Here is a 72,089-nt window from a genome sequence, read left to right on the forward strand (position 1 = left end):
AAACTTTATTATATACATAATACTTGTGCATTGTGGCAAAACTGGAAAATTCAGAAATTAAAAGACAAAAAAATTCTAATTACTTTTGAATTCAAAAACCCATCACTTTTTTTTTTTTGAGACGATCTTTTTATGTCGTCCTCTGTAGAGTGCCATGGTGTCACAGCTCCAGTAACCTCCAACTCGTGTCCTTAAGTGATTCTGTTGCCTTAGCCTTCCAAGTAGCTGGGACTACAAGTGCCCACCACAATGCCGGCTATTTTGTTGTTGTAGTTGTCACTGTTGTTTGGCAGGCCCAGGCCAGGTCTGAACCCGCCAGCTCCGGTGTATGTGGCTGGCGCCCTAGCCACCATCACGTTTTCAGACTGGATAATTCAAGATATCTCACTTTCTATACAAATTCATAATCATAATGATTTATGTATTGTTCCCTAAAAGTTTTAAATTTGCTCATGATTTAATACTTTCTTCTCTTAATCACCTTTGAAGATTCAGTTTGGAAAAGACCCAAGTAAACACCACTCACTAGGTATGTGTAAATTTAAATGATTTAACTGGAATCTCATCTGCATAACAGGAATAAGGTAAACTTTACAAAGATAACTGCAAGGAGCCAAGGAAAATTTATGTAGGAAAACTATTAGCTACTACAGAGCATATGTAATTATGCCTCTACCATCTATTAGGACTTCATAATGACTAACTCAAAGTGTGAGACTACATGTTTCCTTCTATGCTCAAAGGATTTTCAGTGTTTTCTGCTGCCTCCTCGCTAATATCTAAGTATACAACAAAAGCAATAGGCAGGGGAAACTCTTGGACTGTAAGTGTGAATGGAATTATGAAAGAATTTAAAAGAACAATCACCCCCATTAGGGTAGTACATGGAGAGAGTCAAATCCTTCGAGGGTTTGTGAAGGGGCAACGGTGCTATAAAAGTTGTCATTCAAAAGAAAAAGGCAAGAAAAAATATTTGCAACATGCAAAGATTAATAATTGCTAAGGATTATGCAAAAAGAAGCTGGAGCATTAAATTTGTTTTTTTAACTTAAGTTTTTTATTGTAACAATGGCATAATTAATTTTGCAATGTAAAAACAATAAATTGTTATTTGTTCAAATTCTTGATTGCTACTTTTAGATATTTTGAGTAAGAAGAAACAAAGAGAAAAAAATGACCAAAGGATATGAAGTGTCAATTCATAGAAGAGAAAATGCAAATAATTATTTCCCCATATATTAGCAAATGACTCAAATTCCTATACCTACAGTCAAATATCTTCATATGAAGATTAAAGGTAAAAGCCCTAAAATGTGAAATAAAAATGGCAAAATTTAAATTTAATTAACACAAATATGTAAGTTTATAAGTATCTATGTAAGCACAGATCTCTTTTGACTGGGGGTTTGTGAAGCACTAAAACATTAAGACCTGAAAGAGGAGGAGTAGAAGGAGTCATGTGGGAGAAAAAAATGACAAAAGAAAGGAAGAATGATGAGTAAGACAATTTGCTGTCAATAATTCTTGTTTACTTTCAATAACATGAAGACAAATATAATAGAAACATGATAAAGAGGTATTTTTTTGCTCCTGTTCAACTGCAGTTTAAAGAACACTCTTCTTCATTCTTGAGGTTTTCTGGGGGTTTTTTGTTTTGTTTTTGTTTTTGTTTTTTTGAGACAGAGTCTCACTATGTCACCTATGGTAGAGTACCATTGCGTCACAGCTCACAGCAACCTCAAACTCTTGGGCTTAAGCAATTCTCTTGCCTCAGCCCCCCAAGTAGCTGGTACTACAGGCACGTGCCACAATGCCGAGCTACCTTTTGAGATGTTTTCATAAATACTGGAAGACAAGGATAATTTCTGAAGGCTGAACTACTGGGTTGATCTTGAGAAAAAATTTCTGAACATAATCAACTTAATGTTTATATAATATATAAATTTAAAATAAGGTCTAGCATTGGAAATATTCTGATGACAATTTTTAAAGTATTTTCTTAACTAGATATGTAACACGCTCTTATCATATATTAAAATGATATGCATTAAAGTATCTAACAGTACCTAGTGTACAGAAGCTCAACTAAAGTTCTCTTCCTTGATCACCAAGTCACTTCCAAGTAATGAAAATTAAATTCTGGTAGAAAGGATTTATTCTAAATGAAAGGTTGCAAGATGTAAGTATAGAGCACTGGAATTCAGGTCAAAGTTCTATTATTAATTCCGATATTCTTGTGCAAATTATGATAGAAAATATTCTGTGAAATTTTAACTTCTTCATGTCACTGTCTTTACCATCATTCCCCATTACTACTAATTAGTAAGGCTGTATGAAGAATGTTTTTAATGTTTATTTCTACCTTACTTTGTTACAGAAGAGGCAAACAGAACAGAAATATAGTTGTGTACTAATATTAGTCATATTTTCCTTAATTATGGACTAAATGCAAAGCAATATTCAGAAAGGTAAACTACGACATATTGTGAAACAATTTTAATGCAATAAATAGATGTTAAAGAATTGACCAAAGAAAACACAATTTTTAGAATTTTTACAAGCCAAAGACAAAAAAGTGACTTCTACCCTATAAGTTTGCGGCTTCATAATTTACCTCCTTTATGTGCCTCAATTTGGAAGCATTTCCACGTTTAAACTAAATTTTCTAAGAATTTCAGTTTGAATTCAAATTTCTTAGAATTTTAGGGGGTCTCACTAATCAGAAAAGCTGGTCTTGGATGCTATTTTCTAACCTGTACAAACTCAAACTTTCTATTGCTGGGATCTATTCCTTTATAAATTCCTAAATCACTTTGGTTAGTTATCTTTTTTTCTTTAGCCCCTATAATTAAAGTATGTCTCTTTAGGGTGGCGCCTGTGGCTCAAGGAGTAGGGCGCTGGTCCCACATGCCAGAGGTGGCGGGTTCAAACCCAGCCCTGGCCAAAAACCACAAAAAAAAAAAAAAGTATGCCTCTTTATTTATTTACTTATTTATTTGCAGTTTTTGGCAGGGCTGAGTTTGAACCCGCCACGTCCAGCATACGGGGCCAGTGCCCTACTCCTTTGAGCCACAGGCACCACCCTAAGTATGTCTCCTTAGAACAATGACGTGAATATCAAATTGAAGTTATGTTAGCATATCCTCTTATAATATTAACAACTACAATTCTTTAGCTGTTGAGAATAATTTACTTTTGATGATATAAAAACAACAATAACACAACAAATATATAAGCATCTCATAAAAAGGCTTGCTGGTCTATTTTCTATGACTCTCATAAGGTCTTTTCCTTTTATTTTTTGACCACCCATATGAAGTAGAATAGCTGGCCTGCAAATATTTTCATGAAGTCTGAAATTTAAGAAACACTGCCTTAAAACTTTTTAAAAACCGGATGTTTAGCTTAACACAGCAGTGGTTAAGAAGAGAAATGACATCTGTTACTTATTTAGCTGTATGAATATGTTGATATCTACACATCACATAAGCCTATGTCTCCTATGTTCAAAGCCTATGTCTCCTTTGCCATGTCATAATAATTTGATCTGTTTTACAGGATTGTTAAAAAATAATTTCTAAAATAATTCACTTAAAACAGAGTACTGCATATTCTAAGTACTCAGCAAGTATCTATGATTATCATGACCTTTGTTTTTAAAGATAAACTCTGATAATCTATACAATACTGCAATATTGATATATTGATTTCTAGTATTATCAATTTAAAGCCGTAAAAGATTTTAAAACAGCAAAAGCAAACACAACCCCTATTTTACATTTCTATATATTTTAGATCTACCAGATGACCTTAATATGAACTATTCAAAATTGACTTTATAAAGGAAATTACCTCATGCTATTGCCATATCTGGAAACTAGCAAGAGACAAATTAACATTGCTACCAAGGTACTTTCACTATTACTTTCAAAAAAGCCACTGTCGGTTAAAGCAGCAGAGTATGCATAAGTATATACTAGAATGTTTTCAAATGCTAGATGAAGAAACTTCATATTCTCCAGGGGAAATCAGGCTCTAACTGCAGTATTTAAAATGTTCATAAGCAGCTTTACTCAAATTAGAACTCAGTAGGGATCAGAAAATGTATCTATAGGGAGTTATGTGCTAAAATAGCAGATGCTGAAAACAATAAAGCTAGGGCTAAGCAAAAACTTAGGAATCTACACACCTTGTTATAAGAATTGTATTTTTAAAATATCACTACTTTTTAATCTACATAAAAGTTTAGAGTTTACAGTGTGATTTCTTATTTGTTCCAACCAACAACACTATAAATTATGTAGGAAAATTACTTTTGTCGATAAGGGCAGCAAGGGGGAAAGTTAACGTGTTATGTCAAAAACTACTGTTAGGAAGTGACAAATCAAGAATTTAAAACCTGGACTTCTCGCTTATACTGATATTTCAGGGTTCCTTCCACAACTCCAAAAAGCTACTTCTAAGGAAAGGGACAAATAAGCATCTTCCCAAAAAGAAATCGCTAGGCTAAACTACAGACTGCTTTAGCTACATACTAGCTGTAAGTGATTTCACCTTATCAGGCCTTTATTTTCTCATCTGTAAAATGAGGGAAATGGATTAGCAAACAAGAGGCCCCTGCCAGCCTAAGGAGAAATCTACAAGATTGCACCCATTACAGCAGGCGGGCTACTTTGCCCGTTATTGTTAGCAACAAATTCCAAGTCAGACAATAGTGTTAATAGCTCTCCTAAGCAACCTACTGTAATTATCAAACAAATTCTTCACGACTGACAGATTTTACCTCAATATCATTAAGTTTATACACAGAAAACAGTCTAAACCTCATAGGGACTATAATGGAAATGACTAATCTCACTAACCATTCTTTTTAGTTTGAAAAAGTGCTCTTAAAACATAACAGTTTAAAGAAAATTTATGGGTCAACTAATACCAAAAAAACAAATATTTTTACAATTATTCTTCACAATGTGTTCCAACAAAGGGTTTTCCAAATATCTCAATTACCAGTTCTCCAGTCTATCTCAGAAGAATGTTACGGTTCCGACCGACTTCTACAGAAAAATGGGTAACATCGACAACTCAATAAAAACATCTTCCTTTCAACTTCGTTCCACAAGTTGGACACCGCTCCAAATAAACTGAGGCTTTTTTCCTCAGATAATAAAGAACCAATACCAGAGACTGCATAATATATTTTTAGCTACCAAGTTCTTTCCTCATTTAAAGATTTTTGCTCTCTTTACTTCTGCTCAAATATTCTTCATGGAATAACGTGTGTATGGAATACACCAGATATTTCTCCTTTCCCAGCTCTGCTTAGTTCATGAAACCAGTCCAACAAAAACTAATTCTTAACAACTACTATAAAAACTATATGGGATAGAGAATATTAAAGGTATCCTATAGTTTAATTTTCATTCCATAAATACACTAAACATTCTGGTTTTCTGTTATCTTAACAACTTGCCTGTCTCTAAAATAGAACACATAACTTGAAATGGTTAAGCCTGCCCTAAGTCAAGCTGCCGGTAGAGCTTTAGAAATTTCGTCAGTGCTTGCGTCAACAATACAAGATCCTTACCAGGTAAAACTTTTCCTCCCCTGTCTGTAATCTCCCAGGAAACATTTATAATCTTTAAATGTTTTGCTTTTAACCCAAATTAAAGATTTTTCTCAAAAAAGTTAATATAAGGATTTCATTTTAGACAGTTGACCCTATCTCATTTTGCTTTTATGTCATTTGGCACCAATAGAATACATGCTTTCCTAGTTCTCAGCTAATCTCCAGAAAAACCTTTGTATGATTTCAGAAACTGAAACAGATCGGTGCCCAAGATTTTAAAAGACCTATTTCACTCATTAGCCTTCCTTCATAATTTAAAATAAAAAAGGAATACATGCCGGAGAAAATATGTTCATTCCAACTTTAATATTAGAGATAATCCCAAAGAGTTACATATCACTGGATCTACAAAACGTTTCACTCGAGTTTGCAGTTCAGCCATGGTTGCCCAGTGGAAATTCCAAACCTGGTGAATACACTGCTTTAAATGTTTCCTACGATTTCAACTAGTGCAATATTGTTAACTTCCTGTCCTAAACAGTTTCCTACTGTTATTATTAAAACATCTGTCAGCTTCTGGGCTTTGGTAACCTCTTTGTACAACCATTTATTCAACATTCAACGCTTTGGGATCCTCAAGTACCGGTCATTCCACACCACTCCTGAAAATGAAATCTCAGTACCTGACACGCTCCCATCATCACTTGCAGTGGAAAAACCACAGGGAGAGCTGATTGCCCAACGCAGCAATGTTAACTCACAACTGCATTTAAGACAGCACGGCTGCTCTCCTTTTGACGTGAAGACTACTAAAGCAACAATTTCTTCTTGCTTCCATAGGCCTATCCCTGGACCCTGGCTACCTCCAACACTCCTGACCCGAGCGCCGCAGCTGAGCCTCAGGGTCCTCACCGGCACCTAGACTGGCGGCGGGAGCGTGCCCCCGCCTGGCCGGTCGGGCGCAGCACGCAGACGGCGCCCTCTCGCACGCACACGGCGCCGTCTCGCACGCACACGCCCTCCAGCCATGTTCCGGGAGCGGCAGCAGCCCAGCGAGAGGCGAGAGGCGCTGCCCCCACCCAGCTGGCGGCTCCCAGGGACGCCGGGAAGATCCGCGTAGGGGGCCACTAACAGCCTGTCACTGTCAGGCTGGCGGGGCCTCCGCACAAGGCTGGCAGGATGGCGCGTCCAGTGCCGGACGGGTGGCTAAGGTGAGTCTCCTACCTCGCTCCGGGGGTCTCCTCCCAGGCACAGGGGACAGGCTGGAAACTGCACGCCTCTTTCCTCCTCTCCTGTCGCCACAGACCCCTCGCCCGCACAGACCGAGGCACGGCCAGCTGAGCAGGGTTTACCCCCTGAACGAGTGCCTCAGCGTGGCCGTCGCTGTCGTCCTCTTCCTGGGCTGCAACCGCCACTTAGCCGACGGACTGGGCTTAAAAACATCTCCAGGCTCAGTCCGTCACTCACCACAGCCTCCTAGCTCCCAGGACAGCGCCGCTGGGCTATGGGCTGTTGCGTGGGCACGTGACTCCTGCGGACACGTGACTCCCCCGGCACAGGACGGTGGCGTGACCATCCCGCCTCCTGGCACCCGCCCCTCCCCCTGCTCTAAGGAGAAGCATTTTGAGCAGCAGGGCGGGGGAGGAGGAACGTACCAAGTGGGCGGTGGGGTGGGGGCAAGCGGGAACTGCTCCCTTCGCACTGCTCAGTCTACCTGCTCCACCAGGCTGTCGCTGCTTGTCCTCTGTTGTCACCCACCATGAAAAGGATGAGGCAGCACAGGTGCCGCTGACACTGCGGAGCAAACGAATTCTGCAGTTGTTTTGGGGCAACCATAGCAGTGGCTGTGACTGGGAGACTCCTCGAAATGGCGGTGATGAAGAGGCTCCAGGTAGGATACTAACACATACTTTTTACAGGGGGTGAGTAAAAGAGTTTGAGTTTGGGGCGTCGCCTGTGGCTCAGTCGGTAGGGCGCTGGCCCCATATACCGAGGGTTGCGGGTTCAAACCCGGCCCCGGCCAAAAACTGCAGCCAAAAACTGCAACCAAAAATAGCCGGGCGTTGTGGCGGGCGCCTGTAGTCCCAGCTACTCGGGAGGCTGAGGCAAGAGACTCACTTAAGCCCAGGAGTTGGAGGTTGCTGTGAGCTGTGTGAGGCCACGGCACTCTACCAAGGGCCATAAAGTGAGACTCTGTCTCTACAAAAAAAAAAAAAAAAAGTTTGAGTTTGGCCACAGGAAAGCCGATGCGAGGACCACAGCTTGGGGCTGAGGCGAGGGTTTCTACCCCACCAAGCAGCTCCTGCCAGCAGGCTGCCCGTCGGCTGAGGCGGGGTGGCAGCGTGCTCCTCCCCTCCGCCTGCACCTGCGCCTAGAACAAATTGTCCCAGGCTCCAGGTGGGGCCCGGTACCCGCGCAGTGACATGGACCTGTCCAGGGGGATCGCAGGACACCTCTCAGTAACATCTTCTGATGGCCTTTTTGAAAGAGAAATTTCAGTGTGATTTTCCAGATGTGGTATACTGAGCGTTTAAGAGGGAACAGCCCAGGTACACTGAAAGCTTGCATAAGGAAAGCCTTGCATGAAAGCTTCATGTGAGACAGACATGGAGAAGGCAGGATTCTGGGCCTAGTTGTTTGCATCAACCATTTTGGGTAGCATCTGATTAAGTGGCAAATGCGAGGTGGCACGTGTGTTGACTTGGCTGTCTGATTCAGAGGGGGCCCTTTCAGGTGAGGTGAATGTGATACTCAGGTAAGGTGTGACTTCCACTAGACTTCTAACAATCTGATTCGATTCTGTGAGTGGGGAGACCAAGAAGAGGGCATTCTAGCAGAATGGAGCTTGATTTAGGAAACGTAAAGAAATGACACTGGGGAAGGAATTGAAATTATCTTTTATTTATAAATATTAGTGGTCTATTTTTTGATACTTCAAAAAAATAATAAGAAAAAGTTAACTGATGATTCCATACTGAATCTCAGAGTCAAAGCATTCTGTAATAGACATACTCTTACTTGACATACTCTTGTTTCCTTGCATTATTATTATTATTATTATTATTATTGCTTAATATTTCAATGTAGCAATTGTCTGATTCCTTTCCTGAATGTATTTATATTTGTTCGTTCTTTACGAAGTTTTTGTTTCTAGTCCTTATTTTAAACATTGTTATTGTTATTAAATTTGAAGCCTTTTTAGTTTTGCGAAGACAAAAAAATGGAAACCTAATAAACACATATATATGTAAAAATTTAAAAAATAAATGAAATTGGGGAAGGTGGGTGGCAGGTATGTAGGAAAATTTAAGCAGTAGTTATGTTAAAGAGTTGAGATTTGATGATGTAGACATTGAGGAGCCATGAAAGAAATTGCTTTTGCTTATTTTCTGCAGGTGCAGCCACATGATGAATGAGAGAATTTGAGAAGATTATCATGGCCCGGTAATGTCTGACAATTCTGAGGTGCGATTCAAAGACTGGAGGAGGGACCAAACATTTTTCATTTATATGAGGTGATACAGAGTGATTTTAGGACACTTTGTGTTTTGATGAATGATGAAACTCCAATGGAGACAGTTTACTGTTAGGTCTCTGTATGTTTTATGGTCTGCTGGTTCCCAGGATTATGAATGAGTACTGGGACTAAGTTGAGCTGATGATGGAGTGATCACAGGTACAAAGCAATGCTAGTTTATTATAGCAAAAAGAAAGAAGCTATATGAAGTAAAAGCAAAGAAGAAAACTACACAGGATGAAACAATGTGAAAATATGTCCCAGAAAAGGGGGAACGAGTCAGTCTCCATGAGTTGAGAAAGACCCCAAAGTCTAGTCTGAGACCACTGCCTTTGATGTGCTCACTAGTTTATCCCACCTCCCTCCTGGGAGGACTGGTTATCATTCCTGGCCTATGGGGCGATTGACAGTTTGGGGTTATAGAACAGATTACATAACAGTTTGGTTATACATGTTACCGTAGAATGTTTCCCTTTCTACCCATACCTCTTTCCCAGAATCCTTCACAAAAGCCCCACCCATGCTATGCTAATTAGATAGTAATGATCCCTAGGTCAGTTAAATGTCACCAGGAACTCCTCACTGGATATGTTCTCACCAGGGAACAGTTTCTAGCTGTAATCTGGTTCCTAGCAACAATTTGGTCCCCACTCTCTTTCCTTAGCCACTTCCTTCCCACATGTCTACACTCTGCTAGACCTAACTTTATTTCTTTGGCTGTTGGTGCTGCCTGTGTTATATGGAGCAAACTATGAGTGGGTTTGTTATCAGGATGATGGCTCTGTAAGCAATAGTCTCTTTCTCACTGATCATGGCCAGTCACTCTGGGCCCAGAGGAGCTGACGGTGGGCCAGGCATTGTTATTTACTAAGCATGCTGCATCTATCACACACGTGAGGAACTGACGTGCAGGGTTGCTCAGGAGACTTCTTTCAGCTCACACAGTGGTGGTGCTGAGGGGCAGTCCCAGGTCGGTCTGGTTCCGAGGCTGAGCCTCTGTGTGCCTGTTACTAAAGCATCCTTGATGGCCATGTCCGTTTGATTCTGCTTTACTGAAAAATGTTAGGAAGCCAATGAATGCAAAGATTTAAAATAGGTTTTTGGAGAGATTTTCTGAGGCTGTGTGGAATATAGCTAACTATAGCTATATTAACTAACTAGAGGGTGAGTTATGGTGGAGAGAGTTACATTTCATTGCTTTTCTTGAGCCACAGCTGTATCCTTGTCACCTGTTAAAAGCTGACCTAAATCAATCATGTGCAACTCCTGAGCAGGTGAAGTTTAGCTATTCCCTAACAGCCTTGCAATTTACCAGTTTTTAAAATACGTGTATTTAAATTTTTTAAACTGTGGTAAAATGCTTATAACATAAATTTACCATCTCAACCAGTTAAGTATACACTTTAACATTGTTAAGTATGTTCCCATTGTTGTGTAGCTGATCCTCAGAAACATTTTAATTTTTGTATAACTGAAATTCCATACCAGTTAAATTGCAACAACTCCCCATTCCTTCTACACTAAAGCCCTGGCAACTGCCGTTCTACTGTCTAACTCTGTGCCATTGACCACACTAGATAGGTCACATAAGTGGGCTTGTACGGTATTTGTCTTTTTGTAAGCGGCTTGTTTCATTTCATACACTTTTATCCTTGTAGCATGTGTCAGAATATCCTTCTGTTTTTTAAAGGTTAAGTAATTTCCCATTATATGTGTATCTTGTAAAATATCCTTTCATTCATGGACGGGTTGCTTTCTCCTGTCGATGAGTATACAAATATCTCATCAAGATCTTGTTTTCTTAGTCATTGTGTTAAGACATTTATAGTCTACATTTAGTAAGTTTCACACGTACCCTTGTAAGATGCACCATAGGTATAATCCCACCAATCACCCTCCCTCCACCCATCCTACCCTCTCCCCTCCCCTCCCTCTCCCCTTTCCCATGTTCTTAGGTTATAACTGGGTTATAGCTTTCATATGAAAGCCATAAATTGGTTTCATAGTAGGGCTTAGTACATTGCATACTTTTTCTTCCATTCTTGAGATACTTTACTAAGAAGAATATGTTCCAGCTCCATCCATGTAACATGAAAGTGGTAAAGTTTCCATCTTTCTTTAATATTTCACAATAACTAAGAAAATGCCAGGAAGGCTATGTTAACCAGTGTGATGAAAATATGTCAAATGGTATATAAAACCAGTGTATGGTGCCTCATGATTGCATTAATGTACACAGCTATGATTTAATAATAATAAAAAAGACATTTATCTTGTTAATTAAATAAGCCACTAATGTCACCAATGAAAAGCCATTTCTGATACTCAGTATGCTAAACAGAGAAGCCTCTGGTGTTGATCAAGATATGAATGAACGGCTGAAAGATATGTGAGTAACTAGAATGCTTGGCTGGGTCTGAAATGTGGCCCTAGTAACATGATCCTAGCTGACTCTGGGAATCTGAACACCCAATTAGGACCAATGACTGTTGCTAAAAGTAAAGCTTAGACTAACTGATCTAAATGTTGCATCCTATAGTAAATACATTACAGGAATAGCAACATCTGTCTATTGCTTTGACTCATTTTCTTTCTAGTCTTAATGATCATAGCATGTTTTTTCGTTTTCTGTCTTGTCCATACTGTTCTTCTCTCTGTGTTACTTTCTGTTGATCAGAGATATTAGGGAAAGATACCCAAGCAGGGAAAATGCTGCAAACACGGGGCGTGAATATGTTGACATATCTATCTTAAAATGATCAAACTTGTTTTTCCTAAATCCTAATGAGATTTCTGAGGTGTTTATAGGTCTTTAAGTGGGCTCCTTTGTGAAATGTACAGTTTAATTCCTGGCTCTAGAGATCTTTATAAACTACCTTCTCAGTCTGTTCAGATTGTACTTTTGCATCTGGCAAAGACTCTGTTGGCCAGAAGAGTTTTATCTAGTACTTTTATTCTTGGCAGGTTGACTTACTTTTTCATGATGTCACTCCCGGTTTCCAACCTGGACCCCAGATAAGTCCGTTTCCTGGGCTTTTTGTTGTTGAAAGCACAGCCGCTACTATTGCCGATTGGTGCCCAAGTATGTGACATTCCCACAGGTGTATAAACAATTCTTGAAAGAACATCTATTCAAATGAGTTTATGATGGTAGCTCAGAGTGTTCTCTGATTGTCTGGATCACCTGACCTTATAATTCCCTGTAGTCCTACATAGCGCCTCTCTCTCCAAAGAAAGAGACACAGATTTGGGTGGTGCCTGTGGCTCAAAGGAGTAGGACGCTGGCCCCATATACCAGAGGTGGCAGGTTCAAACCCACCCTGGCCAAAAACTGCAAAAAAAAAAAAAGAAAGAAAAAGAAAAAAGACAGAGAGACTTAGATTTTACTATAGAAAAAAATGGTGACAGTAGGGTTAAAAAAAAAAAAAAGACTGAAAGTAATGTGTATCTTAGTAATCTACATTGAATAGTATAGAATGCTAATTTAATTAACCAATTTGTAGAAAACATTTTAAATTGTACATAAAACCAGCACATTGTACCCCATGATTGCATTAATGTACACAGCTGTACTTTAATAAAAAAATGTCTTATATAAAAGCTTATGTGCAATTTAAAATAGTTTACTGGTAAACTAATTTACACACTAACTTTATGGCCACCCTGTATGTGATTTACACAGGAATGATTTTGCAATATGTTAGTCAAGGTTTATTTTTCCATCATTGAATTTATAGCATTTAAACCGTTTTTTTTTTTTTTTTAATCTAGCAAGATCAACTTTACACCCGGGCTGCCGTCAGTCAACCGACACACTCTTTGGATTACTCCGAGGGGCAGTTTCCCAGGCGAGTCCCATCTGTGTCACCATCGTCTAAGCCTCCTGAAGAAGAACAGAGGCCAATGGATACCGGAGCAGGTAGGAGACCAGGACAGGGAATGTTCTGCAAGTGCGTAACATGATGGGTCTTTAAAACACTGCTTGCTGGGTAGTGAGTCTGTTTCTCTTCTAAGTATTTTTTAGAGTATAATCTTCAGATAAACCAATTAAAATTGCATTGCTAAGAGGCTTGTTAAGTCGAAGATTCTTTTGCCCCACTTTTAGGCTTGCTGAGTGAGAATTTTAGGGACGGAAAATTGGAATTCTCCAACAATTATGATATCTACTAAAGTTGGAGAACTACTACCACCAGATGTCCAGTGGGAGCCATTGCTGGAGGCAGGAGCTCTACATCCTGCCTCGATTAAGAGAGCCACAAAGTGGGGACATTTCTGTCTGTCACCTTCGAAGGAGTTATGGCCACCATACCATGTCCCTTTGAATCTCTTCACTTTAATGTAGAGGATTTTTTTCTTGCTTTTTTTTGGGGGGGGTGGAGGGAGGTTGATGCTTTTTTTTGTTTGTTTGTTTTTAACTATTTTTGCAGTTTTTGTCCAGGGCAGGGTTTGAACTGCCACCTCCAGTATATGGGGCCAGCGCCCTACTCCTTTGAGCCACAGGCACCGCCCCTTTTCTTAATCCTTTATCTTCAGAAATAACCTGGTGAGGTAAGTTAGAGAGTTTTATTAAATCTCATTTTTTTTTTTTTTTTGTGGTTTTTGGCCGGGGCTAGGTTTGAACCCGCCACCTCCAGTATATGGGACCGGCGCCCTACTCCTTGAGCCACAGGCGCCGCCCTTTTTTTTTTCCTTTTTTTTTTTTTAAATCTCAGTTTTATTTATTTTTTTCTTTTCTTTTTTTTTATATTGATTTATTTTTATTAAACCATAGCTGTGTACATTAGTTTGATCATGGGGCACCATACACTTGGTTCATAGATCGTTTGACACATTTTCATCACATTAGTTAACATATCTTTTGTAGCATTTTCTTAGTTATTTTGCTAAGACCTTTACATTCCACATTTACTAGGATTCACATATACCCTTGTAAGATGCACCGCTTTTAAATAAAATTTTTTACTAGTATAGCATTCACATATAATCTGTTTTCAATTTTAATTTGGGGTTCTTCTTTTCTATTCTTTTCTCTTTTTTTTTGTGCAGTTTTTGGCTGGGGCTGGGTTTGAACCTGCCACCTCTGGCATGTGGGGCCGGCACCCTACTCCTTTGAGCCACAGGCGCCACCCTTCTTTTCTTGTTTTCTTTTTTTTTTTTTTTTATTTTGTTGCAGTTTTTGGCCAGGGCCATGTTTGAACCCGCCACCTCTGGCATATGGGGCTGGCATCCTACTCCTTAAGCCACAGGCGCTGCCCATCTTCTATTCATTTCTTTCATTGTCTTAAAGTATTTTGAATTGCTGACTGGGAAGATAGCATGCGATAAGCATCAGCTTTATTTGCAGCAGTTCAGGTGATCTCCAAGCCCAATGCTAGGAAAACACTTTTTTGTACAGAATAAAGAGTCATGTTTATGTTACAACACTTTAGGGACTTTGGTTGTTTTATCCCTTGTTTTTCCCTCATTTTGATGTTGTAAATCCCCAACTTCTTCTCTATTGATTGACCAGGAATAAATATTGAGATTTCTGATGATGGGAAAAAAAGTAAATAAAAGGACATCATTACTATTCATAGGATCTCCCCACCCATCTCCATATTTTCATAAATGGTAGCATAAGTAGTAAAGTTAAGAATTTTGATGTTTCTTTCTGATTGGTTCATAGAGAGAAAGAGCATCATTAAAATCTTAATTTGGATTTATAGTAAAAGTGGATAACATGGGAGCCTGGAGCTCGGGCTCTGCCACCTATGAGCTTTGTAATCTTAGACAAATTTCCTAACTACTGTACTCAGTTTTCTCATTTGTGAAATGGTGATGAGCCCTGGTTTCTACCGCACAGGCCTATCTTAAGGATTTTATGACATTATGTAAAGCATCAGAACTCAGAACGCAATACCTGGCTCCCTGTATTTATGGTTATTATAATTATCTTTATTTCACATTATCTTCCTCATGAGCTCCCTTCAAAACTAACAATCCAAGCGGATTTTATTCCAGGCTCCTGCCTGGAGTCCAGCTATGGTAGCGTAGCCTCCTATTTTTATTCCAGTCTCTAGAGCAGCAGTTCTCAACCTGTGGGTCACGACCCAAAGGACCCTTTCACAGGGGTTGCCTAATATCAGATATTTACAACACGATTCATAACAGTAGCAAAAATTACAGTGATGAAGTAGCAATGAAAATAATTTTATGGTTGGAGGTCACTACAATATGAGGAACTGTATTAAAGGGTTGCAGCATTAGGAAGTTTGAGGACCACTGCTCAACTAAGAGAGATATTTATGCCTTTCTTCTTTCTGTCAGTGTGCTGAAAGGGGACCTGCACTCGACCTTGAATCTCCATTTAATGCCCAGTATTTTTCAATCACTGCCAAGTGTTGATGGCTGTACTCACCATAAACGTTCTATGTAAGATTCTGAGTTGATCAAAACACAGAGAACAATTGATCTAAGACCAGGGCAGAGTGCCTTAAAGCAAAGATTTTTAGAGATGAGGGACTTCTAACATCATAGCACCTGAAAATAAAACAAGTGTGTGAAAGTACTTTTAGTTTTCAAAGGAAAAGCATAGAACTAAATGCATTAATCCTATTATATACATTGTTCTATTTGATCCTACTATATACGTTGTTATATTTGTTTATGTTAAAGATCATTTATTGGCAGGAAATACCCAGATGTAGATATAGAATTAGTCAATTACGTGGCGATCCCTTTTTAGAGTTCATATCCTGTGTTTTGCATTGTAGATGAGGGTGATAATTCCATGTGTTTTGTTCCCTACTATATCTTCACCTTTTCTAACTGAAACATTTATATTATATTCTAAAATTTTAGGGTACTCTAAAAAATATTATGAAACATCTTATGTTACTAGTTTCTGGGGGGGCACTGATTAAAAGCGTAATGAAAGTGATAATCTGAATCTTAGTTTGGTAAACAATGGTTGTTGGGATTGATACCAGGCAAGTTGTCACCTAGTGTTTTTTTTTTTTTTCTTTATGATGTGATGTAGCTTGTAAAATGCTAGAGCAAGTAATTTTTAATGCAATAACTTGTCTCCTTTTAAAATATGCATTCTTGAAGAGGATGATGAGGGTAGGTAGAAAATAATTTCACTTGAGACTTGTCTTTCTTCAGTTGCCTTAACCCCGACAGTCATGGAGTATTCCTTGGTTCAAAGTGATCTAATGGTGCTTTCTAACCATTTCCTGCTATGACTCCATGACATTCCTTTGTAAAGACATTTCCATAGGGCAGTCTCATTCCTAGAGAGCCAAACCACACTCTCTTCTAGTCAGTCAAGAGTGAGAATGTCAAAATGACAGGGAACATCTTGTCTAGATTCTCGTGTTCTGTTTCAATTGCAAAGTTTTATAATTAATAATAGCAATAAACTATTTGCAGTACTTAACTGATGGCTACTTCACATTGTGTTTAACATGGTTAAAATGTGGTGTATGCAACACATGGCTTCTTTCAATTTTAAGTTAAAGAGTTTGATGACTTTTTTCTTTTTGAAGAGAGACTTACAGATTCAACTTAGAAAACGGAGAAAAATGTTTTCAGCTGTTACTAATTCGCATGTAAAAGACATTCTGTGTGATGTAATTACACAGAATGATTCAATTACACAACTGATTCAGCTTCCTGGTGCTCCCTCTTCTGCCTTTCTCAAGCATTATCTCACTGATTTTTCCATGATCTCTTCTGTGAAAGAGGCTTTTCTCCATCTTTGCATGGTGATGAAGGAATGGACCTTTTCTTATATGCATGTGGAGGCCAAGGTGAGGTCTGGGTGCCTCTGCTCACCAGGAGTCCTGGGAATCTTTTCTTCCCATTTCTCTGTGCACTTGGGGCACACTGTCATGCAGATGGGCCCCACCTGTTGAAGTCTACAGAATGCTTTCTAGAAGGATAAGCCTGGTTGCAAAAAAAAAAGTTAGGAAGTAGAAATATACTGCAAGGGTTGGTGGTAGAAACTGATAAGCAAACCTTTCCGTTTATCTTGTTTTGTCTTTATCTTTTGTCTTCATTTCCCTTTATCATCCAGTACACCCACCCACGCTGGTTGTCCTGTTTCTGGAGTTCCATGACATTTTATGCATATCTCTGCCATTTGAATTATTTATAAAATATATTGTACTTGTGTTGTTGTGCCCAGGTCTCCGGGTACCCCTCATAAATCACCCATAGACCAAGTCCAATGCAAAAGCAAGAGGTAGTTTATTCACAAGCTTGGGCCTGGGCTTCTCTGTTCCTGAAGCAGCAGGAGAGCAGAGAAGCCCTGACCGCAGAGGGAAGAGCAGTTTTAAGGATACAGAAAGGAAAAAGAGAGAGGGGATAAGGGCTTAGGGAAATGGACAATTTTTGACTTGGGCTGATTGCTTAGGGGAAAGATTTACTAGTAATGGGTCCAAGGGTGAGTGTCATTATCTCGGGGCAGACATACTGGAGCTGGGGGTAGGGGAGGAAGCAGGTTGCCTATCACCTTTGGTGTGCAGCTGCAAATTGAAGGCTGCAGGGTGAAGTGGGGTAAGTGAAGGCTGTGAGACAAAATGGAGTTAGTTTTAACAAAATGGAGTTAGCTTGATCCTTTCAGTATCTGCTTATATGCACATGTCTTTCCTGTGGACTTCCAGCATTTCAAGATTGTTTGGTTTTCTTGGAAAAATATTGAAATAAATAAAAAAAAATCTACTTAGTACATCAATGCAGGACTTGAAAGAGACTTTTGTCTGTGTACTAAAACAGTTTGTGGGTTATTTTAGGGGCTCAATACTAAGTTTCAAAGGCCTTCAATAGAGTTACACAAAATCAAAGCCATAATTAGCTTGAGTTTGCACCTTCAAGGTGAACCAGAAGCGAATAGGGACTTGATTCCTGGCTGTTTCTTTTATTGAAAATCAAGTCCCTTATCTATGTTTGAACATGTGAATGACTAAGAGAGTGAATAGGATGGAATTTAGAAAGACAACTTGAGTACAGAAAATCCTAGGAAAAAAGAAACATATGGGAGAAAATCTGGTAGAAAAATGGTAGGAACTTTTTATATAGAAATCCTTAAAAGGAAAAATGTGGTTATGTGCTTTCTGAATGAATGATAACTCACCTTTGTTCCAAAAAATATTTGAGCAGCTTATACATATCTAAGGCATACAAAAAATTACAAAGATACATAGATCAGAATAAATTGACTTTAGGATAGAACAATAAAAAGAAACTGAGATAAGCTGTAATAGAACACTGAAACATATTACATAAGGATCTCCAAGTACGGTAGAACCTCTCTAAGTTGACCACCCAAGGAACTTTAACAAACTGAGGAGGTCAACATAAGGAACTAGGCCTCTTGTACTGATATGTACATGTGGTGTGTGTCTAGTCTATGAAAAATAGTCAACTTAAAGAGGTGGTCAGTGCAAGGAAGTGGACCACCATGGAGTTTATACTATATTTAAAGGCAATTAGAAATTTATCTCTCAATTTCAAAGCAGAATGAGGAATGTAAACAATTCTGTATCATTCTCAAGTGTTCGTGAGATTCAAAAACAACAACCTTTCCGAGAAGCACGCACCTTGTCTGGCCTCTGATATCTAGGAGAAATGTCTCTCATGGCTTCTAAGAAAAGACATTCTGTGTGATGTAATTACAAATACTCATTTATCTGTGTTGTGCAAATGTTTTATTTAACGTATGTTTGGCTGAGATAGTGCAGAAATTCTCTAAGGGGCCCAGAAACAGTTGATAGCATTCTCTCGTGCTCTGAGCTTCTCATTTAATCAAGGGATAAAATGTATTAGAATAGGTAGAATGGGTCTCCTAGAGATAAAGTCTCCATTTTCAGCACATATAGACATATATATGAGGTGGACGTAAAGTTTGTGTGCAATTTAAAATAGTTTAACATAGTAAGTTGCAATTTAGTAAGTTGCATAGTAAGTTACATACAAAGTTTGGGTGCAATTTAAAATAGTTTAGCATAGTAAGTTGCACACAAACTTCATGTGCATCCTGTATATGTGTGTGTATCTCTGTCTCCCTCTTTCTCTCTCTCTCTCTCTCTATATATATACATTACACATATATATGTACACATTATAAAATTGGCTCACATTTTCCCTTTAGCTAGATAAAACCTGGATATGGATTCATTTTGTTGGCAATCAGGGGCAGATCCTCCGTGCTAGTAAATAATCAAGTAATTATGACACAGGATTGGCCCCATTTAGGAAAATTAAAGTGTTTAACCCCAGCTTTGTTTGTGGAAGAACATAGTATGTCAGAATTAAAAACATCTACCATTTATTAGCCAGCCAATCATAAGTCTTCCTATTTAAGAGAAGTTTAATGAATTCTCTTTCAATTAAAATTGGCTAGATGTGAATCAAATTGATGTATACCATTCAAGACACTGTAATTTAATAATTTTATATAATTGTCTTTTCACTTAAAATGTAAAACTATTTAGAGACCACTAAATTCATTTTTAGGAGGCGTATTTTGTGTATTTTTAATGGATGATTTAATTTATTTTCTCATATTAGCAGAGAGGCTTCCCTTCATTTTCTTGTTGTCCTCTTCCTACAAATCCATAACTTGGTTTTATGAGTCATAGACTTATTTTGTGATAATAAAGACATCACTCCTGAAACATATTTGGAATGAAGGGAGTGCAGAATTTTAGAGCATGCCTAAGATAACTTTTATCTTAGGCATACTCTAAGTTATCTTTAAAATCGAGTCTTTAAAGTTTCATCAGGAATTTTTTTCTCCCTCTTTACTTCCCAATGATTTCTGAAAAATTCTAGTTTCTTAATTTTAAGGATGAGTGAAGGAGGTGACTGTTTTAAATGTACCCTTGAGAGTGCTCTATGTTGGTTGCTCTTTAACCATTCTAGTTGGTGAATAGTTAAGGAGACTGTTAGCCAGTCCCAGAGCTGGGTTTAAGGCTGTTCTCAAAACAGCCCCTGGTCCTGGGAGGACAGTGTTGGTAACGGGTGCACTGGAGTCTGCATGACAGCTGGTCACTTTCACTTAGGGAGCTCTGGGAATGTTGCAACTCAGCTGATTTGTCACATCCACATGCCAGTGACTCTGCCTGGAGCCCTTCCTCAGAAGCCAGTTCACTTCTCATTTGCTCCTCACCGCTCACTTCACTCCCCGGCCCTACTCTGCCATTCCTCAGGCTTCCCTTCCTTTCTCCTTCCTGTACCATCTTTCTTCTATTTTCTTGCATGCTTTCATTTGCTCTCTGTTATTTTTTCTCCTTAACCTGTATCTTTCTTTCCTCTCAGAGTTTCTCGTGCATCTCTCTTTATTTTGCAGCAGCATTATTCTGTGCATTTCTGCCTTAAAATCTTGGCCCTCTGGAACCCCTGTATTCCAGCTTATGAATCCAAAGACAGCATTGTGACATCTAAACTTCTCCAGACATTTTAATGTGAATTCAAGGAAATAAAAAGGATGGTGACGGGGAAGGAAGAATGAATTTAATTCAGTTAGCTTTTGAAATAGACCAGGGGTGTCCAACCTGTGCCCAGGGGTCAAATGCTGATTTTGTGAGGATGTTTTGTGCTTTGATATCATGAAAAATATGCAGATATCTTTTTTTGTTTGTTTTTCTCCTTTGATAACAAGCTTTCATTAGTGTTTGTTTATTTACTGTGTGCCCCAAGACAACTCTTATTTTTCTAATGTACAGCTGAGGCAAAAAAAAAAAGGTTGGACACCCCTCAATTAGACAGAGGGAAACTGCAAGTTTGAGTGTAAGTATTGAGAATATTTGATTGATACATCTTCCTAGTAAGTACTGGTTTTCTGAATACATTGTTTAGTAAACTACACTTGTTCTTATTTAATACCAGAAGTTTGCTCTTTTGTGCTGGTCACTGGGAAAGACTATAGACAAAAGCTAGGAAACATTTTGTACATTTGTAATATAAAGAACTTAGTGTATGACCAGGAAATCCTTCAGACTGTTACAGCACTATCTATGAATAAGACAGAAGCGGAAGAAAAACTCTCTCCCTTGGTACAAAGCTGGTACTTGTCTTGTGTCTGTTGTGTTCAGGGAGGATTTGGAATTATAAAAAAGTGAGAGAAAACAAGAGTTTGGCTTTGCTTTACTGTTAACTCTTAACTAGCTTTACTCTTAAAGATTTTTACTTAAATTTGGCTACTCTGTGTTCAGTTCAGAGTAGAGATTTGTCCGTATGAGAAAGAGAAAAGAATCCCTTTTTTATTAGCTCAATCAAATTAGTATTTTTCTGGAAAATGGTTGTATTTTAAGGCTGCTTTGTTTATATTCTCTTCCCACTGTGACATCTATTGGTAAGTGACGGCATTGTGCTCTTCTCAGTGATTTTTGCTTTGAAAGATGTCCTCTTAGCTGAGGTCATGAAGTAGCTGAAGGCAAGGCAGGGTGTATATTGCCGCTTAGAAAACCATTACTCCCTCAGGACAGCTCCTTTTCATGGTGACACACCCTTCATGGTCCGATCACTGTTCTGACCTTTCAGTTATTCTTTCATTCATTCCTAGAATTACTCAACAAATATGTTCAGCACCTGCTATGTGACTATCTAGATGCTGAGGCTACAAGAGGGTGGAACAATTGACAGAAATCCTTGCTTTCACGGAGCTTATGTTTTGGAGTGGAGTAAGGGAGATATAAATAAGTAGGCAGACAAATGAATTATGGGACAGTGTGATGGTCAGTGTTGGTAAGAAGGTAAGGGCCAGGGCATGGGAGTGTTGAGTAGTGGCTGGGGCTGTTCTTTAGGGTCTCCAGAGAGGCTGGAGCAAAGCCCTGGGAGAAGGGACTAAGGAAGGTGGACAGGCAGGTGTCAGGAAAGAACGGTCCTCATCCTGGGAAGAGGCAACAGCTTCTGTGGCTTCGAGGCCCTGTGGAAGAAGGGTGACTGATGTTTTAGAGAACAGCAAGCTGGCCAGCAGAGCATTTTGAATAAGTAGGGACAGGCAGGAGTGGTTAGGCTCAGGATGACAGCAGGTGAACCAGGCCACGTGGGTCTCTGTGGAGGCTGAGACTCTCATCTGAGGGAGGTGAAACTTACACTGTAGCTTAACAATGCGCTTTGCCATTGAAAGACTACACGTCCTGCCCATATAAGAGAGAAACTCAATTCAATTCAAGTTGGGAGGAGGGGGAATGAGGGAGGAGAGGAGAGGAAGGGTTGGCATGCTCCCACTTAATGGGCACAATGTAAGGTATATGGCGCACATTTTGGGTGGAAGACAACCTCAAGTGGGATGCTACCTAATGAATGCAAATAGTATAACCTATTTGTTTTCACCCTCACACTAATCAGAAATTAAAAAAATAAATACATTGGGCAATGCTTGTGGCTCAAAGCCATAGGGCGCCACCCCCATATACCAGAGGTGGCAGGTTCAAACCCAGCCCCGGCCAAAAACTGCAAAAAAAAAAAAAATCTTATTTTTTTGTCACATTGTCACATACATCAGCTACAGTCCTGCTGAGTTGGGGATGTTGAGCCAATCATGAAGAATGGCTACTGTATACTGTGTCTGGAATCTGGTCTGCCTGCTAGTGTCAGGAGCAATGTGACAGGAGATATAAACTCTCATCTTCACCTTGCCACCGACCATTAGCGTTGTGGGCGCTGGGTTCTTCATCTCCAAAATGTTGGAGATGATGAGATTAGTGGTTTTCAGATCTAATCTATTTGGGATTCTTGGAAGACCTTTCGTTTTTATTTTTATGGTTTTAAATTTTGTTAGTAAGCTTCACTTAGAAGAAAGTGCCCTCCAGCTTAAAAACAACAATAAAAATCCAGGTCTTGATGTTCCCTTAAGTTGTCAGGTGTGATGAATTTGCAATCTCCAGGAATCTCAAGTGACACAAAGAGTAAAGGAGCAAAATCCCTTCTGAGTCTCTTATTACTCAGTGCCTCTGGGTGACAGTGTTCATTATCTCTCAGGAAAATCAAAACATAATTGTTATAGCGAGGTCCAGCTCTTGAGATTCCGTCCTTTTAAGATTCATGGTACAGATGTAAGCTAAGTGAATAATGAGTAAAGGTCTTAAGGACTTCGTGGCATAATGTAGAGTGTAGAGATTGAAAAAAACAATTATGGTTGATGTGTAAAAATGGGCAAAGGACTATTCTGATGTTTAAAAATAATTAATGATGTGAGTGTTCATCACTGTATGTGTTCTGTATGCCAAAAGTTGTCATATCCTAATAGTCTAATAAGATAGTTGCAAAAGACTAAATATTTTTGGTATTTATGGTTGAAGACATATTTCAGTGAAAGTTTTATTTTTTGACTGAGGAAATAGGAAAATTTGTTCTTTAAGATATTGACTATCTACTTCATTTCCAATCCAGAATCTCAATCTGCTGTTTTGGAATCTCTTAAAAAAGGTTCAGACGTTGCCCAGGAGGTAAGATGTTGAATGTCCATCTCTTTTATTTATCTTGAAATTGTGACAGATTCCGTGATTTAACTTCCCATTTGCCAGGTGGGATGAACTGCTTTTGTTTCCCTAAGCTTGCAGGGGAATCCAGTCAGAAGAGTATGTCTGTTTCCATTTATATCTTGCAAAGAAAATCATTCTTGAAGTGGAACTAAGTATATGCTCTTCAGAAGCTGTGTCATTCTACGTCCAGCCAGAGAGTGAGCCTGACAACAGCTAGCTCCAGCAGGAAACTGGCCACTCTAGGGAGCAGTCAGCCAAGTTGTGCCTGGGCAAACAGTCCTAAGGATATGATTATTATTATTATTTTAGATAGCATCTCGCTTTGTCACCCAGGCCAGAGTGCAGTGGCATGATCATAGCTCACGGCAGCTGGGCTCAAGTGATGGTCTTGGATTAGCCTCCTGAATATCTGTGACTACAGGCGCACACCACCATGCTGCCTAATTTAATTTGGGAGTTAGGGGTAGAAGTGAGGTCTCACTGTGTTGGACAGAATAGTCTTGAACTCCTGGCCTCAAATGATCATCCCACATCATCCTCACAGGTGTGAGCCTGGCTAAATATGATCTTTTAAAAACTGTCAGAACTTTTTTTTTCTTTTTTTGAGACAGAGTCTCACTATGTCACTTTCAGTAGAATGCTGTGGTGTCACAGCTCACAGCAACCTCAAACTCTTGCATTTAAATGATTCTCTTGCCACAGCCTCCCAAGTAGCTGGGACTACAGGTGCCTGCCACAACGCCTTGCTATTTTTGGTTGTAGTTCTCATTCTTGTTTAATAGGCCCCAGCCGGGCTGGAAACCTCCAGCTTGGATGGATGAGGCTGGTGCCCTATGGGCACGCAGCCAAAATTGTCAGAGCTTTTTTAAAATCAGATTAAGATTGTTAAATTGCCATATAGATGAAACACTTGTTAGTGAATTAATCTATAAGTTAATTTCCATGGAACATTGTTTTTTTCTGTTATTAAAATCAAATTTTATATTTTTTCTTATACTAAAATTAACTTTAAAAAAACCTACAACAAAGGAAATGTTTGTATGGAATAGTAATTGTGGATGTCAATTGCTCATTTGGATGTAAAATTGTTAAATGTATTGATATTTACTCCCAACTATGCTTTTGACAGTGACTTAGTATTGGAAAGAAGAAAGATATTTTGAGTGTGCACCAGGAGAAAATGAGAAGTCTCATACTTGGGTTTTACATCTAGATCTATTTTTTGTTAGTATGTGACGACATACTTAGATTATCTATGACGTAGTGTTCTTCTCTGTAAAATTAAAGATTTGGTGATTTTTGAGAACTCTTCAAAGCATAAAATAACTCCCTTTTAAAAAGAAGTCTTGCATCAAGCACAAAAGGTGTGCTCCCCCTGGTGGAGAAATATAGCTATAACATTGGCTGAGAATTTAATTTTATATACTTCATAGGCGCTTTTTACACAAAATGCAGCTAGACTGGCTTCAGTAAGAGTACAGCAATTCTTAAGGATGATGTTATAAAATCCAAGTTTTCCCAGCTTCCTTTTGTCATAAGATCCCTGTATCCAACTGGGCTCACTTGGACAGGGGCATGGTGGACTCAGCTGACAGTTATTTAATTAACAGCCATGATCAGCCAATAATGAGAAAATAAGATGAAGAATGGTAAAAAGGTTCGAAAGGAATAGTGAAGCCACAATAATTAAGAAAAGGATTCTAAAATATTCTGTCATTACTTTTTTAGACTTTTACTTAGAGGCCTGGCTCAATTGTAATCTAAAAGAACATATTAGATTTTTATAAATTCTTACATCAAGGGCATATATGAATGAATTCTTTGTTATACATAATCATGTGAAAAACACCTGGCTAAAAAGCATTCCATAATATCAACAATGGTAAAAAAAAAAATGTACAATGTACAACATCTCTCTAGATATTAAGCTCTCAGCTATAATATTTCTAGATATATGTGCATGTGTGTAAATTATGGAGAGATTATCTGTTTTTCTCACTCTGTGAACTGTGATAAAAATGTATTGTAATAAGCAGATAACTTGATGGACTCGGTGGTTTAAAAACACCTAATGTTACAGCTGGGAGACTCAAAGATGAAACATATTGAATACATGTCACATCTTCCCCTTTCCTGTTGACATCAAAGCTACTAGATGCAGAAAATGTAATAAACTGAGAGGTAACATTTTTTTGAAGCCATTGAAATTAAGCACTTGACATCTTTTACCTTTGGAATAATTAACTGTCATAAGTTTATTTTATATTTTTCTCATTTGCGTCTCTAGGGTTTATGATTTTATTGTCTCTTCAAGTTCTTGATGGAATGTTTTATGACACTGAGTTCTTTAAATTCTTAAAATATTTTAATTATGGTTACATAATAATTGTGTATCTTTAAAATGTATACGTGAAGTTTTGATACAGGCATACAATGTGACTTAATCAAATCGGGGCAATTGCGGTATCCATCACCATAAGCATTTAACATTTGTCTTAGAAACATTGCAATTCCATTCTTTTAGTTATTTTAATGTATACCCTGCCTTAGTGTTGATTACGGTCACTATGGCATATTGTTCATTCTATCAATGGGTGCATTGTATTTTTGCATCCATTAACCATTCCTATTTTATCCAGCTCACCATGCACATACTTCACAGCCTCTGGTAACCATGATTCTACTCTCTGTCTCTATGAAATCCATTGTTGTTAATATATATCTCCCACATATGAGTGAAAACTTTCAAGACTGGTCTTTCTGTGCTTGGCTTATTTCATTTAACATAATGTTCTCCAGTTCCACCCGTGTTCTTTCAAGGGGCAGGACTTCATTCTTTTTGTGAGTCTATAATCATTGTGTATATGTACCACAATTTCTTCATCCACTCATCTGTTGATGGACACTTTGGTTGCTTCCAAATCTTAGCTACTGTGAATAGTGCTGCAATAAAGTGCATATATCTTTTCAACATACCAAATCCCCATCTTTTGGATATATACCCAGCAGAGGGATTGTTGAGCATATGGTAGTTCTATTTTCAGTTTTTTTGAGGAATCTCCATACTGTTTTCCATAGTGGTTGTGCTAATTTATGTTCCCACCAATAGTATATGAGGATCCCTTTTCTTCTTGTCCTCAGCAGTATTCACTATTGCCTGTCTTTTTGATAAAAGCCATTTTAACTGGAGTGAGATGATAACTCATTGCAATTTTGATTTACATTTCTCTGACTAATGATCTTGAGCATTTTTTACATGCCAGTTGGTCATTTATATGCCTTCTTCTGAAAAAGTCTATTCAGTTCCTTTGCCCATTTTAAAATCTGATTATTTGATATTTTTCCTATCAATTTGCTAAAAAGCTCCTTGTACTCTGTTCATTCTAGTTATTAATTCCTTGCCCTGGGTAGTTTGCACATATTTTATCACATTCTGTGGGTTGTCTCTTCCCTTTGTATATTGTTCCCTTTGCTGTGCAGAAGCTTTTTAGCTTGATGTGATCCCAGTTTTGCTTTGGTTGACTGGGCTTTGGGGGTGTTACTCCAGAAGTCCTTGATGAGACCTGAAGCATTTCTCCAAAGTTTTATTTTAATAGTTTCATGGTTGCATATCTTAGATTTAAATATTTAATCTATTTTGATTTGATTTTTATATATTGTGAGAGAGATAAGGGTCTAGTTTCATTCTTCTGCATGTGGATATCTAATTTTCCCAGCATCATTTATTGAAGAGACTGTCCTTTCCCCTATGTTGTATGTTGTTGGCTCCTTTGTTGAAGGAAAGTTTACTATAGATGTGCGGATTTATTTCTGAGTTCTCTGTTCCTTGTTATATTGGTCTATGTGTCTGTTTTTATACCAGTACCATGCTGTTTTGATTACTACAGCTCCATAGTATAATTTAAAGTTGGGTAATGTGATTCTTTCACTTTTATTCTTTTTACTCAGGATGGTTTTGGCTATTCAGGGTCTCTTATGGTTCCATATAAATTTATGATTATGTTTTCTATTTCTGTGAAGAAGGTCATTGGTATTTTGATGGACATTACATTGAATCTGTAGGTTGCTTTGAATAGTATGGACATTTAAAAAATAGTGATTCTTCTAATTTTCAAACATGTAATATCTCTCCTTTTTACAATTTCCTATTCCACTTCTTTCATCAGTATTTTATAGTTTTCGTTAACGAGGTCTTTCACTTCTTTGGTTAAGTTTATTCCTAGGTATCTTATTTTATTCATAGCTATTATAAATGGGATTAATTTGTTGATTTCATATTCAGATTGTTTACTGTTACTATGTAGAAATGCCATTGATTTATGTATGTTAATTTTGTATCCTGTAATTTTACTAAATTTCTTTATTATTTCTAATAGTTTTGGGGTGGAGTCTTTAGGTTTCTCTAGATGTAAGATCATATTGTCTGCAGACAAGGTAACCTGACTTCTTCCTTTTCGGTTTGGATACCCTTCATTTCTTTCTCCTATATGATTGCTCTGGTTAGAACTTTCTGTACTATGTTGAATAACAGTGGTGAAAGTGGGTATCCTTGCCATGTTTCAGATCTTAGACTTTTTTTTTTTTCTTTCCACATTCAGTATGGCACTAGCTGTGGGTCAAATATGGCTTTTATTATATTGAGATCAGTTCCTTACATATACAGTATTTGAGAGTTTTTATCATGAAGAGATGTTGAATTTTATAAAATGCTTTTTTAGCCTTAATTGAAATGATAATATGGTTTTTGTTCTTCATTCTGTTGACTTGACCTATCACAGTAATTGAGTTGTCTATGTTGAACCATCCTTGCATCCCTTGGATGAATCCCATCTGATTATGATGAATCTTTTTAATGTGTTGTTGAATCCAGTTTGCTGATATGTTGTTGAGGATTTTTGCATCTATGTTTATCAGAGATATTGGTCTATAGTTTATTTTGTTGCTGATGTGTCTTTGCTTTTGGTATCAGAAGGAGTTTACAGAAGGGGTATCCTCTGTGCCTTGATTATTATTTTTTTTAATAGTTTGAGTAGGAGTGAAATTAGTTCTTCCTTTGGTGCTTGGTAGAATTCAACAATGAAGCCACCAGGTCCTGAACATTTCTTTGATGGGATACTTTTTATTACTGTTTATATCTCTAAAACCTACTTAATTCAGGTTTTAGATTTCTTCCTGGTTAAATCTTGGTGCGTTGTATGTTTGTAGGAGTTTATCCATCTCTTCTGAGTTTTCTAATTTATTGGCATATACTTGCTTATGGTCTAATTATCCTTTGAATTTCTAAAGTATCAGTTGTATAAGGCCTGACAATTAAATTTGCAAACTTACTACTGTGTGCTTATATTGGAAGCACTATACAAACACTCAATAAGGATGCATAACCTTGGTATATCAGTGTTTTCATGTTGACACGTGATATCCGGCTGAGTGGCATTAATTGTTGTTGCCTGATTTCATGTGCCATCACAAGAATGTCGAAGTTTGAATTAGAGCAACAAACAAACATGAAATTTCTTATTAAACTTGGCAAGCGTGGAAGTGAAATCAAGGATATGTTAGTTAAAATTTATGAGGTTAAGGCCATGAAGAAAATGGTATTGTACAAATGGATTAAACATTTTTCTAACGGGAGATAAAGTGTCACTAATGAAGAGAAGTCGGGGGACCAGTAACAAGCAGAACTGATGAAAACATTGCAAGAGTTCATCAAACTATGCATCAGCATTATTGACTGACTGTGAAAAGCATATCAGACCAAGTAAACATCCACAGATAAACAGGAACATCTTAACTGAAAATCTTCACATGAAAAAGATGTTTGCAAAAATGGTCCCAAAGGAGTCACCTATGAGCAAAAGCAAAAGAGAGTCAAAGGCAGTTCTAAGAGGGAAATTTATAGCACTGCAAGCCTTCCTCAAGAGAACGGAAAGAGAGGAAGTTAACAACTTAATGGGACATCTCACGCAACTGGAAAAGGAAGAACATTCCAACCCCAAACCCAGTAGAAGAAAAGAAATAACCAAAATTAGAGCAGAATTAAATGAAATTGAAAACAAAAGAATAATACAACAGATCAATAAATCAAAAAGCTGGTTTTTTGAAAAGGTCAATAAAATAGATAAACCTCTGGCCAACCTAATCAGGAAAAAAAGAGTAAAATCTCTAATATCATCAATCAGAAACAACAAAGACGAAATAACCACAGACTCATCAGAAATCCAAAAAATCCTTAATGAATATTACAAGAAACTTTATTCTCAGAAATATGAAAATCTGAAGGAAATAGACCGATACTTGGAAGCACGCCACCTTCCAAGACTTAACCAGAATCAAGTGGAAATGTTGAACAGACCCATATCAAGTTCAGAAATAGCATCAACTATACAAAACCTCCCTAAAAAGAAAAGCCCGGGACCAGATGGTTTCACGTCAGAATTCTACCAAACCTTTAAAGAGGAATTAGTACCTATATTACTCAACCTGTTCCAAAATGTAGAAAAAGAAGGAAGACTACCCAACACGTTCTATGAAGCAAATATCACCCTGATCCCCAAACCAGGAAAAGACCCAACAAGAAAAGAAAATTATAGACCAATATCACTAATGAATATAGATGCAAAAATATTCAACAAGATCCTAACAAACAGAATCCAGCAACACATCAAACAAATTATACATCATGACCAAGTTGGTTTTATCCCAGGGTCTCAAGGCTGGTTCAATATACGTAAATCTATAAATGTAATTCAGCACATAAACAAATTAAAAAACAAAGACCATATGATTCCCTCAATTGATGCAGAAAAAGCTTTTGATAATATCCAGCATCCCTTCATGATCAGAACACTCAAGAAAATTGGTCTAGAAGGGACTTTTCTTAAACTGATAGAGGCTATCTACAGCAAACCCACAGCCAATATCATATTGAATGGAGTCAAATTGGAATCATTTCCACTCAGATCAGGAACCAGACAAGGCTGCCCATTGTCTCCATTGCTTTTCAACATTGTAACGGAAGTTTTAGCCACCGCAATTAGGGAAGAAAAGGCGATCAAGGGTATCCATATAGGGTCAGAAGAGATCAAACTCTCGCTCTTCGCAGATGATATGATTGTGTATCTGGAAAACACTAGGGACTCTACTACAAAACTCCTAGAAGTGATCAAGGAATACAGCAGCGTCTCAGGTTACAAAATCAACATTCATAAATCGGTAGCCTTTATATACACCAACAACAGTCAAATTGAAAAAACAGTTAAGGACTCTATTCCATTCACAGTAGTGCCAAAGAAGATGAAATATTTGGGAATTTACCTAACAAAAGACGTGAAAGATCTCTATAAAGAGAACTATGAAACTCTAAGAAAAGAAATAGCTGAAAATGTTAACAAATGGAAAAACATACCATGCTCATGGCTAGGAAGAATCAACATTATCAAAATGTCCATACTACCCAAAGCAATATATAATTTCAACGCACTCCCTATTAAAGCTCCACTGTCATATTTTAAAGATCTTGAAAAAACATTACTTCGTTTTATATGGAATCAGAAAAAACCTCGAATAGCCAAGACATTACTCAGAAATAAAAACAAAACAGGAGGAATCACACTACCAGACCTCAGACTTTACTACAAATCGATAGTGATCAAAACAGCATGGTATTGGCACAAAAACAGAGAAGTAGATATCTGGAATAGAATAGAGAACCAAGAGATGAATCCAGCTACTTACCGCTATTTGATTTTTGACAAGCCAATTAAAAACATTCAGTGGGGAAAAGATTCCCTATTTAACAAATGGTGCTGGGTGAACTGGCTGGCAACCTGCAGAAGACTGAAAATGGACCCACACCTTTCACCATTAACTAAGATAGACTCTCATTGGATTAAAGATTTAAACTTAAGACATGAAACTATAAAAATACTAGAGGAGAATGCAGGGAAAACCCTTGAAGAAATTGGTCTGGGTGAGTATTTCATGAGGAGAACCCCCGGGGCAATTGAAGCAGCTTCAAAAATACACTACTGGGACTTGATCAAACTAAAAAGCTTCTGCACAGCTAAGAACAAAGTAAGCAGAGCAAGCAGACAGCCCTCAGAATGGGCGAAGATATTTGCAGGGTATAACTCTGACAAAGGTTTAATAACTAGAATCCACAGAGAACTCAAACGCATCAGCAAGAAAAAAACAAGGGATCCCATCGCAGGCTGGGCAAGGGATTTGAAGAGAAACTTCTCTGAAGAAGACAGGCGCACGGCCTTCAGACATATGAAAAAATGCTCATCATCTTTAATCATCAGAGAAATGCAAATCAAAACTACTTTGAGATATCATCTAACTCCAATGAGACTAGCCTATATCACAAAATCTCAAGACCAGAGATGTTGGCGTGGATGCGGAGAAAAGGGAACACTTCTGCACTGCTGGTGGGAATGCAAATTAATACATTCCTTTTGGAAAGATATATGGAGAACACTCAGAGATCTAAAAATAGATCTGCCATTCAATCCTGTAATTCCTCTGCTGGGCATATACCCAGAAGACCAAAAATCACAACATAACAAAGATATTTGTACCAGAATGTTTATTGCAGCCCAATTCATAATAGCTAAGTCATGGAAAAAGCCCAAGTGCCCATCGATCCACGAATGGATTAATAAATTGTGGTATATGTATACCATGGAATACTATGCAGCCTTAAAGAAAGATGGAGACTTTACCTCTTTCATGTTTACATGGATGGAGCTGGAACATATTCTTCTTAGTAAAGTATCCCAAGAATGGAAGAAAAAATACCCAATGTACACAGCCCTACTATGAAACTAATTTGGGACTCTCACATGAAAGCTATAACCCAGCTACAACTTAACAATAGGGGGAAGTGGGAAAGGGGGGGGTGGGTAGAGGGAGGGGAATCGGTGGGATCACACCTGTGGTGCATATTACAGGGGTATTTGCGAAACTTGGTAAATGTAGAATGTAAATGTTTTGGCACAGTAACTGAGATAACGCCGGAAAGGCTATGTTAACCACTGTGATAAAAATGTGTCAAATGGTTTATGAAGTGAGTGTATGATGCCCCATAATCATATCATTGTATACAGTTATGATTTAATAAAAAAATTAAAAAAAAAAAAACAAAAACAAAAGAGAGTCAAAGTTTGCCCAGACCCTTTGGAGAGGCAAGATGATGTCATCACTGCTGATGAAACATGGGTGTACCAATACAACCGTGAAACAAAGCATCAAAGTAAACTATGGAAGTCAGCCAGTTTTCCAAGACCAAAATGCCTATCAGTCCAAATCAAGATTTAAATTTTTATCGCTAACCTTTTTTCATATCAGAGTGATTATTCATTATGAATTTGTACCAGCTGGACAGTTAACCAAGTTTACTATTCGGAAATGCTGAAAATCTTGCATTGAAAAGGTGAAAAGGCCCTGAACTTTTCCCCAGTAGCTCAAGGTTCTTGCATCATGGCACTGCTTGTGAGGAAGTTTTTGGCCAGTAAACAAATAACTTTTGTGGAACACCCTCCCTAATCACCTGATCTGGCTCCCTGTGACTTTTTTCTTTACCTGAATATGAAAGAAATATTGAAAGGAAGACATTTTGATGACATTCAAGACATTCAGTGCAATACAACAATAGCTCTGATGGCCATTCTAGAAAAAGAGTTCCTAAATTGCTTTGATGAGTAAACTAGGTAGTGGCATCAGTTCATAGCTTCCCAGGGGCAGTATTTTGAAGGTGACCACAGTGATATTCAGCAATGAAGTATGTAATACTTTTTCTAGGATGCGTTTGCAAACTTAATTGTCAGACCTCATATGTCTCCATTTTCATCTCTGATATTTACTTGGGTCTTCTTTTTTTCTTAGTCTTGCTAAAGGCATGTCTATTTTGTTTATCTTTCCAGAATACTTTTTTGTTTCATTGATTTATTTTCTTATTTTATTTTGTTTTTTGGTTCCAGTTTCATTTGTTTCTGTTCTGAATTTATTTCTTTAATTCTGACTTTGGGTTTGGTTTGCTCTTATCCTTCTAGTTCTCTGAGATGCATCATTTAGTTGTTTATTGAAGCTCTTCTACTCTTTTGATGCAGGAACTAATGGTTTTGAACTTTTCTCTTATTTCTGCTTTTACTGTATCTCATAGGTTTTGATGTTATATTTTTGTTTTATAATAATTCATGTCAAGACATTTTAAAATTTCCTTCTTAATCTCATTATTCGGGAGCATATTGTGTACTTACTGTGTTTGTATCTTTCCAGTGTTCCTCTTGTTACTGATTTCTGGTTTTATTCTATTGTGGTCAAAGGAAGTACTTGGTATGATTTTAGTTTTTCTGAAACTTTTTGAGACTTGTTTTATGGTCTGTCATATGGTCTATCCTTGAGAATGATACGTGAGCTGAGGAGAATGTGAATTCTGCATGTGTTAGTTGAAATGTTCTGTAAATATTTCTTAGGTCTATTTGGTCTGTAGTGCATATTAAGTCCAATGTTTCACTATTGATTTGCTGTTTCAATGATCTGTCCAATGCTGGATGTGAGGTGTTGCGGTCTCTGGCAGTTATTGTATTGGGTCTATCTCTTTCTTTAGTTCTCATAAAATTTGTCTGAGTGCTCCAGTGTGGGGTGCATATATATTTAAAATTTTTATATCCTCTGGCTGAATTCAAAGCTTTTTTATAATATAATGACCTCTTTTTCCCTTTTTACAGGTTTTATCTCAAAATCTCTTATATCTGATGAAAGCATACTAGCCTCTTTTTTGGTTTACATTTGCATGGAATATCTTCTTCCATTCCTTAATTTTAAGTCTAGGTATGTCTTTGGAAGTGAATTGTTTCTTCCAGACAACATCTTTGGCTCTATCTCTTTTTTTTTTTTTAAATCTATTCAGCAACTCTGTCTTTTGATTGGAGAATTTAGTCCATCCATATTCAATGTTATTACTTGTAAGTAAGGACATACTACTGCCATATTGTTATTTGATTTCTACTTTTTTGTGGTCCTTCCTTCCTTCCTGACTTCCTTTTAAAAGTGATTTTTCTCTGGTAGTGTTTTAACTTCTTGTTTTTCATTTTCTGTGTATTTATTGTAGGTCTTTTAATTTGAGTTACCATGACTTGCAAGAAACATTTTATAACCAATTATTTTGTATATGACAACTCTTCTTACAAACAAATAAATGAACAAAAGAGAAATCTAACAAAAATTTTCCCCTTTAACTCCATCTCTCCAACTTTTTTTTTTTTTTTGTAGAGACAGAGTCTCACTGTACCGCCCTCGGGTAGAGTGCCATGACATCACACAGCTCACAGCAACCTCTAACTGTTGGGCTTACGCGATTCTCTTGCCTCAGCCTCCCAAGCAGCTGGGACTATAGGCACCCGCCACAACGCCCGGCTATTTTTTTGTTGCAGTTTGGCCGAGGCTGGGTTTGAACCCACCACCCTCGGCATATGGGGCCGGGGACCTACTCACTGAGCCACAGGCGCTGCCCTCATCTCTCCAACTTTTAAAACGTTTTTTGTTTCATCCATATCTTTTTATATTATTTATCTCTCAAAAGTTATTTTTGATAAGTTTGTCTTTTCGTCTTCCTATTGAACATACAAGTGGTTTGCACACTGCAATTATGCCGTTATAGTAAGAGAATATTCTGTATTTGTGCCCAACTGTTACCAGTAAGTTCTATACCTTCAGAATATGTCTTATTGTATGTTTATATTCTTTTTTGTTGTTGTTGTTTTTCATATTGAAGAATTCCTTTTAGAATTTCTCATAGGAGAGGTCTGATGTTAATGAAATCCCTCAGGTTTTATTTAGGAAAGTCTTTATGTCTCCTTTATTTTTGAAGGATACAGATGCCTGTGCAGGATATTATATTCCCGGGTCAAGGCTTTTTTTCTTCAGCATTTCGCATAAGTCATGCCTTTCTTTCCTGGCCTGTAGGGTTTCCACTGAGAAGTCTTCTGCCAGACACATTGTTTTTCTTTCTTCCTGCTTCCTTTAGGACAGTGGTTCTCAACCTTCCTAATGCCACGACCCTTTAATACGGTTCCTATGGGTCGCGACCCACAGGTTGAGAACTGCTGCTTTAGGATCTTTTGTTTATTCCATGCCTTTTGGGAGCTTGATTATTATTATTTTTTATTTATTTATTTTTATTAAATCATAGCTGTGTACATTAGTATCATCATAGGGCACCATATACTTGGTTCATAGATCGTTTGACACATTTTCATCATACTAGTTAACATAGCTTTTGTAGCATTTTCTTAATTGCTTTGAGGTAGCCTTGTTTAGGCTAGATCTGCTTGGTGTTGTGTGGCCTTCTTATACTTGAATATTGTTATCTTTCTCTAGGCTTGGAAAGTTCTCTGTTATAATGTCTTTGAATAAACTTCCTACTGCAGTTTCCTTCTACCTCCTCTTTAAGGTCAGTCATTCTTAGATTTGTTCTATTTCCTATATCTTGTAGGTGTACTTCAATCTTTTTTTTTTCTTTTTTCTTATCTGACTATACATTTTCAAATAGACTGTCTTCAAGCACAGGGATTCTTCTTTCTGGTCAGTTCTGCTGTTTAAGAGGCTCTGACAAATTCTTCAGCTCACGAATTTCTGCAGGATTTTTCTTCTTCCTTTTCTTCTTCTTCTTATTTTTTTTTTCAGACTTTGTGAAATATCTCTGATAGGCTTTTGAGTTCTTTCTCTGTGCTATCCTAAAGCTCACTGAGCTTCTTCAGGACAGGTATTTTGAGTTGTTTATTTAAAAAGGCCACCCCTTTCCATCCTCTGGGTTGGTCACTAGCACCTTCTTTAGCTCATTTGGTGAGGTCGTGTCTCCTGGCTGTTCTTGATGCTTATGGGTATTCATCGATATCTGGGCAGTGAAGAGTTAGGTCCTTATTTTAGACTTCACAGTCTGAGCTTGTTTGAATCTATCCTTTTTGTGAAGGCTTTCCACATTCTCAAATGAAATTGAGTGTTGTGGTCCAAGTCTCTGGTCACTGCTGGTTTATCAGCACTGAGGGTGCCCCAAGTCCAGTAATACTGTGACTCTTACAGATTTCTGGTGGACTACCTTGGTAAGAGACGAGAATTCCCTGGATTACCAGGCATAGTCTCTCACTCTCTATGTTGGGCTGCTAGAATTGGGGGAGAAGTGATGTGGGTACTCCCGGCATGGCTACCAGTAACTAGTCACACCCGAAACCAGCTTAATCTTACCCAAAGCCAGTGATGGCTTTTTTCCTGGCTACCTATGATGTTTATTTTTTTGCAGTTTTTGGCCAGGGCTGGGTTTGAACCCGCTACCTCTGATACATGCAGCCAGTGCCCCACTCCTTTGAGCCACAGGCGCTGTGTCTGATATTTATTCAGAGTTTATTCATCTGACTTAGCAGATGATGAATCCAACCAGGGAGGGAGTATGTTTCCTTGTGGCCCAGGGAGGTTCAGAAATGCCTTCCAGAAACTAAGGCCTAGACTCAAGGACTTCAGGAGTCTGCTTGGTAGTTTAATTTCCTGTGGCTGAGATGGTACCCGAGTTGCAAAACAAAGTTCTTTGATATTTTCACTTTCCCTCCCTCAAGTAGAAGACTCTCCTGAAACATTTTGCCTGTGGCTGGGGGAGGGGTGACACAGGTACTGGCCGGTTTGCTGCTAGTGTCTCATGGGTCACATGCACCTCAATCCATTGGCTCCAAGACAGCACAGCCACAGGAATTGCCCAAGGACTGCAACCCTTGTGGCCTGAATGCCTTACACATTTAGTCTAGGCACCAGACTGGTCTTTACTGGTGGTGGGGCTAGCGAGAACTCAGGCTTCAGGGTGGAGAATTTTCCTCTAGCTGGGCTGGTCTAAATTCTCCCTCCATGGGCAGTAACACAATTCTGCCCTGTACTTTCTTTCCCTGTGCCAGAGTGGCCCTGAGTTTCAACACAAAGCCGTGTAATGACTTCACTCCCCCTTCCCACCGCACACAGCTTCTCTCTCCCCAGTGCACCAGCGCAGCATGGCCAGGGAATGAGGGAGGGGTGGCACAGGCGGTGCAGGACTGTCTGTTCTGCCTTCTTCTGTGCTTCTTTCCTCGATGTCAGTTAAAACCGGGTAGTACGATCGCTTACTTGATTTGGGATTCTTCCAAAGATGCTTGGTTCTGTGGGCAATTGTTAAACGAGATGTTCATGCAGAGGGACAAGCTCTGGAGCTTTCTCTTCAGCCATCTTGCTGTGCCTCCTAAAAGTTTATTTTGTAGGGTGGTTCTTTTCTTAAATGATATGAGTATATTTTATAAGAACCAAAAATTAATTGTCCATAGAGGGATACAAAGAACTAGAATTTATTACCAGCCTATTGCATAGGCATTCCTTTACTGACTTACCTTATGCAATCCTTACGCTAATCCTTCAAAGTGACTATTGTAATCCACATTTAACTATAAAGAAAATGTTTATAGGTATTAAAAGTAACTTGTCTAAGTTCACAAATTTGAGCCAAGATTGGAGTATAGTCTTTTTGATTTTTTGCCTCTTTAATGATAAACACTTATGGTTTACATTCATAATCACCTTATTGCGGCTATTTAGTACAGTCTCATGCCTAGATCATCAGATGGGTGAGATGAGAAATTTAACTTGAAAGTTATTCTATTGTATTTAAACTTTACCATTTATGAGAGATGTAAAGGTACATTATAGAAGCTCATAGGTATATGAGTTTAGTTTACCTATACATTTGTCCTAAATTGTGTTAATTTCACTACATACTAAATGAATGCTTTGTTCCTTTTAACAGAAGTTCAGTCTTGATTTTCATGTAAATCACCTTGCCTTTTCCTTCTGAGTCGCTAGATGGCAGCTCTGTATCTCTGTTAATTACCACAGCAGAAGGAAACCAGAAGCTTTCAGCCAGTTTGCTCTGTTTGCAGGATGAACAAAAGAGGTTTTCTGGTCCCTCCAGTGCCCTCTGTGTTATTCTGTGGTCGCAATAGGAGATCCCCCAACTGCTTAGTCAGAGGCAGGCAGCACTGCTGGAAAGCGTCCTCTAAGTTTTTCTTCAGATATGTGTTCAGGCACTTCTCTCAATCTGAATGCAGTGGAATTTATTGAATGAGTTTTGACTTTTACTTTCTCCCTGTAGTTAATCTAAGATCTGAATATCCCTAGAAAAAATATATGACTCATAAAGGCTCTTCTCAGCTCAGAGGAGTCAAAGGCTGGTATTGCCAGAGAGTATAATGCTTAAGGCAAAGACAGCTGGCAATCCTCCAAAAAGAAAAGGCTGTAGCGACTCCTTGAATGCTTTCATTGATGACCCTATGGAATTAGGAGTTTTGAAACTCCTCACTAATTGATTATTTCAATTTCAAATGAAAATCTGCAGTATCTAAAAATTATGTTGTAAAACTGAAATGGGATTGTTTTGATTCTTTTATTTTTTATCATTTGGCATTTGAAATACTAACCTGTAAATCCTTTTATCTTCTATACAATATATATAGAGCGCGATGCTAATTATTTAAATTAAAAACACTTGTCTCTAAATTAAGGATTGGTTTACAGAAAAACTCTACCTAGTTTGCACCCAGTTTAAAACTTATGTATTTGCTATTGGAGTTTTATGTAACCTTTTTTCAAAGTCTTTTTCTGAAACCCTTGACATCCTTCTAATGTAAATGGACTAGTTGAAAGGTAAACAAAATACAATGTGGGTCTTTAAAAATTCCAGCTTTCCCAGAAATTTGACAATGTGAAGGAAATGGATCAAGATTTGGAATCACACCCTCTCCCTAGACTCAGCCAGGAAGAAATAGAGCTCCTGAACAGAACAATTTCAAACACTGAGATCAAAGAAACAATACAAAATCTTACAACCAAAAAATGCCCTGGTCCAGATGGCTTCACTTTAGAATTCTATCCAACCTTCAAGGAAGAGCTTATTCCTGTACTGCAGAAATTATTCCAAAAAATTGAGGAAGAAGGAATCTTCCCCAACACATTCTATGAAGCAAAAATCACCATGATACCAAAACCAGGAAAAGACCCAAACAAAAAGGATAATTTCAGACCAATCTCACTCATGAATATAGATGCAAAAATTCTCAACAAAATCCTGGACAATAGATTACAGCTTATCATCAAAAAAGTCATTCATCATGACCATGAACAAATAGGCTTCATCCCAGGGATGGAAGGCTGGTTTAACATACGCAAGTCCATAAACGTTATCCACCATATTAACAGAGGCAAAAATAAAGATCACATGATCCTCTCAATAGATGCAGAAAAAGCATCTGATAAACTCCAGCATCCTTTTCTAATTAGACCACTGAAGAGTATAGGCATAGGTGGCACATTTCTAAAACTGATTGAAGCTATCTACGACAAACGTACAGCTAATATTTTATTGAATGGAGTAAAACTGAAAGCTTTTCCTCTTAGAACTGGAACCAGACAAGGTTGTCCTCTGTCACCTTTACTATTCAACATAGTGCTGGAAGTTCTAGCCAATACAATTAGGCAAGACAAGGAAATAAAGGGAATCCAAATGGGAGCAGAGGAGGTCAAACTCTCCCTCTTTGCTGACGACATGATCTTATACTTAGAGAAACCCAAAGACTCAACCACTAGACTCCTAGAAGTTATCAAAAAATACAGTAATGTTTCAGGATATAAAATCAATGTCCACAGTCAGTAGCCTTTGTATACACCAATAACAGTCAAGATGAGAAGCTAATTAAGGACACAACAGCCTTCACCATAGTTTCAAAGAAAATGAAATACCTAGGAGTATACCTAACGAAGGAGATGAAGGACCTCTACAAAGAAAATTATGAAATCCTCACAAAGGAAATAGCAGAGGATAATAACAAATGGAAGAGCACACCATGCTCATGGATGGGAAGAATCAACATTGTTAAAATGTCTATACTTCCCAAAGCAATCTACCTATTCAATGCCATTCCTATCAAAATACGAACATCGTACTTTCAAGATTTGGAAAAAAATGATTCTGCGTTTTGTATGGAACCGGAAAAAAACCCATATAGCTAAGGCAGTTCTTAGTAATAAAAATAAAGCAGGGGGCATCAGCATACCAGATTTTAGTCTGTACTACAAAGCCATAGTGGTCAAGACAGCATGGTACTGGCACAAAAACAGAGAAAAAGACACTTGGAATCGAATTGAAAACCAAGAAATGAAACTAACATCTTACAACCACCTAATCTTCGATAAACCAAACAAGAACATACCTTGGGGGAAAGACTCCCTATTTAATAAATGGTGTTGGGAGAACTGGATGTCTATATGTAAAAGACTGAAACTGGACCCACACCTTTCCCCACCCACAGAAATTGATTCAAGATGGATAAAGGACTTAAATTTAAGGCATGAAACAATAAAAATCCTCCAAGAAAGCATAGGAAAAACACTGGAAGATATTGGCCTGGGGAAAGACTTCATGAAGAAGACTGCCATGGCAATTGCAACGACAACAAAAATAAACAAATGGGACTTCATTAAACTGAAAAGCTTCTGTACGGCTAAGGAGACAATAACCAAAGCAAAGAGACAACCTACACAACGGGAAAGGATATTTGCATATTTTCAATCAGACAAAAGCTTGATAACTAGGATCTATAGAGAACTCAAATTAATCCACATGAAAAAAGCCAACAAGCCCATATATCAATGGGCAAGAGACATGAATAGAACCTTCTCTAAAGATGACAGATGAATGGCTAAAAACACATGAAAAAGTGTTCATCATCTCTATATATTAGAGAAATGCAAATCAAAACAACCCTGAGATCTCATCTAACCCCAGTGAGAATAGCCCACATCACAAAATCTCAAAACTGTAGATGCTGGCGTGGACGTGGAGAGAAGAGAACACTTTTACACTGCTGGTGGGACTGCAAACTAGTACAACCTTTCTGGAAGGAAGTATGGAGAAACCTCAAAGCACTCAAGCTAGACCTCCCATTTGATCCTGCAATCCCATTATTGGGCATCTACCCGGAAGGAAAAAAATCTTTTATCATAAGGACACTTGTACTAGACTGTTTATTGCAGCTCAATTTACAATCGCCAAAATGTGGAAACAGCCTAAATGCCCACCAACCCAGGTAGGGATTGGATTAACAAGATGTGGTATATGTATACCATGGAATACTATTCAGCTATTAAAAAAAAAAAAGGAGACTTCACATCCTTCGTATTAACCTGGATGGAAGTGGAAGACATTATTCTTAGTAAAGCATCAGAAGAATGGAGAAGCATGAATCCTATGTACTCAATTTTGATATGAGGACAATTAATGACAATTAAGGTTATGGGGGGAAGCAGAAAGAGGGACAGAGGGAAGAGGGTGGGGCCTTGGTGTGTGTCACACTTTATGGGGGCAAGACATGATTGCAAGAGGGACTTTACCTAGCAAGTGCAACCAGTGTAACCTGGCTTATTGTACCCTCAATGAATCCCCAACAATAAAAAAAAATAAAGAAAGAAAAATTCCAGCTTTGGGTAGTAAGTGAAAGTTGGGTCTCTGCACATTAACATATTTATTAATTATCCGTGGCTACATCTTTTACAAAGGGCTCAGTAATAGAGATTGTACAAAATCAGTATTCTCTTCCCTCATGTATTGTTCAGTCTATATGTAAATAAAGTCTCCAGTGTTAGAAAAATGGTCTGCTCTGATCAGCTCTACGGGTCTCCTCAATGCCCAATTCAGCTGCCAATTTATCTGAAGATTAAATATTTTTTTCACTGGATATTGTTGTGGTATCTGTTATGCTGTTCTTTATACAATGATCAGTCAGTACAACTTACTCATTTCAGAAACATTTTTAGGAACAAACTAAGAAATGAACGTGAGTAACAGGGCAGCCTAGTTGATGTTGCTGGAGGGATTACTCACAACTGTCTCAGCATAGGAAAGTTTGAAGAGTAAAGAAGCAGCGTTATTCAGATCAAAAGAGAAGTGTGGGGTGAAATTAATTCTGAGGACACGTTATGATAGAGACTCACAGAAACAAGAAGAGATTTGAATTGGGTGGAATATATTATAGATACATAAAAGGGTTGAAAAAAATCATTGTTTAACATGAAGTCCTCCTTAATTTAAGGCAAAAGGTGATATGAATTTACTAGGCAATTAGAAACCAATAAACAACACTGGCCAGGAGACATGGACAGCTAAAACATGAAGCAGAGTAAGAAAAGTAGCGCTTTGGGGAGAGAGGGAGAAAGCTCCCTGGGGTCTCTAACCACCGGTTATTCATCCTTGAAGTCTTCTCTCAGCATCTAATCCCTCTTAGGTGCTCCATAAATGCTTTGAACAAAAAATACATTGACCAAATTAGTCTGGAAAATATAAGTAAGAGATGGTTGGGAAGGAAGGAGAAGCAAGATTACCCTTGTCGGGGTGCCAACATGAAAATCGGTAACATTTGGTAAGATGCTTATATGGCAGTGGGGGATTTTTTTCTGCAAAGGACATTTTTATTTTGTGAAAATTCCAAGGAAGTTAGAGAAAATTGTAAACATTTTAGCTCTAGAAATAATGGGAAGAAGTCCTTCCATCTGTTAACATCTGGAAAGTAGTTACAATTTGAGATGAGAACATGAAGAAAGAATTGGAGATCATTGATTGTTCATAGGCCTTGGAGATGAAATGAAGTTATTCCTGTGCTCCACTGATTTTTAGATGGTGTAAAACTAGTTTGTGCTGTACACTGTTATTAATGGCCTGTGGAGAAAGGCAAATAGTTCATGCAGCTGATCTAAAGGAATAACTGAGCTGATAAAAGTTCTTTGCCCTATAGAGGACTCTTATTCTTTGTTGAATGTCTGCTGACCTTCTGTGTACAAGAAATTTGTGGTAGACATTGAAGGAAATGGAAAGAATTAATTGTAAGACAAAATTGTGGGCGTGAAGAAGTAGACAGTTAAGTTAGAGAGGGATAAATCTCTTCCATATACATGACACGATTTTTAAAATATAATTCTGCCAGGATATTTAGTGTATGCTAGTATTATAGAACTTAAAGAAAGGGGAGAGTTGTTGAGACACTGTAATTAGGGCAGGTTTATAGGGAAGGTGAAGCTTGGGTCAAACCCTTAGTTTGGACAGGTGAGAGGAAGAAGAGCAATTGATTGGAAGATAGAATGAGGTATAGCAGTAGAAGTGAACATGACATTGAGGAGGAGGAACTGTGAAATAGCACAGCAGTCCAGGTGATGTGAGTGGGAGCTTAGTTTATTCCTCCTACAGAGACCAGCTCTGCTGTCCCGTCTCCTTGGCCTCCTCTGCCTGCAGCCTGACAGCGTCTCAGCCTAGAGCCCAGTCTTACCTGGATTACTGCAATGTTCCCCCCCACAGGTCTCTCTACTTCCAGTCTTAATCCCTTCTAATCTCTCCTCTACAGTACCTCCAGAGTTAATCTTTCTAAAATCCAAATTTGCTTATGTGTAAAATCTGCTTAAACTCATTCAGTGACTGCTTATAACATTTGAGAGAAAATTTAGACGCTGAGTTTGACCTATGGAGTTTTTACCCTGGCCACCCTGTGACTTTAGCCTCACCATTTCCTACATGTTTGGCTTAAAAATGCCCTAGTTTTCTGAAAGGCTTAGGGGCCTTCAAATCTGTACTGATAGATGTGTTTCTTGTGCATTCTAATTCCCTTTTAAAAAAAAAAATCTACTTAATTCCTATTTCTTAATCTAAAGTCTTCTAAACTCTACTTCCTCCTAGATGCTTGACCTGAGAAGCCTCAATTTATAGATATCTCAACAACTCTCCCATTACTTTAAGTTCTGTAATACCACAATACCACCCTTACCCTTCTGATGTCCCTATTCCATGAATTGTTGAATTATGCTCGCCTCCTAGACTGTTGCTAACACAGTACCAGGTATTCTGGGGGAGGCCGAAATATGTGTGATGAAAGAATAAGTTTGTGGGAGACCTCATGACTAATGACTAGAGCAGAGGGTGCATTTAGGGAGTGGTAGAAAATCTGCTTCTGTTCATCCCATAGTCGTTGAGGATCTGGGCTTTGGACAAGTTTGCCTGGGCACAAATCCCAGTTATTCCCGTTTTAACTGGGGAACTGTTAAAGATAAACAAAGTCAGACACAAGTTAAAATGGTAAGGACAGATTTTTTTATCAGTAGTAACTGTTGTACTAAGTAGAAGACTCCAGCATGAACTGCAGTCAATTTTATTTGAACAGAGGTGACAGCATTTTTAGAGGAGAATGAAGGATTAGAAGGAAGGCCAACAGAGGCTCAGGAGAGTCAGAGGAGGGAGCAATGGCAAAGAGCTTGTCAGTGTACATGAGATTAGGCCAGCTGTGTGTGTCAACTGGCGATTGTCAAAGTTAGGATTCTATCCTGCTCCCAATTCTCTGACACAGGGATCCTGACCTCAGGTGTTTGTTGAAATAAACAGTAAAATGTTTTGATGGCCTGGAATTTTCTCAAACAGCCACTTTAAGGGAACTGGGGTTATCTTAGGGATATAGCCTTGAGCTGTTAGAAACTATGTTCACATTTGTTTAAGCCTTTGCAGGCCAAGATTGAGGCCTCCTTAAGACCAAGCTCAGAGGAGCTGGCTAGAATTAGATCAAGGAGAGAATGTTTGTAAAAAGTAGGAAAAGCACTTGACTCTGTCTGCCTTAGTTTTCTTATCTATAAAATGGGCATAATAATAATTCTTAAGACATTTTGTAGACTTGAAATGCATTCATTTATGTAAAGTGCTTTGAAGGACTAGCATTCAAAATGTGTGCTGTTATTTTTATTACTATCGTTATATCTGGGACATACACTGTGCTGCAGTTTTGAAAGTTGCTTTCATAATGTGGTCGGTCCTCATTTTTTGTAGTCTCTATAATTTGCAAACTTATCTACTCCTTAAAATTATTTGTAACCTGTAAATATCATCCATGTGGGGCTTTTTTGTTCTCTTGCACGTTTGCACAGAGTGGCAAGAAATCCGAGTCACTCCCTGTACAAAGTCCCTAGGTGAGGTTGCACAGGACCAAGCTCAGCCTCCTGACTTAAGCTCTCATGCTATAAAGAAATGTCCTTTTTATGGGTCTGTTTTGTGCCACGTTTTTCAAATTTTTTGTGCTTTCTCTTGGTGATTCCACTGTTCGAAATGGCCACTAAACATAGGCTCCTGTGCTGTGTGGTTTCCTAAGTATGAGATACCTGCAATGTATTTTCTGGAGAAAACACATGTCAGATCACCTTCTTTCAGCCGTGAGTGACAGTACTGTTGGCGATCTCATCACCATTAGTCTGTTAACGCTATATACTAAATCAGATGTCCTTCAGCAGGAATATACATTTTAAAAAGATTATATGTATAGCATCAGTTGACACAGATGTGACCAAGGTCTAGCACGATTCTAACAGTGTATCTTTTTCTAGAACTAATGGTTTGATATTCACTAAAGCAAGTGTTCATATCGACTCTCTAGAACAAAACTATTGTGGATAATAGGAATTGGCTCCATCTTATTTAATCGTTCAACACTGCTTTGCAGAAGGCAGGGTTGGATAATATATCCCCATTTTACAGGCCATTGAAGATTCAAGTGGAGAAATATAAAATGTCTTATGCGCAGCAGTTAGGAGCCACGAGTTTTGAGCAGAGAAATGCCATGAGGAGACAAGGTTTAGGGAATCATTACCTGACTTTGAGCTTGCCCTGGCAAGCCCTGGGGAGGGTTGAAGGGCTAAAGTTTAAATTGATCACCAATAGCCAATGATTTAACCAACCATGCCCACATAATGAAGACTCCATACAAACTCAACAGGATAGGGTCCAGAGAGCTTTCAGGTAGTCAAACATGTAGAGGTTCCTGGGGATAGCCCACCCTCCCCCCGCTCAATGCAGGGAAGTTCTGTGCCCCTCCCCCCATACCTTGCCATGTCCAACTCTTTGTGTTCTTTGTGATATCTTTTACCCATAAACGTGTTTCCCTGAGTTCTATGAGCTGCTGTTACAAATTAATGGTATCCAGGAAGGGAATGGTGGGAACCCCAATTTATTGGCAGTTGTCAGGAGGTTTAGAGGCCTGGATTTGGGACTAATATATGAAGCAAAAGTAGTCTTAGGGACAGGACCCTTAACCTGTAGATCTGATGCTATATCCAGGTAGATAGTGTCTGAATTGATTTGAATTAGAGGATATCCAGCTAGTGGCTGCTGTGGCACTGGTTGACTGGTTGCTGGTAGTAAGCAATCCCCACATAGTTTGGTGACTGTAGTCACAGAAGTCTTCGCTATTGATTGCTGAATGAAAGAATAGCAAAAGTACTTTGGTTTGGTTTTTCCTTATACCTTCTGATACATTTTATTTATTTGTTTTTTTGAGACAGAGACTCAAGCTTTCACCCTGGGTAGAGTGCTGTGGCATCATAGTTCAAAGCAACCTCCAACTTCAGGCTCAAGTGATCCTCTTGCCTCAGTTTTTCTATTTTATAGTCGAGACAGAGTCTTTTGCTCAGGTTGGTCTCTAACTCATGAGCCCAAGCAATCCACCTGCCTCCACCTCCCAGAGTGCACATCACAAATGTGAGCCACCGCCCCAACCCTCTGATGCATTTTAAAACTAGGACAAAAATAGGGCAATCAAATAGCAGTGATAGCTAAGTAGTCAGAGTCAGGAAGGGAAGGGAAGCACTGATGAGAGAGGAAAACTTGTAATTATCAGTATAAAAATGAGAGACTGAAATGTAAAAATTGAGAGCTTTCCTAGTACATAGAAGATTCTGGTCCTAGAACAAAGTCTCCACTCCAAAAGAATCCATGGGAGGCAACAGAGAAAAAGAAATGGAGAGAAAAAGTATAAAATGATAGAAGCAAAGAGAAGAGAGGGTTTTTAAGAAGGAAGGGAAGTGGCTGGGTCTGTAATCCCAGCACTCTGTTAGGCTGAGGTGGGAGGATCCCTTGACCAGCCTGAGCAAGAGTGAGTTGAGATCTTGTCTCTACTAAAAATAGAAAAACTTAGCTGGGGGCGGCACCTGTGGCTCAAAGGAGTAGGGCACTGGCCCCATATGCCAGAAGTGGCAGGTTCAAACCCAGCCCCAGCCAAAACTGCAAAAAAAAACAAAACAAATAATAATTTAGCTGGGTATTGTAGTGTGAGCTACTTGGGAGGCTAAGGTGGGAGGGTCACTTGAACTGAGAAATTTGAGGTTACTGTGAGCTAGGCTCAGAGCCTAGACAACAGAGTAAGACTTTGTCTCAAAAAAAAAGAAGTAGTAGTAGTAAGGGGAATGGTTAATAGTATTAGATTCTTTGTAAAGGCCAGAGGTAATGCTATAGTATTTAGCAATAGTAGAGCATCAGTAATACTAAAAAAAAGTAATTTTATGAGAACAGCAGGGTCAAAAGGCAGCTGTACCATTCAGGTTAATATTCATTATCCACTCCATTTGATTTTCTTCAAGATTTCTTCTTTAGGAAGATTGCTTTTCTTTTCTTGGTTCTTTCTTTTCCTTTTCTTTTTATGACATTTGAGAATAGTTGGGTGTTATTCCAAGGAAGGTAGTTAGGAAGTGAAAAGCGGGATCTGTACTTTACATCCATAGATCATTAAAGGAAAGTAAAACTATACTAGTGTTTTCCTTCCTTGCACTATTTGAGACAATTAAGGGATAGATTGCTTTACAGTATGGTCCAGAACTTTGAAATGACTCTAGCTCAAATAACTGGAGAGAAAATTCCAAAGACATGAGAAAGAACAAAAGTGGCAGCTTCCCTTGGCTGTTTATTTTCCTTTTTTTAAAATTCCTTTCACAAATGTTTATTACTTCCCTTATGATTATTCACTAACGATGATTACTTTAGCCTTCCCATCAACATAGCAGCTACTATGTTAAAGAGTTGGTAAAAGCAGTACAACCAATCTTTGATTTCACATATCTCCTTCATCATGAGGGAATTAGAAGAGATTTGTCCTATCCATTCCAAGTCCAAAATATTGAAATTTCTGTAAGTCATTATCTGTTTCATTATTGAAGAGGATCTTATGGTAGATCTGGAATGCCATTGGTTTGTGCCAAAACTTTAGAATGAGAATTTAGAACATGACAAGCAGAGAATCCATAAGCTTTTGTGAAGAGGAGTATTCCTACTTTACATATGTCTAGAGATCTCCAAACTTGTTAGTAATGTCACCTTAGAATTTAGCAGAACTTGAAACTCTGTGTATACTAGAAAATGAATTACATATCTCTTATTAAAATTCACAAATAAGTTATTACAGTGTTAACATACTTAAGTGGTTTTTTATATGCTTAGGCCATGAAAGTATCCTGCTTACATAATAAAAGTTTCAAAGATGAGCAAATTAACTTTTCAGCAAAAGCGTTACTTGAGTGTGTCTTGGCTTCCTTTTTGACAGTCATAACCTTAATGGTACAGTCAGGTTTTCTTTTTCTGGGAATCAGATAATCTTGTATTTAGTAAAATATTTGGGGTCAACATTTCATTTTTTAAAGGAAACTTGTATTTTGTGATATGCAAATGTTCAAACCATTTATAAGAACTAACCATCACTATCCACATAAAAGATTATACAGGAATGAAAGAATTTTGGCTGCCTTATTGTTTATAATTATTTAGCCAAAGTGGATGGCAGCCTCTATCACTTATAATGATTTAGGGGCATTTTGAAACAATATTTTAAATACATGATACATCAGTATTTTGGTACATGAAGGATATACATTACTTATTGTCTAACTAACTGAAAATAGATCTATTGTCTCTCCATTTATAAGGATGCACCCATTCTATAGGTTCCGTACACAATTGTCAAGATCAATGTTTTCTTTTTCTCCTTTTAAAAAGTATTCATCTAAATTTTTAATACAAAAAGCCCTATTGGCATTGAGTAAACTGTTGTACAATTACTGTAAATTCTGAGAGTCTTTTGGAAAAGTGTAGAAATCTAAAGATAATGAAAAGTGCATTATCAAGTCCTTTGAGAATCTGATAGGCCTCCCTCTAGCCGTACCCTGAAGAGATGGAAGATTAAGTTCCAGGCATTGGACACAGGGGAACAGACTCCTAACTTGAGGGCTTTCTGTGGGCAACAGAGCACCTGGCAGTCTCCTTGAGATTAAATCTGGGTTTTGTCAGTGAGTGGGCCCTGCAGATCTTATTCCACTCAGCCCGGGTCCTGAGAGTAGGATGTTTGCTTAAATGGCTGGAGAAAATACTACCTTTTTTTTTTTTTCTCTTGATAATGGCAAATATTTATGATGTAATTTTTTTTTACAAATCCCTGAACAAAAAGAATGTAACCCATATTAGGAATCAGCCCTTACTGACAAGCAGTGCTCTATAGCACTGACTAGAGAGCTCTACAGAAAACGTCTCAGCTGACTTTATGAATTGGTACTCACTGTGAGCTAGCTGGCCCTTGACTGATAGCCAGTCTGACTGATAGCCTGGATAAGGAAGGCTTCATAAGATTCTTTGAAGACTGTTAGCTAAATTCAGAACCCAAATCCTACATACATTTGGCTACTCTGTAAGAGTGGATGGCCGGCCTTATTTTATAGGCCAGTAAGTTAAGGTTTGAGATGAGCTTAATTGCTCCGCTTCCCTGGAATGGAAAAAGATGATTGTAATTGATTCAGATCCAGGATTTTATGGTGCACGTCAAAATAGGCCATAGAGGTAATGAAGATTCCAGCCATTGGTTTTTTGTTCTCTCTGTAGTGGACGTGTAATGTAAGAAGCAGATAGTCTCTTGCCCTTTTCTTCTATGTTCCCTATAAAAATGATCTGTATAAAAAAATTCCTTCCATACAAATTCAGACTTTTGTATTTGCAGTCTGTTTTATTATCATCTTCATGAATTCTTTGACTCTGCCACTTTCCTGGCATCCAAGGCTAGCCTTTCTGTATTTATTAAAATATTCAGCTCTGGAACTTTGTCTTCTTATTACTATTTTCTCTGCCATTTCTTACTCCTAGCTCTAATTGTATCTGACATTTGAAAACCTTTGAAACTTACGAAGTATGTCCCTTCCTGGTTTTCTCAACTTTTTATTATCTAAATGCTCCCAAATACCATTGTTTTAAAAAATAAAGTATACAACAAATACACACTAAGAAATTGATGGCTTATAAAATCAGATTCAACTCCAAATCCCTCCCCTCTGAACTCATCATGCTTTTGTTTTGGCAGAGTCAGTTTGTTAATGATTTTTGGACATTTTAGACCACATGATGCTACTACAAGGCAAGGTGAAACTGTTAATCTTGTTGTAGGATTTCTTCAAGTCAGGGAAGGTGATGGTGGAAAACTTGCATCACATAAATAGTAATTGATTACAACAAAGGACCATCTTTTCATAAAAGATGCCATGATGTCACATATGGCACCGTGTACCTTTGTTAGAAAATTAACAGTGAATGTAATTTTAATTCTAAGAATTTGTGCATGCTTGCCGTATGTGATAAAAAAAAAAAAATTAAGGAAAAGAGAAACTTTTTTCCTGTAAATTATTCTGAAATAGTAGTATCTGGTATATATGTCAGTCAGCATTTTTTTCGGGAATCAGAAACTATGCTAGGTATATTAAACAAAAGGGTTAATTATGATACATAAAATTGGGCATTTTAAAGGAAAGTTTAAGAAGTTTAAAGAATCTATTTTTAAGCTAAATTTTTGCAAAGGAGTCATATACAACTGATCTACCAGGAGAGATTAAAACCTTTGAAGCCACCCTTGAAAATGAGGTGTGGCTATTGGAATGTTACTCAAGAGAATCTCTAAGTTTCAAAAAATATATACTTTTTAATTTTGATAGTTTAGGAGTGCAAGGAGATTTTGTTTACATAGGTGAATTGTATTGAAGTAATGCCTGGATTTTTAGTGTACCCATCACCTGAATAGTGTACATTGAACCAAATAGGTAGTTTTTTTTTTTTCTACCACCCCTTCACAGCATCCCCCCTTCTAAGTTCCCAATGTCCATTGTACCACTGTGTATACCCCTGTTAACCTGTAGCTAGCTCCTACTTATGAGTAAAAACATGCAGTGTTTGGTTTTCCATTCGTACATTGCTTCACTTAGGATAACATCTCCAATTCCATCCAAGTTGCTGCAAAAGGCATTATTTCATCCTTTTTGTGGCTCAGTAGTGTTCCATGGTATAGACGTTCTTTATCCACTCATTGGTTGCTGGGCACCTAGATTGATTCTGTATCTTTTCAATTGTGAACTATGCTGCCATAAACACATAAAGGCAGATGTCTTTTTGATATAATTCTTTTCCTCTGAGTACATACCCTGTAGTAGGATTGCTGGATTGAATGGTGGATCTACTTTTAGTTCTTTGAGAAATTTCCATACTGTCTTCCATAGAGGTTGTACTAATTTACATTTTCACCAACACTGTAAAAATGTTCCCTGTTGACTACATCTGCACCATCTATTGTTTTTTGACTTTTTTTTTTTTTTTTTTAAGAGACAGAGTCTTATTTTGTCGCCCTTGGTAGAGTGTCATGGCGTCACAGCTCACAGCAACCTCCAGGTCTTGGGCTTCGGCGATTCTCTTGCCTCAGCCTCCTGAGCAGCTGGGACTACAGGCACCCACCACAATGCCTGGCTATTTTTTGTTGTTGTTGCAGTTTGGCCAGGGTTGGGTTTGAACCCGCCACCCTCGGTATATGGGGCCGGCTGACACCCTACTCACTTAGCCACAGGAGCTACCCTGTTTTCTGGCTTTTTAATAATGGCTACCATGACTGGGGTAAGGTGGTATCTCATTTTGGTTTTAATTTGCATTTGCCTGATGATTAGTGATGTTTCAGAACCTCTAAGTTTTCATATCTTAATTGATAACACAGGAATATGGTTATCAAACCTCATTCCACTTACTAAATCTTACAAGTGGCTATATTTAATTGGATAGACATAGCTGCAAGGGAGTCTGTAGTTTTCCTTTCTACTTCTGTAAATAGGAGCAGGGGTGGGTGGAGGCTGGGAGTGCCAATCCAAAGTAACTGACAAAAAATTCTTAAATTGATTCCCCTTAGATCTTTTTCTGGTACCAATTGTCATGTGTAAGAGAGTTTCCTTTTACCTTTGTCTTCCTGGCTGTGTAAATTAGGAAGGTTAAAAACATCCCAGGCATCTTCACAGTCACTAGTATGTGTACTATGTTGTCTGTTATCACTAGCTTTGGGTGCTGTGTTGGACTAGCTAGTCTATAAACATGGGGCTGTAAATCCATGTAGGAAGAGGTGTAATAGTTGCTACTATTCTAGGCCATATAAATTAAATTCACTTTCTGTGTGCATGTGTTTTGCTAAGTGTCCTTTAATTTTTATGCTGTTTTCATTATATTCCAATCTATATGGAAAAGGAACTGGCCTAGGTAATAACATTTACAACCCAAGTTTTGAAAAACTCTTCCACAATCTACTTCTTACATGTTGTTCATCAGCTAACCTTTAAATATGATCATCAGTGGAAAATGAAAACCTTAGATACTAGGTAGTATAATGTAAAAAATACTTATTAATGAATCAACATCACTTTGAAGAGTATGTTGGAAAAATGAAAATAATCTATATATTTTACTAATCTACTATAACATAAGTATTGAATAATTTGTACTTTTATTAGGATAAATTAGGGTGCTCGTTTTTGGCATTTGTTTTTTTCTTGTACTTACTAGCATCATAACTGGAGAGTGAAATGGAGTGGAATGGCTGAATAGCATATTAAAATTGTTTATTATTATTTTTTACCACGGACTACTTAGATATGTATATGGCATGATTTTCTAAATTGTGAAATTACAATACTTGAGTCTCTTGTGTAGTTATTGATGAAAAATAGTGATTTAAATGGTGTGTGTGTGCGTATATATATATGTATACTTATATATAAAGTACCTCTCAAAAGTTTGCTTAACAATTTGAAATATGTTACATTTCTTTATTATTTGAAAAGTAAGCTATTTTCTTTTTCTTTTTCCTTTCACAGTAAGGTTACTTGGTTTAGTTTTCTTCAACTCTCAACAAATATCACAGTTGTTCTTTGGCAAGTTTCATGAAGCGTAAAATACAGTTTGCAGCAGGGAGAAAAAACAAGAGTTAGAATTAAGACCATTAAATTTATGTCACCTCTTCCTCCCTGGGGTGGAGGGAACTAACTCTGAAGATTTTTTTTTTTTTTTGCAGTTTTTGGTTGGGGCTGGGTTTGAACCCACTACCTCCGGCATATGGGGCCAGCACCCTACTCCTCTGAGCCACAGGTACTGCCCCAACTCTGACGATTTTTATCACATATATTATGGCACCAAAAATACTTCATTTAGAGTAAATACCTATTTCTGTATTGTCCATCTGCATTTTTTCCACTGTAAATGGGTTGGATGTCTGTTTTAGATTTAATAAAGAATAAGGAAAATGCTTATTTTTTACTTTGCGAAGACTTTTCTCGGATCCAGAGTTTAATCATAGCAAGCAGAATAAGAGTTTATTTTTATATATAGTATCATATTTATATTACCTCTTCATTATTCTTTCACAATATGGAAAGTCGGGTTTAGAGTACAAGCTCCTGCCTCCATGTGGTGAAGTTGTGTGTGCACATTGACCTGTGGTTCTTCACTGTGCTCTCTGCTGGGATCATCTTTGAAAAGCCCTTAAATGCTGTGAAGAAATAATTCTCAGCATGAGAACTGTCTGTCTCTCTTTGTCTTTCTTTCCAGCCTTGAGTGAGCAAATCCACACCCATGTGAGCAATTATCCAACATTGTAGTTTTCACATGTCTGGGGCTGGTGATCCCTTCTCTTCTCCCTTTAAGTATTCCTGTTCTTCTTCCTTTTTATTTACCCCTTCCTCCTTCTTCTCCTTTTTTTTATCTTTTATTTGTATATAATTTTCCTATAGGGCTTTGCCCTTCTTTCTTTCCAAAACATTTTTTAAAAATGATTTCCTAGTTGATTATGTGTCTTGGAAAAGGAAGATACAACTTAGATGTGAGAGTGACCAGTACATTGACACAATTGTTATCAGCTGTCTTTGTAAGTTGTAGAGGACATCAAGTATCACTTATTGATGCCTTGGGTAAGATATTAAAATTTTAGGAAACACGATATATATAAATGGTATGGCAAGTGCTTGTAAGTCACAGGCCTGTGTAGATGTCAAAAATATTTCACGTATTCTTATTGGAGACTAGGTTCAGTGGTTAGGAACATCCTAATAGCAAATGTCACTAGGCAGGAAAGAGAGATGCTTGTCTTGGAAATAAACTTGTTTGTCACCAAGAATTTTCTTCCCTGTTCTCCGTAATCTACTTGTCCTCAATAAGTCATTGAAATCCAGGGGAAAAGATGGGACACATGGAAACATTAATAGTGTATTTCTGTGGAGGGATCTTTCTAGAAGTATTGTAACAAACAAATAGGATTTTTGCTTAATTTTTTGATATTTGGATATTTCCTTATTGCATGTTTCACTGTGCCTACTTTTGTTGCCCCTCACATGCCCCGGAAGTTTCTGAGGGGCAGGCAACTGTAATTCAGCAGCTGGAGCAGACCACTGAGGACCTGAGGACCAAAATAGCTGAACTAGAGAAGCAGTACCCTGCCATGGACATAGAGGTGGCCAGTGGTTATCGAGACATTGAGAATGGACTGACACATTCAGAAGATGTCCGTCTCGAAGCTCTCAGGTTAGGAGAAAATGATGTTCGTCATCAAAGGATTTTACAGGCAAAATCAATATAGACTTCCCCAACGGAAGAGGGAGGGATACTGACACTACCTTCTGTGAGTGCACTGTGGGATAGTGCTCCCTGCCCACCGGGGGCTGAAAATGGAGAGTCAGCTGTTCCGTCCTCACCTTCTGGACCTCAGACAAAGTTCTGTTCAGGGATTTGATTGTGTCTCCAAGGAAAATATCAGTCCAGCTCAGTGCCCATCGGTCCATACAGAGCATTTCACAGCCTCCACCACCTTCATCCCTTCTGTGGTCTGATAGTCAAGGACAGCCTGGGTCACAGCCATCCCATCCTTCTCTTCATACTGAGTTTAAAACCAGCCATGAACACTCTGTTTTCTCTTCCCCTGAAAACAGCTGTGACATCCTATCCCCACCACCGCTGCCTTGCACAGAGTCCTCTAGCTCCATGCCTCGCCTGGCCATGGTGACTCCCCCACCTACCCCTCTCCCTGGCATGACTGTGCCTATTCTGCCCAGTGCAGCCATCCCCCCACCTCCTCCTCGGCTGGGCATAGACATGCTGCCACCCCCTTCCCCTCCCCTTCCTGGAGAAGGAAACCCCTCTGCCCCTCCTCTTCCCAGTGTAGGAGTACCCCCTGCCCCTCCTCTTCCTTGTGTGGGAATACCCCTTCCTCCTCCTCTTCCTGGTACCGGGATACCTCCTTCTCCCCTCTTACAGAAGTGGGACTACCTCCTCCCCCTCCTCTCCCAGGAACAGGAATACCTCCTCCCTCTCCTCTTCTTCCCAGTGCTGAGATACCCCCCGTACCTCCTCTTCCAAGTATAGGAGTACCCCCTGCCCCTCCTCTTCCTTGTGTGAGAATACCCCCTCCTTCCTCCTCTTCCTGGTACTGGGATACCTCCTCCACCTTCTCCCCTCCCAGGAACAGGAATACCTCCTCCCCCACCTCTTCCTGGTATGGGGATACCCCCTCCACCTCCTCTTCCTGGTATGGGAATACCTCCTCCCCTTCTCCCAGGAAAAGGAATATCTCCTCCCCCTCCTCTGCAAGGTGTGGGGATTCCACCTGCTCCAGGTTCACCTCTCCCTCCTCTTCCACCTGGGGCAGGAGTCCCCACACCCCTGCCACCCCCTCTGCTTCCTGGATCAGGTCCTCCATCCCCCCCTCCTCAGGTGTGTGGATTTTTTTCCTCCTCCGTTGACATCTGGCTTGTTTGGACTAGAAATGAATAAAAGGGACTCAGAAGCAGCCAATAGAGCCTTGCTGCCCAGAAAAACCCCTTTACTGGATGAGACTTCAACTGCACAGTGAAAGGTAACATAAGAACGAGCTCGTCTTTGCATGGTTTGTCAGTACGAGGGGAGAATTTTACCTTAAAACTCTTTGGAAAACGACAGTGTATTTTTTTAAGCACAGGTCTAAAACTTGTCTGTAGATTTTTTTACATCAATGTGAAGCAATTTTCTATTTAAGGTTTTGGGCTTTTCTTCAAAGGGGTAAAGCAAATGGCACGTATATCAATGTATAAGATATGCGTATACCCATCTGTAAAGTTATTGACATATATCTGAAAGATAGGAGGATTATTTTTCTTAGCATGCATGCTCTGTTACCTAGTTGTAAGAGTTTACTCATATCCAAATCTAATTGAAAGTATGTTTATATTCTCTGAGAACACAGGTACAGAGAGACAGCTTTAGCTAGATTATTTTCCATATGAGAATCTCCTCATTGCTTTTACTACTTAAATTCCTATTTCTGACAAACAGCTTAAAAATATAAAACTTTGTAGGAGATTGACTGCTGACGATGCAGTGTACATCCTTTAAAGAAGTGGTTCTCAACTTTCCTAATGATGCCATGTATTTTCATTGTTACAAAGGGGTCACAACCCACAGGTTGAGAACCGCTGCTTTAAAGGCATAGCTTTGCCTCGCTGTTCCATCTTGTGGTCTTTGGAAGCATGCTGTCTACATGAAAATATACATCCATACCCCGGGAGTGAGACAGTTTAGTTCTGATAATTTCAGGGTACCTTTGTAGATGACTTTGGACATAATGCGAAGTCATAAAAGCATACTGTGGAATGATCCCCATAAAATAATACTTTTTAGGAGGCAATGGTACACGCCTATAGTTCCAGCTTACTTGGGAGGCTGAGGCAAGAGGATCACCTGAGCCCAGGAGTTGGTGGCTGCATTGAGCTGTGGTCGTGTCACTGCGCTCCAGCCGGGCAACAGAACGAGACTCTGTCTGAACAAAGCAAAAACAACTTTCCACCAGTCACTCTAGTGGTGTATTATTTCTCCACGCCTAGTCCATAGTCTGCATTCCCCACACTGAGACAGTGTTGTGGGATGTGCTGGTGGGAGGGAAAAATGTACTTGAAACCTCACTGGCCTTTGTTGTTCTAAGTTTTCGTGATTTCTTGAATTTTCTTTGTGTGATGTGGCATGCATTTAGAAACAAGGAATTCCCCAGGCTAATTTTTATTTCGTATATTAATTTTATCTTCAGTAAATCATATCAGGGGACAAGAATCTACATATCCTGACTACTTTGGAGTTTGCATTTTATCCTCTGTATTATTTCCATCTCACTTATATGCTCATAAATGATTTTAAACTGTGCCCTGAACTCATTTTCTCCAGATACACAATGGGAAGTTCATTATTGTTTCTTTGATTTTCTAAACATGCCTTTACCCTTTGTAGGTGGTATTACATGAATCTATACTCATAGATGGTGATGGCTGGGAGGGGAGAGGATTCATGGGAATGCATATTTTTTGACCCATGAATAAGCTACCAGGTTAATAAAGCAAGTTGGGATTTTGTGATATCAAGCATTTCTTGCCGTCACAGTCAATCTTGAGGTAGGGTTTCTTTTTATGTTTTGTACAGTGACTTGATAACTAAGAATTCCTGAAAATTATTTCTAGGCAAAGGTTTCACTCTCCATAAACAGATGGCATTTGAATGTTCTCAATTAGGTTAATAAAACAAATGTTCATCATAGAGAGAAAAGATATTTTTTCCTCTTTATTTGTCTCCCTTTTCTCTCCCCTCATTCATGCCTCCTTTATGCTTGCCATAATGGAGTGTAGTTGGATGGCCCTTTCATGGTTCCTTTGCTTAATTTTAGAGACTCCAGTCCTTCACTTATTTGGGAAAAAAATGAAGAGCCATCCATAGATTGTCATGAATTGGAGGAATTATTTTCTAAAACTGATGTAAAGGAGAGAAACCCATTTCTGATACTGAATCAAAAAACGAAGGCTCAACAAGTGAGTATTCTTGTGCTTTCTGCCTTTGGACAGTATTTCTGGCATTAGTGTAAACTTTCATTAGAGAAAACCTCTGAAAGAGGTTCTTGGCTGCTTAAACCTCTGCGGACCATGCACCGGTAGCACAGGTTAGAATTTTAGAACACGGCTCAACATGGCTCAGTGCCTGTAGCGCAGTGGTTATGGCACCACCCACATACACCGAAGGTGGCAGGTTCGAGCCCGGCCTGGGCCAGCTAACCAACAATGACAACTGCAACAAAAAATAGCTGGGCATTGTGGTGGGCACCTGTGGTCCCAATTGCTTGGAAGTCTGAGACAAGAGAATCACTTGAGCCCAAGAGTTTGAGGTTGCTGTGAACTGTGATGCTATGGCACTCTACTGAGGGTAACCTGGTGAGACTCTTTCTCAAAAAAAAAAAAGAATTTTGGAACACGTGGTTAAGTAAGACTAGTTTATGTAGAACAACTTGTAATTATCTCCCTCAAGTGATAATGCTTTTATTTGTAACTTCAAATACATGTTTCCAAAATCTCCGTCATTTCTTCTTTTCAGAGCTAGTTGTCTAAAAATAAATTTTCACTTGATTCAAGTCCATCTGAGTGCAAGTATGATGGGAAGAAAGGAAGGAGAGAGCAAAGAAATATAAGCAAGAAGTTCCACTCTTAGTAACTGATAAGGCGTTTGGTATTTTGTTGCATTATAACTGAAGTACATGCTGGTAAAATCCAGCTAAATATTCACTCTGTCCTTGACATGTGGAAGGAAATCTCATATCCATTTCTAACTTCTCCATTCCATGTTAGATCTTTGATTTAATCTATAACACTTAATTCAGAAAAAGTAAGCCTGGCGCATTTCAAGAGAAAACATTTCCAAGCAACATTTTTCTTGTTTTTTTTTTTTTTATTATTATTTTTTTTTTTATTTTTGGCCGCGGCTGGGCTTGAACCCGCCACCTCCGGCATATGGGACCGGCGCCCTACCCATTGAGCCACAGGCGCCGCCCCTTTTTTTTTTTTTTTTTGCAAGCAACATTTTTCAACTGATGTATCCATTGGACTTGATCATAAAAGGATGTTGTTATAAATTATTCAAGGCTATCATTCGGGAAGGTATAGTAAAACCCCACTAATGAGCTCCAGATAGAAAAAATTACTATGGGTGCCCATCTTTTACTCTGAAATGGGGAGTGGCTACACTTACTAACTTTTACAAGGTGGTAGGTAAGAGTCCATAGAGTCAGAGGAATGGCAAACAGCTGGGTCTTGGGAGGAGAGGAGGAGAAAATGAGGCCAGTGTCTCCAGTGTTCCCCTGGCCCAGTCTGCTCAGATAAGTGCCAAGTAATGGGGTCATTCCTTGAATTTTTGCCTGTGACCTCAACACTGTAGCTAGGCACATAATGCAGAATTGTTTCCTTTGATACTTAACTTCAAAGCAGACAACTCCTACTGGATGGATACTGCCAAATACAGCCAGGAAAGGATGGATTAGAATGGGACAGTAGACCCCTGGAACCCATAGTGTGCTGGGTGGGCTGGCTGGGCTGGCACAACCTAGGCATTTCATCAATCAGAGAATAATGCAAAACTAAATTTCATGTTTTTGAATTTTTCAGGACCATTTTTCCCATTGCAGCTGGTTGCTGGTGACCATAGATCAGTAACTATAGTAAATGAGACAGGGCATGGCCCATTGTGGGCACTCAATAATTATTCATTAACTTAACAAACCAGATGGCTGAGGGAGGAGGACTTTTTTCAGTATAAGTCAACAGGCCCAGCAGTGATTAAACACCAGAAAATCAATTGTGTAATGATAATTAGTCAGTCCAAGGTGACAATGTTAAGAGGATTGAAGATAGACAGAAAACCACATTTTCTCTGGCAGAGATAAAAAAATATATATATATATATATATATTATTAAAGAGATAAATATTTTAAAAACCTTTTCCGTGGTATATTTGAGTTATAATATCCTGAGTCTGAGTCATCATATCTCTTCTTATAGATTGTATAAGCAATGGGCAAGGTATATGCGTGGAGAGTACAGACATCAAGGAGGGTCAGGCAGCCAGATTTGTCACTTGATAAACAGGCATCGGACATCACTTGTCCAGAGACTACGTACTCTGGAAATCAATCCATGCCTTTCCCAGCTCCCAGCAACCCTGAGGGACTACAGATAAAGCAGATGTCTCCCAGTTGACCGACACAGAGGATTCTATGTTCTGTTTGACATAATATTCAGCTTGTAGCTTACTGAAATATGATTTGTGTCTAAATCCTCAAAATTCTGAATGAAATGAGTTGGCACGAGGTGGCATGTTTGCATATCAACAGAGCATCTGTGTGGAGCATCACCTCAACATAATCAACTCCCTCTGTCCTTCTGTCATTAAGGCTAGAGACTTTACCCATGTGGTCCTTTGCACTTATTGATAGTGAACTACCATTGACCTTCAACTTCAAACAGGGTTTATGGAACAGACCCCATCATGACTTCTGATCAGCTTGTTCAGTAACTGTTCCACCTGGGGTTTGATACTTAGCTCTGCACTTCAGTTTGTTTTTAGAAAGATAAAAGGTGTTTTGTTTTGTTTTGTTTTGTTTCTCTGCTAGAGAAATCATCGCAGAGTGATATATTACCAACAAAACTTAGTTTTATTTAACTTCATTATATTTGGAAGGAAAATCTACCTGTTCCATTTACTTGAGACATTAAACATTTTATTTAAGGAAAGTATATTTTCAGGATGTGTGCAGATAGTTACTCTTCTTATGGGAAATGTATACTGATTATATGTGCAGACATTTTTGTAGCTCATAATTCATTTCCTATAAAATTAATAGCCTTTAATGCTGTGGCATATGTTTATGGAGGTAGTTCAAGCAATTTTTATATATAGTGGAAGCTGGAAGTTCTGTTTTTCTTTAAATATTTAAAAATAGCCAAATATTTTTCCTGTGATCTGTCTTCTTGAAAGTAGGACTGTTGTTGACTGCACTTGTATTTAACAAGGTGCTTGGGTTGTTTTTACTGTCATGGCAGAGACATTTTCAGTGTGATAATAGAAGATTCTTCAGCTAGGCATTTGGCATGAGGAGAAAGAAGGTTATTTTCTCTGGAAACTCAGACAAATAATGTTGAAAATCTTGTATTTCTAAATGTCTTTTTCTACTAGGAACTTAAGACAAAGCATTTTATGTATTTTGTTCATGGAACATGTATTTAAGTTTGCTTTGTAATGATTTCTTCATTTATGTTTCGTGGTTTTAAAGTATTAAATGTATGAAGATCAGCTGAGAAGGTTTTTGAAACTTTTCAGACAAATAAGACAGTTCTACATCAGAATTGTTTATTAACCTGCAAACTTAAAATAATGACAATACCAAGTTTGTCTCTTAAGGAAAAAAGAAGGAAAAGAAAAAGCAACCCCCACTTCAAGCCCGTGTTGAAGCATTGACACACATCCACACTTCCACACTTGCCTGATTCTAAGGAAGTCTCTAGAGCCAGTAAACCTTTAGTTCAGTCTCTTCTCTATTTTCAGAGTAATTCATTTTATTAATGTTGATAATGATCATAAGTCACCTCAGCAACTTTGGTGATCAAATAATACTGAATTAATTTTAACCCAAGCTTATGAGCACGAAAATGAGAGGATTCACTTTGGAATGATTTTTGATAATAAGGATTACCCCAAAAGTTCCTAGACTGGGAATAATCCTAGCTCACATCTGTAATCCTAGCTCTTTGGGAGACGGAGGCAGGAGGATTACATGAAGCCAGAGTTTGCAATCAGTTGAGCACTATTAAGATCTCCATCTCTGCAAAAAATAGAAAACATTAGTCAGGTATGGTGGTGAGCACCTGTAGCCTCAGCTACTCAGGAGGCTGGGGCAGGAGGAACACTTGAGCTTAGGAATTTGAGGTTGCTGTGAGCTATGATGATGCCATGGGAATCTAGCTCAGGTGGCAGAATGAGACCCTGTCCCCCTCCCAAAAAAAGAGTCTGGTTAATCCTGTGTCAGATGAAATCATAAGGAAATATGATTTGGTAAACATGATAGTAGAAGTAATTATGACAGCAGCAGTAATAATAATCATGGGAACCACAAGGTATATTGAACCAGTGCAGTTACTTCTCACGGGTCAGTTGCTGTTTTTAGCATCTATATCAAGTCATTTAGTCCTCTTAGTCCCATCAGATGGGCACCATAATACTCAATTCATAGTACAGAAGACTGAGGTGTAAAGGAATTCAACAATGTTCCCAAGCTGGTAAGAGGTTGTTCCCCAGCTCAGATTCAGACTCCAGCCATCTGGCTCTAGAGCCTCTGTTCTCCTTATTAAATCATAGTAATGAATGTAAAATATTTTATATGAGTCTATGTACAGTATTTTATTTATATGGAGACCAAAATAATATACTTCAAAAAAAGAATTTGAGGCTCGGCGCCCATAGCTCAGTGCTTAGGGCGCCGCCATGTGCACGGAGGCTGGCAGGTTTGAGCCCAGCCTGGACCTGCTTAAAACAACAATGACAACTACAACAAAAAAATAGCCGGGCGTTGTGGTGGGTGCCTGTAGTCCTAGCTACTCAGGAGGCTGAGGCAAGAGAATCGCTTGAGCCCAAGAGTTTGTGGTTGCTGTGAGCTGTGATATCACAGCACTCTACCCAGGGTGACATAGTGAAAAAAAAAAAAAAGAATTTGAATTTGTACTGGTTTTCATATCCGATCAATGTTTAAATGACTTCATTTACTTTCAGATCATATGTGAAGACACTTTTAAAACCATTTCAACCTCTTCACAGTTCTGACAAACCTATAAACTATGATGCCACCGAACATGACATTTGCCCAGTTAAATAAAAGTTTATCTGACCGATGTGAACTTTAGACACAAAAGCTTTTGTAAGCAGTAAAAAGAAGGGCCATTTGCCTGTGTGGCATGTAAATATTGGTTAGAAACAGACAACCACTGTGGCGAAACCTCACCAAATGTCAAGTGATGATACTTTTTATTCACCCTATGACACAAAAAGAACTATCTTTGTAAAATATCCCTTAAGTAAATAAGGGCTCATCGTGCTTGAAGGAACATGTTACCTACAATGTACATTTGCACACAGAAGTTAACAAGGAGTAAGTACTGTGTGATTTTTTAAAAATACATTAACTGACATTTGCCTAACCATTTAATGTAACACAAAAGAATCTCTTCCTGGGTTTCTTCTAAGGTTCAAATGCTTTGCCCAAAGAATGGGAGAGAGACACTATTTATGATGGTTAAATGCTTGTTAGGATTCAGCCTCTGGAAAAATGATTTAAAAAATAGTCTGAGGTTGCGGTGAGCTACCACGCCCACTGCACTCTCCTCAGGGGATAGGGTGGGACCCTGTCTCAAAAAAAAAAATAGATAGCTAAATATGCTACTTATTATATATATATATATATATGTCATTTATAATGATAAAAAATGCCTTTTGTGTGTGTGTTGTAAAAATGTGTAATAACAGTGGGAAGAGAAGCATCCATCATTCAGCTCCTCTTATTTAGGAGTACATAGTGCAATACCTCTAAACGTTCTTACATGAGACAGTCATTGCCCTTAAAAGGCCTTTTATCATGTTGGGGAATTTGGGAGAATGTGTGTGCTGTACTTCAGATATTGACTGGCCCTGGATTATTCACTGCTACGAAAAGGAGAAATAGGTTATACTATATATGCTATCTGTGAATATTTGCGTCAGATTTATTCATTTACTGAACATAATAATTTTTAGATTCTATGCTTAGATTTTATGTTCTATCATAGTCAGTAGAAATTCAGTGTCCACAGTGTGGTAAGCTAATCTGAGTAGTACAAATCTGGTTTCTTGAAATGGTGCTAATTTTTCCAGTGTAGCTGGCAAGGGTATGTTTTGGTTGATTTTAACAGTTATGTTAGTCTTCTAGACCGAAGACCTAAAATATCTAAAACACCAAATATCTTATAATAAGACAATTTAGATTTGTTTGGGGAACACACAATAAACATTTGATACTTCGTATCTTTTAACATCTGCTTTTAATAGAATACATTCCTTTTGCAAGCCTTAAAAATGTATTTACATAGAAAACCACATCAAAATAAAAAGCTATAATTAGACAAACATAGGTTTTGTGGAATCTGGCTTTGTTTTAGATGTTGAAGGATTTATTATTTTTTGAAGGTGCTATTTCTATAAGTATTTGTAGATTATAGTCAATCAATTCAAAGAATGAACCTCTATTTTAAAATTTTCTTTGCTCCTAAAATTTTTTTTATATTTCTAAGTAAATGGCTAACAAAAAAATAAATAAATCCACCAACATAGTAAAAAGAAAATATAATTAAGCTAATGATCCTTGACCATCCTAGATTATATATGAGGGAAATTCTATTTGATTAGTTGCACCATGGAAGTACATAAAATTTAATAACGCTGAAGGTTAATTATTTTGGATTTTATATTCATATACTATGATGGTATTAAGATTTTCTTGGACTAAATGGGATGGCTGAGATGTTGTGTTTGTCGATTTGTTATGTTTATTTTGATACATCAGAAGAGAGAGCATTAGAAGAGAATATAAATTCTATTTGGAACACCTGGCATGGTGGCATGTGCTTGTCGTCCCAGCTACTTAGCAGGGTGAAGATAGAGGTTCACTTGAACCCAGGAGTTTGAGGCTCAGGGCACTATTACCCCATCCGTGAATAGCCATTGCACTTCAGCACCAGCCTACACAGGCTGAAGTGCAAGACCCTATCTCTAAAAAGAAATTTTTTAAATTCTGTTTGAAGCAGATGATGGGAAAACATTTTCTCACTACTGCCTATTTTGAGTGGAGCTGCTATTGCAGAGAGCCCTGGAACACTAGACAGAGTTAGGGTTCTTTAGTTGCACTGGAGAAGCCTCACAGTGGAAGTAGTGCCCACACTGGGGCACCTTTCTTGCCTTGATGGCAGCAGAAGTCCACTCATTCAGCAGAGATACAGCAGAAAAAAACAGAGCAAAATATACTAGCAAGGGCACAGAGGTTCTTGAGAGGGCTAATTTACTACAGAACAGCCCAAGAGAAACAAGAGTAATTCGAGGGACTTTACTCAAATAATCCTTAGGTTCCTCACTGTATACTAGAGATATTAAGAACCGTGGGTGGTCAGGAGTTGAACAGAGTGTGTAGGCTGGACTTGGGATAAAGCCTGGGTGGAGGAGATGTGACTTGAAGTGGACCTTGAAGAATTTATTTGGTTTAGCTAGGTAGAAAGGATTAAGGGGTGATTTTTGAGAATAGCTGTGTGAGCAAAGATTTGCTTACAGCTTATTTAAAACCGTAGTAAATCAGTCATCTTTTGTAGCTGGCTTTCCCTGGGAGCTCCTGTCTGACAGTCTCAGGAATGTGAATGTAGATTATTTATATTCATTTCCCTTAGCTGAGGCTGTTTCCTTCTCATCCTCCTTAAGGTTTGCTATATGAGAAGTGAGTGTGTGAATTGAATTTAGATCATTGGAACCCATGTTTATTTTGTTAGCATGGTATGAAAGAGCTGAATGTATGTTTCTTTACCATGGACAGTGAGAGGACTTTGGATAACCCCAGAGCCAAGGAGGATTTTATTCCTTATTTGGCTTACATAGTCACAATTACGACAGCTCCTGGGATACTGGGGACATTGCTCTGATTATTCACATCCTGATTCAGTGTGGCCTATACTGAAAAATGGCTGTGATTATTTGAGACCACAAGTTTAAGATGTAGAAAAAAATGTTATTATTTATGTCTCTAGTATTCTTTTAATTCAAAACTTTGTTTAGATTAAATTATAAGCTGTTTCATTTTCAAAAATATGTCTGTAATGGAAGATTTTGAACCTTTCTCCTTAATTTTTTGTCAAATGTTAATATATGAATCTTTAAAATCACTTGATTTATAACTTGAAAACTATCTGGAAGTATTTTGTTTGGAAGTGGACCTTCTAGAATGACAGAATGAGAAACTTAGTATTTTTCTTTCTAGCAAAATGACAATTTAACTGTTGAAAATTGTAACAAGATAAAGTGGAAAACAGCCAAAAGGAAATCCAAAAACAGAATCAAGTAAGAGATGAACGATATGAAGAATATAGAAAGGATATAGCAGAGCTGAAGGAACTGAAACAGTCAATTAGGGAACTTAAAGATGCAATGCAAAGTATCAGCAATAGGTTAGACCATGCAGAAGAAAGAATTTCACAGGTAAAAGACAAAGTTCTTGAAAAAACTCAGTAAAAGAGGCAGAAAAGAAGAGAGAGAAAGCAGAACATCCACTGTCAGAATTATGGGACTTTATGAAGTGTTCCAACATACGAGTTCTAGGAATCCCAGAAGGGGAAGAAGAATGCCCCAGAGGAATGGAAGCCATACTAGAGAATATTATAAAAGAAAATTTCCCAAATATCACCAAAGATTCTGACACACTGCCTTCAGAGGGATATCGGACCCCAGGTCGCCTCAACTCTAACCGAGCTTCTCCAAGACACATTGTGATGAACCTGTCCAATGTCAAGACAAAAGAAACGATTCTTCAAGCTCCCAGGAGTAAGCGCCAGTTGATCTACAGGGGCAAATCCATCAGAGTGACCGCAGACTTCTCTAATGAAACTTTCCAAGCAAGAAGACAATGGTCATCTACCTTTAATCTACTTAAACAAAAAACTTTCCAGCTCAGAATTCTGTACCCTGCTTAGCTAAGCTTTAAAATTGACGGAGAAATCAAATCATTTACAGATATACAAACATTGAGGAAATTTGCCACAACAAGACCAGCTCTACAGGAAATACTTCAACCTGTTTTACACTCTGACCATCACAATGGATCAGCAGCAAAGTAAGAACTCAGATATTAAAGGACAGAACTTAACCTCCACACTGATGCAAAAGACAAAACTAAGCAATGGACTCTCACCAAATAAGACGAATAGAATACTACCACAATTGTCAATTATCTCAATAAATGTTAATGGCTTGAATTCCCCACTGAAGAGACATAGATTGGCTGACTGGATTAAAAAACACAAGCCATCCATCTGCTTTCTGCAAGAAACACCTGGCTTCAAAAGACAAATTAAGTCTCCGAGTCAAGGGTTGGAAAACAATTTTTCAGGCAAATGGAATTCAGAAGAAAAGAGGAGTTACAATTTTATTTTCAGATACATGTAGATTTAAAGCAACTAAAGTCAAAAAAGACAAAGATGGTCACTTTATATTGGTCAAGGGAAAAATACAACAATAAGACATTTCAATTCTAAATATTTATGCACCCAATTTAAATGCTCCCACATTTTTGAAACAGCCCCTACTCAGTCTGAGCAATATGATATCTGATAATAGCATAATAAGAGGAGATTTTAACACTCCTCTTAGAAAGCAGGACAGATCCTCTAAAGAGAAATTAAAGATATCAGAGATTTAAATGAGACCCTAGAACAACTATGCTTGATAAATGCATATAGAACACTCCATCCCAAAGATAAAGAATATACATTCTTCTCATCACCCCATGGAACATTCTCCAAAATTGATTATATCCTGGGACACAAAACAAATATCAACAGAATCAAAAGAATTGAAATTTTACCTTGTATCTTCTCAGACCATAAGGTACTAAAGGTGGAACTCAACTCTAACAAAAATGCTCAACCCCAAACAAAGACATGGAAATTAAACAATCTTCTGTTGAATAACAGATGGGTGCAGGAAGAAATAAAACAGGAAATCATTAACTTCCTTGAGCATAACAACAATGAAGACACAAGCTACCAAAACCTGTGGGATACTGCAAAAGCAGTTTTCAGAGGAAAATTTATCACTTTAGATGCCTACATTCAGAAAACAGAAAGACAGCGCATCAACAATCTCACAAGCCATCTTATGGAATTGGAAAAAGAAGAACAATCTAAGCCTAAACTCAGTAGAAGAAAAGAAATATCCAAAATCAAATCAGAGATCAATGAAATTGAAAACAAAAGAATCATTCAGAAAATTAATGAATCAAGGAGTTGGTTTTTTGAAAAAATAAATAAAATAGATAAGCCATTGGCCAGACTAATGAGAAATAGAAAAGTAAAATCTCTAGTAACCTCAATCAGAAATGATAAAGGGGAAATAACAACTGATCCCACAGAGATACAAGAGATCATCTCTAAATACTACCAGAAACTCCATGCCCAGAAATTTGACAATGTAAAGGAAATGGATAAATATGTGGAATCACACCCTCTCCCTAGACTCAGCCAGGAAGAAATAGAGCTCTTGAACAGACCAATTTCAAGCACCGAGATCAAAGAAACAATAAAAAAGCTTCCAACCAAAAAATGCCCTGGTCCAGATGGCTTCACCCAAGAATTCTATCAAACCTTCAAGGAAGAGCTTATTCCTGTATTGCAGAAATTATTCCAAAAAATTGAGGAAGAAGGAATCTTCCCCAACACATTCTATGAAGCAAACATCACCATGATACCAAAACCAGGAATAGACCTACACAAAAAGGAGTATTTCAGACCAATCTCACTCATGAATATAGATGCAAAAATTCTCAAAAAAATCCTAGCCAATAGATTACAGCTTATCATCAAAAAAGTCAGTCATCATGATCAAGTAGGCTTCATCCCAGGGATGCAAGGCTGGTTTAACATACGCAAGTCCATAAACGTTATCCACCATATTAACGGAGGCAAAAATAAAGATCATATGATCCTTTCAATAGATGCAGAAAAAGCATTTCATAAAATCCAGCATCCTTTTCTATCTAGAACACTGAAGAGTATAGGCATAGGTGGCACATTTCTAAAACTGATTGAAGCTATCTATGACAAACCCACAGCTAATATTTTCCTGAATGGAGTAAAACTGAAAGCTTTTCCTCTTAGAACTGGAACCAGACAAGGTTGTCCTCTGTCACCTTTACTATTCAACATAATGCTTTAAGTTCTAGCCAATACAATTAGGCAAGATAAGGAAATAAAGGGAATCCAAATGGGAGCACATGAGGTCAAACTCTCCCTCTTTGCTGATGACATGATCTTATACTTAGAGACCCCAAAGACTCAACCACAAGACTCCTAGAAGTCATCAAAAAATACAGTAATGTTTCAGGATATAAAATTAATGCCCACAGTCAGTAGCCTTTGCATAAACCAATAACAGTCAAGATGAGAAGCTAATTAAGGACACAACTCCCTTCACCATAGTTTCAAAGAAAATGAAATCCTAGGAATAAACCTAACGAAGGAGGTGAAGGACCTCTATAAAGAAAATTATGAAATCCTCAGAAAGGAAATAGCAGCAGATATTAACAAATGGAAGAACATACCATGCTCATGGATGGGAAGAATCAACATTGTTAAAATGTCTATACTTCCCAAAGCAATCTACCTATTCAATGCCATTCCTATCAAAATACCAACATCATACTTTCAAGATTTGGAAGATATGATTCTGCGTTTTGTATGGAACCAGAAAAACCCCCGTATAGCTAAAGCAGTTCTTAGTAATAAAAATAAAGCTGGGGGCATCAGTATACCCGATTTTAGTCTGTACTACAAAGCCATAGTGCTCAAGACAGCATGGTACTGGCACAAAAACAGAGACATAGACACTTGGAATCGAATTGAAAACCAAGAAATGAAACGAACATCTTACAACCACCTAATCTTCGATAAACCAAACAAGAACATACCTTGGGGGAAAGACTCCCTATTCAATAAATGGTGTTGGAAGAACTGGATGTCTACATGTAAAAGACTGAAACTGGACCCACACCTTTCCCCCCACACAAAAATTGATTCAAGATGGATAAAGGATTTAAATTTAAGGCATGAAACAATGAAAATCCTCAAAGAATGCATAGGAAAAACACTGGAAGATATTGGCCTGGGGAAAGACTTCATGAAGAAGACTGCCATGGCAATTGCAACGACAACAAAAATAAACAAATGGGACTTCATTAAACTGAAAAGCTTCTGTACAGCTAAGGAGACAATAACCAAAGCAAAGAGACAACCTACACAATGGGAAAGGATATTTGCATATTTTCAATCAGACAAAAGCTTGATAACTAGGATCTATAGAGAACTCAAATTAATCCACATGAAAAAAGCCAACAAGCCCATATATCAATGGGCAAGAGACATGAATAGAACCTTCTCTAAAGATGACAGACGAATGGCTGACAAACATATGAAAAAATGTTCATCATCTCTATATATTACGGAAATGCAAATCAAAACAACCCTAAAGCACTATGTTGAATAGTAAAGGTGACTGAGGAGAACCTTATCTGGTTGTAACCCCAGTGAGAATGGCCCACATCACAAAATCTCAAGACTGCAGATGCTGGCGTGGATGTGGAGAGAAGGGAACACTTTTACACTGCTGGTGGGACTGCAAACTAGTACAACCTTTCTGGAAGGAAGTATGGAGAAACCTCAAAGCACTCAAGCTAGACCTCCCATTTGATCCTGTAATCCCATTACTGGGCATCTACCCAGAAGGAAAAAAATCTTTTTATCATAAGGACACTTGTACTAGACTGTTTATTGCAGCTCAATTTACAATCGCCAAAATGTGGAAACAGCCTAAATGCCCACCAACCCAGGAATGGATTAACAAGCTGTGGTATATGTATACCATGGAATCCTATTCAGCCATTAAAAAAAATGGAGACTTTACATTATTCGTATTAACCTGGATGGAAGTGGAAGACATTATTCTTAGTAAAGCATCACAAGAATGGATAAGCATGAATTCTATGTACTCAATTTTTATATGAGGACAATTAATGACAAAGTTATGGGGAGGGGAGGAAAAGGAGAAAGAGGGATGGAGGGAGGGGGGTGGGGCCTTGGTGTGTGTCACACTTCATGGGGGCAAGACATGATTGTAAGAGGGAGTTTACCTAACAATTGCAATCAGTGTAACCTGGCTTATTGTACCCTCAATGAATCCCCAACAATAAAAAAAAAAAAATAAGGGTTTCGGAATGGGAGGAAGTATTTCTATTTACAGAAGGACAACCTCAGGGATGCTTACAGTGGTGAAAATGTTTTGTATTTTGACTGTATCAATGTCAATATCCTGCTTGTGATATTGTAGTATGGTTTTTTATGATGTTATAACTTAGGGAAACTGTGTAAAGTGTCTGTGGGATCTCTATATTATTTCTTACAATTGTATGTGAATACTTCAGAATACAAATTTTAATTTATAACTTGTCAGTACTGGTTGAATGAATTATGAGGACAGGGAAATAGCATTAACAATAATAACAGCGAAACATATATTATGTATAGGTATACCTTGTTTTACTGTACTTTGCAGATTTTGTGCTTTATACAAAATAAAGTTTTCTACCAACCTTGAAAAAAAAAAAAGTTGTAAGTGTGGCTTGGCGCCTGTTGCTC

General features: G+C 38.2%; 1 pseudogene; it reads left to right on the forward strand.

Annotated features, from left to right (window-relative positions):
- The first annotated feature begins 7,433 nt into the window (after positions 1–7,433).
- Positions 7,434–56,150, forward strand: LOC128579073 (formin-2-like; annotated as a pseudogene).
- The last annotated feature ends 15,939 nt before the right edge of the window (positions 56,151–72,089 follow it).

Source organism: Nycticebus coucang, chromosome Y (assembly GCF_027406575.1).
Source record: "Nycticebus coucang isolate mNycCou1 chromosome Y, mNycCou1.pri, whole genome shotgun sequence".
Lineage (NCBI taxonomy): Eukaryota > Metazoa > Chordata > Mammalia > Primates > Lorisidae > Nycticebus > Nycticebus coucang.